The 71,831-nt window shown below is 40.4% G+C and overlaps 3 protein-coding genes across 7 annotated transcripts; 1 reads left to right on the top strand and 2 right to left on the bottom strand.

The window, feature by feature from the left end:
- Positions 1–1,728: 1,728 nt before the first annotated feature.
- LOC147231295 (ceramide transfer protein-like) lies at positions 1,729–29,960 on the bottom strand. 4 transcript variants are annotated; one of them, XM_086152610.1, is made up of 18 exons: positions 29,255–29,960; positions 26,073–26,207; positions 13,025–13,141; positions 12,823–12,888; positions 9,414–9,521; positions 9,201–9,339; positions 8,054–8,137; positions 6,645–6,802; positions 5,854–5,946; positions 5,669–5,755; positions 5,492–5,584; positions 5,136–5,231; positions 4,867–4,999; positions 4,720–4,790; positions 4,474–4,602; positions 4,243–4,372; positions 3,903–4,039; positions 1,729–3,801 (listed from the first exon to the last, which is right to left on the bottom strand). In XM_086152610.1, the coding sequence occupies exons 1-17, from the start codon at positions 29,423–29,425 to the stop codon at positions 3,912–3,914; spliced, it is 1,938 nt and encodes a 645-aa protein (XP_086008736.1). In that variant the 5' UTR covers positions 29,426–29,960; the 3' UTR covers positions 1,729–3,801; positions 3,903–3,911. The 4 variants fall into 4 exon arrangements, with proteins under 4 accessions (XP_086008736.1, XP_086008737.1, XP_086008738.1 ...); XM_086152611.1 differs by having other exon boundaries at positions 9,201–9,336; XM_086152612.1 differs by lacking the exon at positions 12,823–12,888 and having other exon boundaries at positions 29,255–29,954.
- Positions 29,961–40,579: 10,619 nt separating this feature from the next.
- LOC147231294 (3-hydroxy-3-methylglutaryl-coenzyme A reductase-like) lies at positions 40,580–54,063 on the bottom strand. 2 transcript variants are annotated; one of them, XM_086152609.1, is made up of 20 exons: positions 53,960–54,063; positions 52,419–52,597; positions 52,183–52,294; positions 51,954–52,041; positions 51,418–51,502; positions 51,217–51,322; positions 50,351–50,457; positions 50,117–50,236; positions 48,562–48,695; positions 47,860–48,104; positions 47,632–47,765; positions 47,354–47,548; positions 44,734–44,892; positions 44,491–44,648; positions 43,894–43,999; positions 43,199–43,369; positions 42,971–43,111; positions 42,145–42,303; positions 41,363–41,517; positions 40,580–41,105 (listed from the first exon to the last, which is right to left on the bottom strand). In XM_086152609.1, exons 2-20 carry the CDS (start codon positions 52,578–52,580, stop codon positions 41,009–41,011), a joined length of 2,634 nt encoding a protein of 877 aa, XP_086008735.1. In that variant the 5' UTR covers positions 52,581–52,597; positions 53,960–54,063; the 3' UTR covers positions 40,580–41,008. The 2 variants fall into 2 exon arrangements, with proteins under 2 accessions (XP_086008735.1, XP_086008734.1); XM_086152608.1 differs by lacking the exon at positions 53,960–54,063 and adding an exon at positions 53,804–53,867.
- A 1,421-nt stretch (positions 54,064–55,484) lies between these two features.
- Positions 55,485–61,822, top strand: LOC147231293 (beta-1,3-galactosyl-O-glycosyl-glycoprotein beta-1,6-N-acetylglucosaminyltransferase 4-like). Its single transcript, XM_086153109.1, has 2 exons — positions 55,485–55,946; positions 57,379–61,822. Exon 2 carries the CDS (start codon positions 57,380–57,382, stop codon positions 58,685–58,687), a length of 1,308 nt encoding a protein of 435 aa, XP_086009235.1. The 5' UTR covers positions 55,485–55,946; position 57,379; the 3' UTR covers positions 58,688–61,822.
- The last annotated feature ends 10,009 nt before the right edge of the window (positions 61,823–71,831 follow it).

Raw genomic sequence — 71,831 nt, 5'->3', positions numbered from 1 at the left:
GTACAGTTGTGAGGAAACGCATTTTCTGGTGCATCCTTGTAGTTCCACAATTTGGTCACTAGACTTGCAGAGAAGTAAACCAGACAACAAAGGCTGATTTATATTCTGATTTTAAATCATTCATTTCTTTTACTCTTAAAAAAGGGGTGACAAAATGACTAACTTTTTTGTGATTTCACATTCAGCTCCTCTCCGTTGCGGCTGTCTGACAAGCACAAGTCCTGTTGCCGCTTGGTGTTTCAGGCGCTCCCTCCATTGGAATATTACATTAGTGTAATATTAAAAATAAAATAAATTGAACAGTGTTGTCTCTACTATTGTCTTGAATTCTTAAGATAATGTGAAACATGTAAAACAATAACCTTAACCAATTAAAAATACATAAAAAATCTGAAAAACAATATAAATACCCTTTCGACAAAATAAAAATCCTGTAAATAAGTGAACAAATAATAATTATACTGATAAATTATGAGTACAACATGGGGTCAATAAATTCAACAGAGAGGGAGCAGGTATTGATCTCCTGGAGGAGGGGGTATATTTGTTATTGTCATTTCTCGTAATATTAATAAAGCATTGCTTTAAATGTGAATCAGTGTGAGTTTCTCCATTTTAAGGTCATAGTCAACTAGTAACTAATAACTAATATAGTTATATTAAAGCAGATTTTAGGCACCTCCTGTCGGCCACGGTGCCTGTAGCATTTGCCTATTTTGTCTCATGGACATACACGTTCTGGGTTTTATCGCCAAGCCTCCTGTTCCAGACTGCCAAAACCAGATGAGCTGTGTCCAACGCGGCCCTTGACATCGGACCGCGGCCCGCTGGTGATTTTCTGTGGCATGTGACTGAATCTGCACTCAGGGAGCCTGAGACCGCAGCTGAAATAAGCCGCTATGAAAAGGGATAATCCTATTACAGCTCGGCTGGTGCTTCGTTCTCACCTCACCAGTGACGTGCGCCCCCCCGTTTGAGTGGATCCAGAGATGACCAGTCATTGACCAGACACCCCGGGGTGTGTGCGCGTGTGTTAGTAGTGTTCACGCACAGATTAAACCAAAAGGCTGACCTCTGACCTCCAGGGGCCTCCAGAACTTCCGTGGTCGGACGACATCCTATTTAATGTATGTATTTCATGAGGTGATCACAGCAGTGTGTCGTCTGCAAATCACAAGTAGTCGTATACTAATTTATTTATTTGCTGGAGTAAAACTGTGGGTTTGGAAATTTTCTTATTTCTTTTGGTTTTGGTCACTTTATTTCAACTTTGTTTTCTTAATCTCCATATCACCAGATGCAAGTCATCCCCAAATGACTGTCTGGTTTAGGTAGATTTGAGATAATTCCACAGATCGTTTGCCACCCAGTTTCAATCATTTCGATGAGGATTTCCAGAGGTTCCCACTGATTTTAATGGATATTGTTTTGCTCATTTTCATGTCATTCGATTCTCCATCCGTTCTACACACAACTGATCCCTCTCCAATTGGAGAATAAAGAGAACCAGTTGGATGAATGTGGGGAGCCTTTGATTCCTGCAAGGTGTCTTTTTCTCGCATCATTAATCGCTATGTGACTCAGAGCCGAAAATCCCTGTGAAAAAAGGTTTTTTTTTTTCCCTTTTGAAATATATGGCTACTACTGTTTAATGATCTCTATTAAAGGAATATATTATACAGATACCAAACTTGAGGCCACATCATTTCCATGGAATGAAAGACTGAATCAGGCTGAAATCATTTATTGGCTTTAGAAACAGGGTCACAGTACATGTTTTTTTTTTAAATTTGATCCCACATTTAGTTTGAACAAATTATTTACAAAGAAACAAACAACACATCTGTAATTACATTCAGTTCCTGCTAAGAAAAAACAAAAAAGAAAAGGTTTTCAGGTGAGAAGCGATTCAGCTTGTCGTCTTGTCCGCGCTTCACATCATCTCTCACCTGCTTTGTTAAATCTACAAGCTACTAATCCCATCACGGCCTCGCTGATGGATCCCCTACCTTCAGTTCAATTCAAACAAAATGACAAGTTTAAGTAACATGACACAGAAAAGCATCACTGGTCGGACCTGAGAACATGACAATGTCATAATTAAGTTTTGTTGGTCTTATTTTATATGTAATCCTAAGTACACACACACACACACACACACACACACACACACACACACACACACATACATATATATATATATATTTATATATATATATACATATACATATATACACACTCACACACACACACACACACAGAACTTTCATGGTATTTTCAGGTCAGATCAGTGATTCTGGATCAGACATCTTGAGTTCAGAAGCTTATCAAAGAGGCATCAGAACAGTGGCGGAGCCCCAGTTCTTCCAGTGGACTTGGGGGTTGATTATCAAGCAAACAGAGGATCAAGCAAATAACAACAAACATACACTTAAAACAAAACAGAACAAAAATCAGACATTACTTGTCGTCAAGCTTTGAGTTTGAATCGTCTGATCAGTTTTAAGGATCAAAGCAATTCAGTGATTGTTCAGCCATCGCCTCTTGACAGGAACTGTGTATAAACAACAGGAGTTCACAGAGTCAGAGTTTAAAGCCTTTTAAATAATTATCTATTGGAAATAAGAGGTTGGCTTTTTGCCTCTAAATCAAAACTTTCTTTTACAGTTTATAATTTTTACATTGACACAAATCAAAATATTTGAATCTGAAATTTATTCTAAATTTCAGTGCAATACAACTTTTAAAACTGTATTATATTTCTTCTGAATATAATGAACCTTCTCAATGGGTCGCCCTTGGAGATGTGGTTGCAATTCTAAATATTAAATTTAATTTTAAATTAAATTATAATTTTCTAAAATTGGAAAATTAACTGAAGAGTTAAAGAGCTGACTTTGGAAGCAAAAACAATCAGGATCTAAAATAATTCAGTGCTTAAAAACACCCTTTAAAAATATCTGTTATTCTATACATTGTGTTTTCTATTCGCTGATAAAAAGGTCCTGCTCTCAGACACTGATTCTATCTCTGGTCAGCAGGGGGCACTTCATTCCTCCCTCCACGTTTCCTGTCACTAAGGCATCAGGGCTCGACTCACAAACAAACAAACAAACATCAAATGAACAAAGACACAACTTTCCCGACTTTTTCGATTCTTATCTCTGCGTTTTTTTTTCTCCTTAAAAACATCACGATCATGTGCCACGGTGCTGAATACAGAGAATTTGCAACATGTAGAAAAAAACAAACCAGAGGGAAAAGGAGCAATTCGTCCCGCCGTCAGCACGGACAGACGTGCGTTCATTAGCGGGAAGGTCCGTATCGGGGTCAGAGGTCAGCGACAGCCCTCTGGACTTCATCTTTAGCAGAAAACTAGCAGCTTGAGACGGAGCTTAAAACATAACTCTGAATGTCAAGAATAAAACATTTCAGTCGTGTAGCGACGTGTTTATTTTACAACTCTCTTATAGAACATGTATATATTAATCTGCCCTGCTCACACTTTTGCCACGCTCTGGCATGAAGTGGCGGCGGTGGCAGAGGGAGGGAGGTGCAGAGAGGGGAGGGGTGTGACACATTCACCCGGTGAAAACTTTGAATTGCCAGTTTCTTCTAATATCTAAAATATTTAATTTGGAGTTTTTGTTATCATTTAGATCTCAATGAAACAGAAGAATTCATTTACTGACGGTCATCCTGGCTTCCTGCAGCCACCAGGGGGCAGCGTTGTTTTACTTTCCCACCGCTGCGGGACTGATAAGTACTGAGAGGATAGTGAGAGTCCTGCTCAGTCCACCACTGGTGAAAGAGGAAAAAAAGATGTCAGGCTTGTTTTTTTTTTCTCCAAATACAAGACAAAGGTGAAACAAAAGCCTTTTATTTTGTGTTGTGCTTTTTACCTTCGAGTCTCAGAACAGGATGGGCTTCCCGGCTGTCTTCTCCTGGACGTAGGAGGTGAAACGCTTCAGGAACTTGGGATATTCCCTCTTGGCGACGGCTCGAAGGACCGAAGCTGGAGCCCAGCCTCCGGGATTCACTGAACAAACACAAAAAATTAAAAAAAAAAAAAAAAAACTATCATAAGACCCAGGTCATGATGTTATGTGTTGTCATATAATATTATTGCACGGTCAATTAAATTAGTAGTTATGTCACTTTCTACTGCAAAGGGATGAATTCTAATGAGGTTTGAAGTTTTCTGTTTTCCTATCTGACTGGAGAGAAGCAAAGGACACACACCGTTGGCAACATAGGTGATTTTGCACAGGATGTTGTCTCTGCTGATCTCTTTGTCGCCCTCCGGCGGGCTGACCAGTGTCTGGCAAATCATGGCGATGTTGATCTTGGCACGAACACACCTGCTGCTAACCTGCAGGGTCAGAGGAGGGAGGGGAGAGGTGGTTATGATTTAAAATCCTCTGTGACTGGATTCCAGGCAGTGGAGAGCGGTGAAAGGGCTCACAGTCTGACCTGGGCGTCGTCGTGGTCCACAGAGAAGTTGCAGACCAGCCAGGTGTCCGGGTCGTTCTCGTTGTTGGCAAGGATCTTCCTCATGGCTGACAGGTAGAGGACGTCTCGCTGAGACGCTGGCCAAACTCTCTGCATACCGTCATTTCACACAGTTCGGAATCAAACAGGGACATCAGTGGGAACTGAGAGTTTCTCATTTCATGACTCCTGATTCGAACCAGAAGCGTATGGAACTGCTGTTCTTACCTTGTGCGTCTGATATATGATCGCGGCATTGTCCGACAACGTTTCGACGACATTGAAGTTTTCGATGGTTGCTGAAAGAGGAAAAGGGGATTTTACTGATCTGTCATGAAGCTGTTGTAAAGGCCAAAGATTCAGTGACCAACTCACTTTCCCAGTCGTTGCGGTACATTGTGTCCCAGAAGTAGTGACAGACCTCATGACCCGTCACCCCCTTCACTGAGTGTGTCGCCTTCAGGGGGTCAAGGACAATCCCGTTCTCCTCCACCTCTCTCCTGTACACCTGCGAGAGTGCAAGCAGAAACACAAGATCATTTTTATAGAAATCAGGAAAACCTAACAAACGAAAAGAAAGATAAATTTCTTGGAATTCCAAATTTCACAGATATGGCTTCCAAGTCATGTGACATCTCTCACACCTTCATCTCTCCCTCCTCCACGACAAGCTGCCAGTTGGCATCTCCTCCGACATCCTGCAGGGAGTAGGTCATGTGACTATGCACCATCTCTTCCACCTGTGAGGGACCAAAATGAATGAATGTAAAACCTTCATTGATCTATCATTATTAGCATATTGGAACTTCACAAATCACTAGTGTAATTTCTTCAATACCCCATGAGTGCATTGTGTCAATATTCCTCGCCGGACACAGTTTTGATATTTGGGTTGAAAGGAGGTTGTGACGTCATGCTGTGTTGTGCAGTATCTGTATGTGTGTGTGTGTGTGTGTGTGTGTGTGTGTGTTTGTGTGTCGCTCTCTCAGGTGGGACAGACCTTGTCAGAGAACCTGTGTGAGCCGGTGGTTGAATAGACATCCCCAGGAGGCACTGGACTGGATCTCTGGATTCTTGCCTTCTCTGTCTGAGACTACTCGGGACAAACAGCGAGACATTTGGTTTCACTTCCTGTAAGAGCCGGAGATAATATTCTTCCATTCATCTCCACCCTCACCTGCTCCTCTATTTTATCCTGCCGGTCCAGGGCGGCTTCCACCGCATCGAAAAATTCGTCCTCGTTAATGAGGCTGTTCGGACCCTCCTGTTGGATGAGGGTCAGTTTCCTGGTCAGTCAGTTCAGAGACAACACCTATATGGGATTTTTTTTGTAATCTGAGGTTATTTCGACAATGAGGTCACCTCATAATCCGGGCCCCCGAAGTGAGATTTCTTCTTCAAGTCATTCAGGGCAGATTTGTAGCTCTCCTCAATCCTCCGCCTCTTCTCCATCTCCTGCAGACAAGCGGTGTTTGTTACCATCCATTAGGGGTTTCCCCCGAAACCTTTGGTCTTCCATCTCATTTATTTTGTGATGCCCAGGTCCCCCACATCCCCAAATCATGTTATTCTTTTGGCTCCTCCATCTAACCCTACTTTCTGTATCCTCACCCTCAAGTAAAACGTTCAATCTTTATTCATCTAGCTATTCACATTTTTGGCACATCTAGAAATTTTGGTGATTATTATTACTACTATTTTCATGTATTTATTTATTTTTACACTTTATTAAACCCTTGCAGGACATACTCTACAGTTAAACCATCATGAATGACCCATTAGTAGCAAGCACCTAATGAGCAAGTTAGGGAGAGTCTTGCTTGATAACACCTCAGCAGACAACGATAGGAGGAGCTGGGGAATCAAACCTGGAATGTTTGGTTCCAAGGCAGCCTTGCAACCTGAGCCATGCCCCTTGACGAGTTTAAGGCTCTTGTGATTCCTAGTTGGTCTCCAATCCGAGTAAAAGAACAGGTCGCAGCCCGCTTAGCTTACAAGATTTTGAGTGTTTGGGTTGGTAAGGCTGAAAGGTTTTCTAACATTCCACTTAATATGGTATTTTCTATGAGATATTTATTACTTAAATGAGACTAAAATTGATTCCCTGATCCCGCTACTAGATGTGCCAAACCCCTGCAGGAAGCACATGGCACCTTGTCGAGTCTCTTCTGCCAGCTGTCCTCTCTCTTCACCATCAGGTCGATGCAGTGTGACAGCGTGGCCAGTATCCCGGCGGTGGTGGCTTTGAAGGTGATGGCTTCCCCCTTGAAGTCAATGCCGTTGATCTCTTTGGGGTTCAGTGGCTGGAACACTGGAGACAGAGGGGGGAGGGGGGGTAATAGAGTCACTGCTGAACTTTGGACAAAAGACATTCAAGGCCTTGAACAAGTCACTTGTCTTCATTCACCTGCTTACAAACATTAATCCCAGCGGGATGGAAACGTCCCCCTTTAGCCGATCTTGTTTCCTCACTTGTAATTGAATTTTACATACATACATACACATATATAAATACATATGTATATATGCCTATATATATATATATATATATATACACACACACACACACACACACACACACACACACACACACACACACATATATAGACATGTATATATATATATATACATACATACGTATATACACACACATGTATATATATGTATATATACATACGTATATACACACACATGTATATATACATACATATATACACACGTGTATATATATACACGTTTATATAAATATAGATGTATATACACACACACACGTGTATATATACACGTATAAATATATATACACACACACACGCACGCACGTATATATATATATATGTGTATATATACATATACGGTGCATGTATATATGTATATACACACATACACATACATATATACATATCCTGTACATACATATACATACATCCACACAGAAAGGTCCTCTTTTGGAGTCAAACCAGACCTTTTTTGCTGTGAGGCAGAAGTGCTAACAGTTGCGTTGCTGGGCTCACCATTAATGTTGTAAAGATCAGATCGTTTCTACCCCCCATCCATTTATTTATTTATTTATTTATCTTTTCAGGCATTTACGGTTATATTTTCAATACCCCTTTTTTTCCTCACATACTTTTATTTAGTTATTATCAAAATAGTTCCGTATAATTTTCGATGCAGTATCTAAACACACGTTACAGCTAAAAAAACTGGTCATGTCTTGTTAATTTTCAGGTAATTTTAACCTTTCTTTTTCCTGGTTATATTGCTAGCTAGCATTCCCGGTCATTATTGGAAAGATCGTTTTGTTTTCAGGGACATTTGAACAAAGTTGTAAATGTAAAGTTAGAAAGTGCTCGAGATCATCCCTGAGAACATGGGATGAAGTCTCCCGTTAAAATAAAATTAAGGATTTGAATGCTTTCCAGGACTGATCAAGTCACTCTTATTTCCCAACATAATACTTGTCGTCAGCTTTATTTGGGCAGTCGGGACTGTTCGAAAGGAATAGAAAATAATTTAGGCTGTGTATAAATTTGAAGCAATTAAAAAAATCGCATGCACTTACATTTTTCTTTGCTGCCGTTGTTGTTGTGAAGAAACTCCCCATCTGTTCGGGTGTTGGGGAAGTCGTCCTCATCGTCCTCCACGACTGAGGGGGAACAGAGGGAGAGAGAAAAGGGTAAGCAAAGGTTCAGGGAAGATGTGAAAGTATAAAAACAGTTACAGAGAACCACTGATGTGAGGGTAGTTGGGATAGGCGCAGCGTCCCAATCCCTAGCACTGACATAACTCTCAGCGGCAGACACTGCGACAATTGACCTGTTTCATCTTCGGAACGCGGAGGGTGAGGGATAGAGAGGGAGAGAGCGCACGGAGCGAGGCCAGCAGAACAATAGCAGGTCTTCATTCGGCACTATCGTCCACGGGGCGCCCGGCGCAGGCTGCATCGGCTAATGTTCAGCCAGCCGGGAGGCGAGAGGGGTGGAGGGCTGAGTTTAACAGAATAACTGGTGTCTGAGTCACAGTAAACGAACTAAGGACCCACTTCCACACATCTTATAAAGGAACAAAGGAACGACAGGGTTCTCAGCTCTAGGGATAATTGCTTTTTTTTTTTTGTTTAGTTTTTTTTTTTAATCAGCCATTATTTTTATTTTTTTTTAATTTTCACTTCTCTGCATTCAAACTTTTCTGCCTGCAACTCCTGCAGGGAGGTAATACTGCTGTAGTGTTTATTTTTAACCAAATGGTCACTAACATGTACAACACTGTCCACAAGTAGTCAAACATCTGCAGTGTGGAGCAGACTAGCTGTTGATCCCTGTATCAAGTCAACATCTTTTAAGAGGCAAACACAAGAGGGCGCTGCAAGTCTTTTTCATGTGTTGCGACTTGCTGGTCTACAAACACAAACACATACATATGTTTATATATATATATATATATTTTTTTTTTAAGCCTTAATGTCTTAAAAGATTGGATAAAATTATAGAAAAAAATAAACTTACTATCACATGACCTGAAAACTGAATTGAAATTAAGAAATTGAGATCAAATTAAACAAAAACTAAAAACCTGTTTTCAACACTAAAGTTCATGGATGTGGATGAAAGGGAAAAGCCTGTCCTTTTGTTTACTATCTGAATAATTTGGAAACTGGCTGTGTGTTGAATCATGTCAGTTTTGATTAAATTAATGAGTGAGCTCCTTACTCTTGTCCCTCTGCAGTTCGTCCTTTGACACTCCGTCAGCACAGCTGTCGAAGTACTTCTGCAGCGTGTCCACCTGCCTGCACAGAATGTCCCGGAACGTTTCCATCTCGGCCAGCTTCTCTCTCAGACTGTGACCCTTCTGGACATAAGGGGAGAGGTTGTTAGAACACGGGGTGCACTCATTCACGTCGAGCAGACGGCCAACATGTTCACCTTGAAGGAGGATGTGGAGGTTGCTGAGTAGCCGCTGGCGGCCGACGTGAGGGACAACATGGAGCCATGTCTGCGCAGACTGGACTCGGAGCCATATCCGGAGTCGGTCTGAGGGACGAGCAAGAAGAGTCAGTCCAGCTCTATAAGACGTGTCAGTGATCATCACTGGATACAATGGTTTACTTTGGACAAACTGCACAGCAAAAGCCACAACTACGGCTGATTAATTAATCAGTTTCAATTCACTATTGCCACCTTTTTATTTTTTTAAAGGATTCAGATAAAGTTTTGAAACTTTGCAGAATCGTCTTTTTCTGAGAATTCAATTGTCCATTTCATATATCATAGAGGTACTATAACATCAATTCAGTGGGGACAAAAGGTGATTGAAAACTACAAGTAATATAGCAAAGATTTGATTGGTAAAAGATCAGACTCTAAAATTTGAGGGCTTTACGTAAGATTAGCTATTTCATATTGAAACCAAAATTTAACTAAGCGAAAAGGCTCCCTCAGCAGAAAACCACAAAACACACAGTTAGAATTGTTATTAATTTCCAAAAACATCTAAAAGCTTATATTAATTTTCTGCTGGTAAATGCCTTAAGCTGTTTTGAAACAAAGATTTCTAAACAACTGGTAAAAATGAGATAAGCATTCGGGAGAGACACAGAAACAGCAAGCTAGTACGACACAGATTTTGTAACCACGGCAACGCAAATGACACACAAGCTCGATTCCTGTAACTCTTGAGTGGTTCCCCCTTTCCCTGTTACATAACATCCCAGCCCTTAAAATAGCTGGTGAGACAGAGCGGGGAGGAAAGGCTTGTGCAACAACACAACACAGCTGCTGCCAGTACCCCCGGCCCCTTTAAGAAAAACGTCTACCTTCCTACCACTGGGGGCAGTAGAAGTCAGTGCACGTGACTGGTTTAGCAAGAGGTAGATGGAGGTTACTATTGGTCAATGACCAGGAGTAACTGCCTGCTTCGCATGGAGCTGAGAGGCCTGCCTGCCTGCCTGCCTGCCTGCCTGCCTGCCCTTTAGCCAACATTCTGCCACCGACCAACTCTGCGCTGATAGCGTATCTCAGACCGATGACAGGAGGCAAACCAACTTAAGCAAACGGCTGCAGTGAGTGATTAGATCAGAAAGGAACGGAGGAAATCTGTGCCCGAGTCCCAGCCACAGAACCCCAGAATCATGCCTGTGAGATAGGAGATAACAAAATATACCGTATATTCAGAGATATTGCTGAGCCTTGTTTTCAACATACACCTCAGATACCTCATCTGGTTATATAAAATAATATGAAAATCACACCTGTGATTCTCAATGCAAATAAGTCAACTCTGTTGAGTCTTCACTCTGGCAACTCAGTGAAGTTGCCAGTGTCATTTGAATCTGATTTATCGATTCAAATGTCAATGAAAGGGTGGTGATATTAGAAATAAATTGATATTCAATAAGTGAATATGGGTTTATTTATCGTTTGGGCTTTTTTTTTCCCCATTTTTCTAAATGTGTAATTTTTTTATAACTGCTTTCTGATTAAATTCATGCAATTTGTAATATTCAACTCCATTCTACAAAACTGCAGCCCGTTGTAGTTTTGGTTTTCAGATAATTTGCTGGTCATTCTCACATAGTTTCAAGCTCATTTTAAGAGGCAGTGTCTTTGCAAATTACAAGCTATCTGATAAAAAGGTAATTGGTTACTGCTTTGGATGAGTTTTATTGAGATTTTTTTTAAGGTGAATTTTAATTCAAGAATTCAAAATCATTTTAATTTGCAGAAGAGCAAAGTGATTAGTAAATGGAAAAAAATGTCATAGTGGGTTACAACATTATATCATGTATCACAATTTTGGATACAAAAAAAATGTAGGGTACATCATTGCAGGGACAAAATATGGATACAGAGCCATATCTAGTATGTACACGTGTGTTCACACACAGCAACAAGAGGTTTCAAACTTGGCACTGCCCTGATAACAAAAAAATGAATAAAAACAAGCGATGAGGCAAATTCATGAAGAGATTAAAAAAAAACATGATAAAAATGACCATAAAAAGGCACCTTTCATATCAGCATCCCGTCACTTTTACCGTCACTCTGTCATAAAATACATAACTGGCACACCTCGGTGACAAAGATAGTGTCCTAGAGATGACAGTTATAGATGCCTGGTTCAACCGTGCTGTTGTTGTGTTTCCCTGGTGATGTTGGCCAGTGAGTAATATCATCAGCTTGAGGAGCCAGCAAACAGGCTGTCTAAGAAGATGAGCTTTCAGCCGTGACTCATTGTGGGTGGGATGGCATGTGTGTGCATGCGTGCGGGCGCATGTGTATGTGTGTGCGCGAGCGCGTGTGCACTCTCTGCTCTGAGTCATGGTGGCTCCGGGGGGCGGTGATGGGGGGGGTTGTGATGTGAGGGGATTCCCAAGCTACGGGAAAAGAAACTAGCACTCTGATTAGGGAGGATGAAGCCATGGCAGCAGATTTCGCCTTTTCTATGTTTACATACAGTATGTGGATTTTCTTTGAAACGTCCTGACCTCCAAGCAAACAGTTGTAAACACTATTTGACAGTTGCTAGGACATTTAGAACCATGATGTATGCACCGAGGAATAATTTGCAGCTGTACAGTTGCACGTACAGCTCTGAAATAAAGAGGCAGAAACACCCAAATTGTGCCCTACAAAAACAAATATGAAGTAGCTTTCTCCATTGTTTTGTACGTAGCAGCAGGGATTTCCTTTGTTCTTCACACTCATTGAACACAATGGCTGCTACTTTACTTTTATATCCCCCTAAGAACTTACAATGGGTAGTTTGATTTTTATTTTTTTTTGCGACTTGTCCTGTGCAGGTAGTTTATAGCCATGTTTTAGAATGAATTATTACAAATTTATATTGTGTAGAAGTCCGTTAGGAAACAGCTGGCATTCGTAACAGGATCCTATATTTGTTTTTTTAACTGTTGGAGAGACATTCGTTTGTGATCTATTGGATAGGCTTAACTCTCTTCCAGGGATGCTTAACCACCTTTTTAAAGGCTCCCCACAGTGACTTCAGATTAGATCAGCTGCCTTTTGGTTGTGCTGTCCTGGTAAGTTTACTAACCCTCTTGGGAGTTGGCCAAGGGTTAAATGTGTGTGTGATAGAAGAGGGATTAAGCAAAAATCCCAGGCCAACTATAGTCCAAGGATGACATATCTCTTGGCTGAGAGATAAAAGCCTTTCTTCAACACATGCAAGAGCAGCAAGCGGCTACAACTGAAAAACTAACCACACATCTGTTTAGTGCATTTCGTAAACTAAACAAACACAGTTTTACACGAATAAGCACACACTCCTACATGTGTGGCACTAAACCATCAAGATTCCGGTTAACGAACGCACCAGTGGTGGAGGGATGATTACTGTGCCCTGGACTCCGCCTTTGTCTCGTCTCCCTTCTCTTACATTCTGATTGAAACACACACACACAAAACCATAGAAACACAAAACACACACAGAAACGCACAATGAAACAGCACAAGTCACATATGTGCCATGCCTATTTGGAGCAAATGTGACAGTGATTTCTTTTTGCATGACTTACTCTGTGCAGCTCGATGGAGTCAATCCAGAGGTGCCTGTGCTCAGGGTCTTGAGCTCTGAGGTACCAGACGCTGTCGTTCACACTGATGTCAAGCCGGCACTCGTCAAATTCATGAGGCTAAACAAAAAAAAAATAGACACACCTGAATAAACATATGCATTAGATCCACAGTCAGCAGCCTAGTAACAACAACATGACAAGTGTTCTAAGAGTCAGATATGGAAACTCTCTTTATTTTCATGGCAATGTGTGAAAGGTCCCTCAGCAATGAGAGCAGTGATTAAAATGACAGAGCACACAGTTAATCTACTCACACAGCGGGTCACAATCTGTTAGTGACTTGGCTTTGACTAATAGTACATGGACAACACAAATGCATGCATTGCAGTCTAGAGTCCACTTTTTTCCGAGCCACACTTTTAAATTCACTTGGCAGATTTTTTTTTTTTTTTGGAAACATCTGTTGGATAGATATTACGTTGCCGTGATCATGGTCATTTGTAGTGTGATGTGTATTGGCAGCAGGAAATTACTCAAAATTAAGTAGAATATTACATGGATTAAACAAATTAAAAAAATTTAACTCAAAAACCAGCATATAAAAAAAAAATTAAAAAAAAATAAAAAATTTGATAATATCGGACTCATCTGACATTTGACATCTGTCTGATTTTTCACTTAAAAATCAGACAGAGTATTTGGGCAACAATTTAGGCAGAATTAGTTAATGTTGCTGTTAGTCAGTTGGCTTTGATGAATGGAAACACAGACAACACAGACATCCAGAGCAGCCCAGCAGCTCTTTGTCCTTTTTTCCAGGCAGCACTTAAATTTCACTTCACTGAACGGTTCGAGGAGGATCGTTTTAGTGAACAGCTGTATTTGCAGCAGCAACACAGTTTGCAGGCTACTCCCAATTAAGCATGTCAGTCTAGGCTGTTGACAAATAAACTTATGGTGAGGTGCCATTTAGCAGTTTTACATTTGAAGAATCCTTTTCTTTCAATATAAATGCAAAGCTGCATTTTAATGACACAACATATTTCTACATCCATCATTAAAGAAAAGGCCTCTGATGAGGACAATGGGTTTATGCAATGGTCTGACATGCTTTCCTCAACCAGAGGACCATGTGTGATGCAACAAGTAGTGTTTCAAGTACCAATAGCCACAAGTGAGTAATTCCAGATTAACGGCATTATAGTGCGTTAGCTTTGGTAGTTTGTTTGAATTGTGCATGATATAACAATGAGTTTTTTTTCTGTACTTGTTATTCAAGTGTTTCCTTTGGTTGACACAAGCAGGTGTACCGTAAACAAATGGACATAAAGTAAAAAAAAATAAAACAGAATTTGCAAAACAATGTCTACTCTTGGTTCTACACTGAAAAAGATTAGAATTCAACAGCAGGAGTTAGATGTAAAAAAAAAAGCTAAACCAAACATAAAAAAAAACAACAAAAAAAACTAAATGTCAGCATCAAAAGGACATGTTGCATGGACACTGCTGCTTGGACACCTTGAAGTCATTACATTCTGGTTACTTGACAAAGGAAAACAACACAATATCAAGGGCAGATGTTTCCAGTGAATAAAATCAAAAGGTTGGGTTTGGGCTGACATTGAAGTTTTGTCCCTTGAATTTCACAACCACATTCTTTGTCGTCCAGCTATGATCCTGCCAGGACTGCAAATGAATACGAATGGAACGAATTTGTTTTTTGATGTGTCAAAATGTTTTTCGTGCTCCTCAAATCAGAAGATGTCGGCCATGCTGGTCACGCAGACCGGTCAGTTCAAATACTCCCCTATGTTTTCACATCTGTTTTTTCCCTGCCTTCATCTGAGAGAGGAACGATCAGATGTTTGAACTGCGACATTTAAAGGAATAAATGCATTTTTTGGATGGGTGAATTAACATGCACACATAAAAAAAAGAGAAAAAACACATCTAAAGGATGTATGTCACTGAGAAACTACATCCATGTGAAATACTATCCTAAAAGACAATTGGCAGATAAGTGTCCTTTTATGGACATATCTTGTTCCTTATAGCCATCCCGTGTGTTGTGAACAGCTGGGAAAGGCAGGCTTGTGTGTGTGTGTGCCCGTGCGTGTGTGTGCGCACGAACGAGTCCTCTACCCCTTCCTACATTAGCTGCAGGTCATCTTGCACGTCTGCGGACATTGCCTCAGTGTGTTCACGACATACAAACAGAAGTCCTTCTTCAGGAAGGGCTGAGGACCTGTAGTGTTTTAGACAGGAATTAGCTAACTTGAATGCGGGTTTCATAGACAAAGTTACTGATGCTTTGAATTGAATCAATAACCTGTTTTGAGGAAAGACATTATACTTCCACTTTATTGATTGTTCCTGCCGACCAACTCCACCCGATGTAATTCAGATAAAGAGTACATTAATTGGGCAGTGTAAACAGTAACGCACTAAATAAAGCGTTGTGATAATAAAGCCAAAGTTGTGTTATGTCAGTGAGTTGACAGGGAGATGAGTGGTGCACTCTTGCACTTACAGGGTTCACTCAGGCTCAAACCTGGACAGCTCAAGTCCAAACACAAGGACACTGGCTGACTCACATCAGACATTTGTGAGGGTTTCCTGTGGATTGATTTATTGTCCTTATACCTTGGCTATATATTGTTATAGATCAAAAAAAGTCTAATTCAGTTTTACGGATTTTCTTTGCAATGGAAAATTGTAAGCATAATTTTGACGTCTACATCAAGATGCAGATCACTCAAGTTCCTTTTTCTTTCCTTTCAGAGGTCGCCACAGCAAATCATCTGCCTCCATCTAAACCTATTCTCTGCATCCTCTTCTCTCACACTGATTAACTTCACACTTCTTTAACTCCACCCTGAATCGCCTCTTTAATCTCCTTCTAAACATCCTGCATGACAGTTTCAACCACAGCATCCATCAACCAACATATTTACTATCTCTCCTCTGTACATGTCCAATCTTGTGCTACTGCTAATTATTTGTCGATTTTCAGTGAGGTTCGCGGTAAAATTGGGATTTCAGGGGGGATAAAACTACAAGACATAGGCATTCACGGTTGAAAGGTGAAATTATCTATAAAGTAGGGATAAAATTAAAATCGCTCTAAGACGAGGGTGGAGGGGTACTTAAAACCCAACCAAAAATTTATGAAGAAAATAAGCCAGGAAATACCTTAAAAGATGCAGGATACTACTGAAATTGTATGAGCTTGGATTCTGCAAGAATCTCACCACAAAAAATTTCAACACTCCAAACACTCCAACTGGCCTGAAATAGTACATGCTTCTACCTACTTTGACTTACTTTTGCCTATTTATTGCATGTAAATGTTTCTGACCATCTCAATGACTATAATGTAAGCTACAGACAGCTCTGAAATTATTACTTCATTGATTTTACAGTATTCACAAAGCTGTGTATATACATGGGGAAAAGTTCTTGGAAACTCTTGTGCCCCCTTTGGCAGAGATATCTGCTGCCAAACCTTTGTGATGCCAGACAGTAAGCCTGCTACAGCGTGGAGGAATTTTTCCCACTCTTCTTTGCAGAAGGTTTTGGTTTCTGCCACACCGGAGGGTTTTTTTGTTTGTTTTTCTTTACCCACCGAGCGTGTACTTCCTGTAAGAGGTCTCATATGGATTTGAGTCAGGATTTTGATTAGACCGCTCTAAAAGCTTCATTTCATTTCCCTTGATCCGTTCAGAGGGGAACCTGCTCGTGTCTGGCTTCAGAATCCAACTGCACGTAAGCTTAAGGTGGCTGTTGAAACTAAAACCAGCTGTTTATTAAATTAGGTTTACTGGGTGAGTCAACCATTTTTTTCTAACTTACCTGATAACTGCATTTAGGGTTGAGACAAATTGCCTTGTTTTCACAATAAAATTCAGTGGAGAACATGGGGGCATATGTTATGACTACTGCATTTGACGACATTATGATATTCATAATAACAAATTGATTGTGGATGTTGGAATACAAAATCAGAGCAATTTTCCTAACAAAACACAGACAAATCATAGGCATTGGTCGGTAGAGGGCTCACCAAAACTAACTAACTAACTAAAAAGTTAAAGTAGAATAAATGCTGAAGTAGGAACATTAAGATGCTGAATATAGAAAAAATGAATTGATTCTGCAAATCAAGGAGTGTTTTCACCCCTGAAGGGATGTTTTAGTAGTAGCTGGTGAGATGAGGGAACAATATCTAAGGATTTTGGGTAAACCGGTGAGCAGAGCTGAAGAATGAGAACCCACACTGGGCTTGAGATTAGCAGAGTCTTGAGACAACAGAGTAGAGAACAATCCAGCAGAGGAAGGTTGAGGCAGAAGTTCTGAGCCTGAAAACTATCCTCGTCCAACCTTTTAGTTTTGCTTTTGCGCAGCTGATAAGGAACCGGTGTGACAGAAGTGTAACATAACCATCACAATGTACTGTAAGCACCACACTCAAAAAAACACCACCAAAAAGAGGAAGATGACACAAACAACATGAAGAGCGAAGTATTCATGTTCTGCATGGTGGGCATAAAAACCATAGCCCAGGAGTGGGCAAACTACGGCTCGCAGGCCACATCTGGCCCGTTGGTCTTCTTAATACGGCCAGCCAAAAGTACAGAATTCATACTTGATGTGAATGGTTGAATAATTGGATCAATGAATGTGGGAGCTCTAACAGGAGATTATTTCATTTTTGGAGCTACTTGAGAACACTTGAGAATTTTCCTGAGCTGAATGACACAGATTAGCTCTGTGATTTAGCCTTTACTGTGGACATACTGACACACATGAATAAGCTGGAAGCTATGTAAAGCTACGTAAAGCTACGAGGAAAAAAACAGTTTGTGCATGAAATGCAAACAAACGTCAAAGCCTTCAAAACCAAACTGGTTTCATTTTCAAAGCAATTGTCAGACAAATGTCAGACGAGTCCGATATTAACAAATACGTTTTTTTTAATATGTATCATATCTTGCGCTGTCTGTCAAATTTTAAAGTCAATCCGGCACCTGAGCCAAAAAGTTTGCCCACCCCTGCCATAGACTATCAATAGTACTGCTTCGCAGTGTGAAAAACCCTGCAATTTGTTAACTTTGTACTCATTTTGGCCAAAATGTTTCTGTTCTGCTGCAAGTCCATAAAACACCCCTGTGACGCTGCAGGCCTGTAGAGTTTGGACCTCGTCATCAGTCCATTTCGTCGCAAGTCCAAGAAAACAGCTGACCAGTGACCACAATAGTTATTAAAGATGGCATCCAGCAGTCTCCAAGAAGTATCTGGTAATGGGCGTGGCTTATCGGTTCGACCAATCACCACGCACCAATGTCATCTATTTAGTGACTCATGAACTGACTACGTAATTTCCTATGGAACGATAAAAAGACCATGCCTTAGAGAAGGCGCAAAAATGATTCCAAGAACCAAGGTCCTTGGTCCCTGGAACAGCCACGTTCCTGAAAACATTCTCAGAACTGCACAATGTGCCTACGGTGCAAAAGGGGACACAGGGAGAGTTAAGGTGTGTAATGGAAGGAAAATTAAAAGACAATGAAGTAAAACTACTCAGAGTTGATGCAGAGTAAATTTTTCTGTTGTTTTGTTGAAGTAAAATATGGAGAAAAAAAACATGAATTATTTTGTTAATACTTGATGACAAGTTGAATAAGGGGAAGATGCACTGATTGACCACTTACTGTGTCTCTATAAACGAACTATAAATATTACTGAAGAGGAATAAATATTGGTACCCAGATAATGAATGTCAAACACTTCAAGGAGTACTGTTTGCTCTACATCCATGATTGGCAGAGATGAAAAAATACCCCATGTCACAATATAAAAGGTACACTGAAAGATTAGGTAATAATGCTGAAACTTCAAGAGAGCACAGACGTTTTTTCCAGTCCTATTAAAAGAGATAGAATAGATAAAAGAAATACTAAGCCTTAAAGTTACATGGAATTTGGCTGAAACTGGAAGACACGCCCTAACTGCTCCTTATTGATGAGAGAAAAAAACAAAAATATTATTAATAGAACCTTAAGTCTGACTAGACATACCTAAAAAAAAATATGAATGTGAAGTGCTCTAAAATACCCTAGAAATAAGAAGAATTTAGATAAGAGCTAAAATGTTTGAAAACATAAAATTAAAACTTAATTCACCAAAGGAGGAAGACAAAACTAAGGAAGTGTCACAGTTCCTCATTAAAGTCATCACAAGTATGTAGAATCAGAAGTTTGGTAAATATAAATAAATTGCTTCAACACAATCTACATTTATCACAAGCTACTGGTCTGGGGGAAGATACTTTTTAACCGCAAAGTTGAAGAATCCACTCCGATGGAACTCTAAATAGTAAGGACCATCTTTCCACAAAATCTTGACACCAAAATAGGATCAGTTTGGCTCGAGCAAGGGAAACAGTGACTCACTGGAATAACGGTGAAAGAGAAAGGGAAAAGAGAGGGAGAGACTGATCAACAAGCCTCACAGAGGAACAACACTTATGAGGTCATTGTTTCTCACACACACACACACACACACACACACACAAGTGTGACTCGACCTTCCCGATGACCCTCTGAAAAGGAAGTAACATGAGGAAGAGGGTAATTTCCTGGCTGAAGACACTACCATTTCCCCTAACCCAAAACCTCCAAAAGACCTTTGCTGGTCTTAATGCTTGTGCTGAAAGAGTGTAGGAAGTCAATACGGACATTCTCTTGATCTCAGTTTGACGACGTAATAATCGATAAATGCCAGCGGTCACTCAGTTTCCAGTTGGAAAAAAATTAATGCTAATTTTGTTTTCAGCAAAAACATAAGAGGAGTCAATGTTTGACCTGAACACTGACAATGTGTTCCGCTGGGTTAGTCTTGTGTGACAAGAGTTGGGTGACCCCTTTCAGAATTGCAAAGTATAATCATTGTGACAATGTTTAGTTCCTACTGCTGTCAAGTATTTAGCAACTCACCTCACGATAAGTCTTTCTAATTTTCATCTAATTTCATGCAAAATTTTTGATATTTGAAGGATTGCTAATTTTTATTTTGACTCATTGCTAAATTTTACATGCATTTCCCATAATTTTGACCTGAATTTTGACTGAAAGAACAGTAACAAGCAGATTCGCTATTTTCTATTTAAATAAATGGAGCAAAGATGAGTTAACCAACCTTGTCTGTATATAGAAGACAGTTATATATCACAATTTAAAAATAACATGATATTAGTTTAACAGTTAAGGGCTATTAAGTTGACTTCTAGTCGCACAAGTACAAAAACATGGACGCACACAGACCCTGAGCCACTTCAGGGAGCGGAGCATGACTGCTGAGAAGCCCGGTTATGGTGACAGACCACAGATCTGCACCTGCGTCTGTGTGTTTGTGTTATGAGCATTGACTTAATGTTTCATGATGGTTCTTGTTTGCTGATCTGAGTGTATTTCTGCTGACATTTCAGACAGTTCCGCTCACAGGTCAATATTAGTACTGACTGGACACACATCTACTGCTGTCAGGTGTAAAAAGTGGTTTCTACATGGTCGATGGTTTGCCTCAGGGGAGATCTATATGTGGAGCATTGTACAGTGATGCTAAAAGGAAGGCTGCAATTCCAATGGAAATGACTGACAGGGAAATCCACAACAATCAGTAAAAACAAAATCTAAGAATGACTTGAAAATTGGGAGATACAAATGATTGTTATGTGAATTGAAATAAGCTATGTGAGAGAAAAACCAAAAAGATTTCAGTTATATTTGACATGGAACAATAGTTAAAAGTATTGAGCAACATAAAAAACAAGAGAATTTTCAGAGAAAGCTATATTAAACCAACCTGTAAATTAGAAGTGATGAAAACCCATGAATTTGCTTGGACAGAAAAATTCACTCGGTAAAACGAGGGACAATGTTCATGAAAAAGATTTTAAATGTCCTAAAAACAAACAAACAAACAGACAAAACATGAAGCTGCCAGAAAAGAAATTTTAAAGAATTCTTATGCTCTTGAGGCTCAAGTACCACATTGTTGTTTTAAGTTCCCAGTAAAATAAAATAAAATACTGACGAGACTCATTTTTAACGCATACTGCAAACTACAACTAGCTTTATGAGTGTCTGTCTGCATTAGAACCAGCTCTAGGTTGCGTGTGTGCAGGAAGATACTTTGAAAAATAGTATCCTTTTCGGGAAAGTGGCATCAGGTTGAAGGTGCACAGGACAACTGCACCTGTACTTTTGTCTAGACAGAAGGTGAACAATGGGTAACGTAATCTGATTCAGCAGCTCTGTTGGGGAATAAATGAATGACTGCTTTGTTAACCCTTCGCAGTATGCAGAGACCATGCCACAAATGAAAGAAGTATGTGAATTAAGTACTCTATAACTGCGGTCGACACTATTGAGTGATGAGCGAGCTGTACTTTTTGTTGTGTGTTCAAACACGCCTTTGAACAATCTGTCCTGCTGGGTTGGTCAGGTATGACAAGAGTTGGGCAAAGCCCTTTCAAAAATGGAAAAAAATATCATTCCTACTGCTGCAAAGTATTTAGCTGCTTGTTACTAGATAAATCTAATTTTCATCTGATTTCATGCCAAATTATTGATATTTGAAAAATTACTGATAATACTGAGTATGACTCCCTCCAAAATGTACTTTATTTTGAACACAGTGAAGTGACTGAAAAAGCAGACTAATTTTTTTATTCAAATAAAAGTCGCAAAGAGTAGTCAACCATCCTTGTCTGTATATAATAGGTAAAATTAAATATTGAGATTTAAAAATATTATGATGTAGTATTACAGTTAGCGGTCACATGCAAAACAATACAGAAACACCCAGAGCCAAGCTTAACTGTGTTCTTTTTTTTTTCCATCTCTTTTTTTTTATTAATCTTCATCAGTTTGCTCTTGAGGGAAAACAGTGTCGATGCTCATTTTTCTCCAGTGATGAAATCACACTTCAGGACGACTCCGGCAGGTTTACACAGGCGTCTCGACTGACCCAACTGAACCTCAGTTATTCAAGCCAACTCCCTATTTCCCTCCGTGACCAGTTTACTGGCAAGGGCAAAACTGATGCAGCAATTGCAGCCTGAAAATAACGCCCTAATTCTCTAATGTTCTTCTTGTTCTCTTAATGTGAAATGATTTCCAATTAGTCCGTTTCTGTCAGTTTTCCATTTTTACTTGTTTTCAAAAAGGTGAGCCAAAATGGCTCAAACAGTTAAGGATACAGCTAGCACATGTCAAAGAGGTTATAAATGACAATATTGATTTTTCCCTTAATACAACCACTCATGGGGACATTCAAAATTTCTGCTGGGATGGTGTTATTTACACTCTATTCTTATTTTTTTTTTTCAATCATTACTTGATTATCTTAAGGTCCTACAGAGTTGATTTTCAATTTAATACAATTTAATTTCAGGTCATGCCCTTGAACATCTTCAGGGTGATTCTTTGTTCACATGCGCTGATATAAGATCATTTGAGTAAGGGTGTTTGATGGCATTAATGGAACTTAAGTTTTGAAAAAAAAATTCTGTTATGACATGCAGATTTTCCATCTTAGTAGAATGTTTTTGGCTATTTATTTTCTATGAGACAACGAGGCAATAACTGAATGTAGAAAAAAAAAAGCCACAGACTATAGTGTTTAAATTGTCTACACAGATGGGAGAATATTTCCATTGGAATGAGTTGTGACATCAACAGCAGGCACCAGGGAGGTTAATATTTGCATAGGCTCAGACTTGCAGGAGCTAAACAAACACAGCTAATAACAAATCCTGGTTTATATAGTGTGGGAACACTATTCATTTCAGTGTTAATGTGTGTGGAGGCACACAGAAAGCTCCAGTCAATGACTGATCTGGGCCTGAAAGAGATATTGGACATTAAGACGTTGTTGACATTGCTGACATTTTCTAGATGTTTGACCAGAGTGTGGCGACTTATCTGATATCTCTGTGTGCCGTCTGCTACTTACTGCTTACCTCCCGCATCTCTTGCAGTAATCTATACATGCCGTGATTAGTCTTATGACTGAAGTGCAACCGCACAGCATGTTGTTTTTTTAGAGACTTGCAGGAGTCATCGGACAAGGCGCATACCCCCGAGCAGAACTTGGGACGTGATCAGCAGAGCTTTACGTCGGAAAAAGGAAGGTTATGTTTTCTGTCCGTCTCTCAGAAGGATGACAAGTAAACCCATTTTTATAGGGTGTTACCTGACTGTGATATCAGGATTTTCTTTTTTTAATATGGAAGCTGAGATTAGTTATTTTAATGCCCGAATTAATAAGTTGATTATTAGCTTTATTAGTAGATAATTTTAGTTTTTCAATTGATTCTTTCCACTGTTTTTTTAATGTTATCAAATGAGAGGAAATTACCTGAAAATTACGAAGAATTCACCTTTAAATGAGCCATAATTTACCTGAAACCATAAGATGATCAGAACAATGAAGTGGATCAAAAATAATCACAAAATAATAAAAATAGTACAATAACAAAGACAAAAGTAGTGATCAGCTGTCAGATTTACTGAAGTAATAATAAGTGGCATTAAATGACTAAACAAATATATATGACAGGGACACGGTTTGTCTCGCGTTAGACATATGTACAGGTATTACTAAATCAATATTAATGATGTGATGATTGATATCAAACATTATGTTTCTGAATAGGCAATGTCAATTTTTCCCCATTTATTTCATTTGGTTACTTTTAATTAAAATTGACCACTCCTACCTTACCTTTCACAATAAAAAGTCCGGCATTTTTATGTAGTTGGATGCTGTTTTATAATCTCTTTAGTGTTTAAAAAAAAATTAAAATGTGTAATTGTCACATTTAAGGCCTGGGGAATTTCTCTCTGCAGTGTGATGACCAAATGGCATTGTAAAGCGTTGAGTGAGGCTTTGCGCTGCACTGGGATCTGAGCACTTCCTTCAGAAACTAAAGAGAACCATGTGGTAGATGCTTGACATCTGAATCACATTTTATATATCATACGTGCCAAACCTCTCAAAACTATGTGAAAGGTCAAAGGAAAGAAGAGAGGTGGACTACTACAGTGAGATAAGACTCACTGTGCTCATTTGAAGAAGAAAAGACAAAAATAAGAAAAAGGTTTTTATGCATTAGCCTCAGACCAAAGCAGCCTTTTATGCTGAAAGACTGAGATCTTTGTAGAGGTTTCTTTGGAGAAGAATGGGTTTTGTTTTGAGATTTTTTTTTCCAGCTTTACAGAAAAGCTTCAGCTTACTTTTTGCACCCGTCTGTCCATTAATGAATTTACCTTTTAAATGGAATTACCCAGAATTACCCTCCTCTTTCACTTTTGTATAGTGATGATACTATACCAGGGTGGTTACCACCTCCTCCCTGGCTGTGATGCAAACATGCAACCACCATGATGCACATTGTCCATTTCAATATTTACTTGATACTTTAAGATCCTTTACTTGGTAACAAAAAATATGTGTAGGGTAGACAATGACTGATTATAGATTGATGGTGTCAATACCAGTATGGACATCTAGGAATAAAATATAAGATTTTGAAAGATCAGCGTTGACTTAAGCTTTACTTAAATGTTAGCTTACAAGACTTAATTCCAAGACTGAAGAATACTCTGCAGAAACAGGCTGACATATACTGTATGAAACATCAGGAAAGAATTACTTTTAACACAAGAAACATGTCAGTATGGTGTCAGCTTGCTGCCTGAAAAACTTTGTGCACCAGATTGATAAAATGATAATCAATTCAATGCAAGAGTCTACAACTTCATTCAGATCAGATAAAACATCAGCGTCAAACAGCATGATAATGTTACATCGTTAATGCTGTGTGGACACTAATTGTTAAAGGATGGAATTTGGGTTAGTTATCAACACAGCATAAAAAAACAACAACAAAATAAACCAACAATACAACATTCACCGCAGCCTTTACACTTACACTTTAACCAAACAGCAACATCTGAACAACACTGTCGGACCAGCTGGGAACGAAGAAAGTGATTTGATTGTGATGTGTTGCAAATTCTAATTATTATTTTATATTATTATTTTCTTGCTAATATGCAGGTACTCCACCAATTTCATTCTGTACTAATGAAATTGTCATATAATATCTTTCTAATTCTACGGTAGCTTCTTTGTAAAAATTATAAATTATTTTTTTGGAAATTATCTCAACAGTCCAGTAGTTTAATAATTTGTGTCAACCAAGGAGGTTCAAGGAGGATTATGTTCTCCTTCTTCTTCCCCCATTCACGCCGTTGTTTTCTATAATGAGAAAATATTTAGAACAGATTTTTTTCAGGTTTACTAAAACATGGAGGTGGCTTGTGCTTGTGTATTTGTTTTTTTAACTGTAAATAGTTGATGACAGCAATAGTGCATTTGTGACCAAGCCCTTATTTACTGTAAGCATGTCAGTATATACTTAAAAGTAAAAAATCTTACAATTCTAGATCTACACCCAAAATCTGACGGGAGTTAGGGTCATTGGGTTTTTTATATAATCCTCCTCACAGACACACAAACAAACAAACTGTACTGAAAACAGAACCTCCTTGGCAGGTTGATAAGTGGGTCAGACAGCAAGGCTTAGACCCTGCTTTCTACAGCTGGTCAATATGTTCACAGGAAAACGAATATTGGAACACTCGCCAAAAATACACCTCCTCAAGTATCTCTGTGCTAATTCAACTCATAGGCAGCCTTGCATGGCTAACATGCAGGTAGTTTGACTCTCATGGACATGTGATCTGAGTGTTGCCTGTCTGACTTTTTTTTTATTCTAAATGAAAATGTCAAACTAGAGCAACACTGTGACATGCAAGAGGTGCGAGTGATCAATGCAAATTCAAGTCTTCCCTTACCTAAAAGGATGGCGAATTTTCCTCTCAATAAGCAATTATGGGGCAACAGAGGTGCACAAAGTAAAATACTTGCAGGAAAATAAGCAATTGCCCAAAAACTAAGCTTTTGTTGAAGTACTCACGGTAATAAGGGCTTTACTAAGGCACAGTGATCCACGGCAACCGTACTCTGTCTCATCCTGAGACTTGTAGTAACTCAGAGTGTTGTTTTTCAGGACCACCCAACGGTCTTGCCAGCCATGGATGTAGTTTGTCCACTGAAAAAAACAGGAAAGATATCTTTTGTGTTATAATGAAATCCCCAGCACAAAGTATGAGTAAAATTTTGAACGTAATATCAAAGTTCTGTTGTGCATATTTATTTTTATCATCCACAACCCCTTTCCCCCCAGCAATTTGATTTATTGTTTTAAAAAACAATTATATGAGCAATCCTTCCAAACTACAATGAAAAGAAGTGGAAAATTTGCATGGCACCAACTAAAATCAGCATAGTTGCCTATTTGGAATCCACCAAATAAACATGACTAATAAAGTTAGGTCATTTTAGTGAAGAAAGGTTTTTTTGTTTATCTAACAGAAGGTTTAAAGCAAAATTTATCATCCCGGAAAGCCTGAATTGGGACATGGGGGTTTTATGCAAGATGTTGGCTCATTAAACCTCACAAGACATGTGACGTATTTTGGACTTAGTATGATTAAACAGGTGAGCTTTTCTGGATGTTGATCTGCTTAATCTCTCAATATGCTTGGCCAGCAGGTCAGTCTGCAATCTGTTCAGAGACAACCGTGCAGAATGAGATTTATACAGTAGCTTACCATCAGAATAAGCAACTGCTGGGGATTTGCTCATAACAGCGTTTGCAAAGAACTGATGGGGATATCCTGAAGTTTGAACTGGAGTTTTTGTGTTCAGCTGGGAATCCATATGTTATAAACCTGTGTGACCTGTTGAATATGGATAAATAAAGGCTTTATCCTTAAACATTAAGACGAAGGCTATTAAATTTGAAAAACAACTAATATTAAGGAGAAAAAAAACAAGGTGAAACAGGTCTCTAAAGTGAAGCACCCACTTTTTCCGTACCATGTCTGGAAGTAAACCTTTATAAAGACACTTTATTTTCGTAAGTGCTTCATAATTAACTTGGAGAGACAAACAAAGTGTAAATAAAAAAAAAAAAAAACAATAATGATCTGAAGCACAAGAGCAGTAGCATCAACACAGAAAAAAAATTCAACCATTGCATATAAAACAGTCAGGTCCGAATCCACTGCAAGGGCCTTAATTTCATGTAAATTTCAGTCTGGACCTCTTCGCAAGTGCAGACATTGATGCTAGCAGCAAAGACACATGCTGACATTGGTGTGCCAACAGCAAGCCCCATCAATCAGAAATATGTTCTTTAGCGTTGGTACTGATGTAGTACTTCTCTGTGACATTGAGAATAAAGCATGTTTTTCTGTAATTCAGATTCATATAACACTGAATTGTCTTTGGGAATAACAAGGATGGACAGGATTAGAAAAGAACACATCAGAAGAACAGCCCAGGTTAGATGTCTTGCAGACAAAGCCAGAAGGCAGATTGACCTAGCATGGGAATATGAGGAGAGAAAGTGAGTATATTGTTTGAAGGTTGTTGGAGATGGGCATGCCAGGGTGTAAGGAATAGAGGGAGACCAAAGAGAAGATTTGTGGTAAAGAAGGACATGCAGTTAGTGGGTTTGACATAGAGCTGCAGAGGACAGGGCAAGATGGAAACAAATGACTGGCTGTGGCGACCCCTGATTAAGAAGGCTACACAGAATTTTGAACCCTTGATTACTTTCATCCTTGTTGTTATTACTGTAATCATTGTTGTTGGATTTGTGAAAATTATGTTTTTTGGATATCTTTGAATAATAACATTGACAAATAAGCAGCTATATAAATACGATTGGGCATCAAGGACCGAATATTGTGGTATACTCCAACAGGTCTATGTTGTCTTACCAATATTTGCTGGTGGCTGTAAATATGCAGTTTGTTTTATCCACACAGTCACAGTATAATGACATAAGGTTCTGTTTGAAAAACATCATTGAGAGCATTTGTGCTTTGGTTCCATGAGCCTCTGCCTTTCCTGCATGTTATATTCCCCCTGCACCCACCACCTGAGTCAAATGAATGGGCCATTTCTGCTAGGCTCGATGGCAACCCATTCATCTGAAGCAGTGTTTGGAGGCAGAAAAACATCCTAAACAGGCCAGAGGGTCCCCAGAAACCAGGGTTAGAGATGGTGCTGCAAGAGTCCATGTTGCAAAAATAAAAGCTGCCCCAGTTTTTTTTACATATGACCAGCTATGATCAGCAGATACTTATCAGCCCCACCAGTCAAAATGTGTTATTGTTCTTCTTCCTGTGGTGCACCGTTCAACCCTCACTGTATCTGTGCAGAGTTTGAACCTAGAAAGTTGTTTTTTCTATTCATTGAAATTGTGTAAACTTATACTCCGCTCATTGAAAGCCTGAATGAAGAGGAAGATCTACCATATTACAGAGAATAGCTTTAATTCTTGCCTTCATTTAGTCTCTTAACACTCCATTGAGCACCATAAATGCAATTAGTTTCTGTATGAAAACATTTGTCCTCACGGTTAATGTACTTCCTGAACTTGTATATATTCATTCTTTCTCATCTAGCTTGGCAAATTTTCCTATTTTACTGGAATTGTCTATCTTGTCTCATTTGTACAGTTGTGTCTTATCATAAAAAAAGCACACTTGGCCTGGCAATTTAACATTCACGACTCCCCTCTTCATTACACTCATTTGGACCACAAACAGTTTATAGAATTCTATTCTCAAAGTGGACGTTAACATGCCATTGTTTGTGGCTTACATTTGAAAACTCTGAACTTAAAAAAAAAAGAAGATAATGACATATTCACAAGATGACTGGATGACTTTCAGAAGCTAAACCCTAGAATTACTTAATTTTTAGTTAGTAAGTTTGGTTTTAAACCGTTCACTACACAAATGTGTATGAATGTATATATTTTCAAGTAGTTTTTTTTTTTTTTTTTTTAACAAAGGGGTGGTAGAAGAAAAAGTTAATACAGTGACACTCCAAAATATCGTGCCAGATAGACATAATCGATTGATTTTAGTAGCAGCTGTTGTCCAAAAAGCCTGTTTACCTCAGTTCACCCTGAAATGTAGACTGACGATTTAGCTCAGAAAACTAGCCCCCGGCGGAGGCGACACCGACGTAGCGGGTTCAGGTAAATGTGGCGGAAACAACGGTCAAAATGTCCCTCACCTTGCTGAGAACTCCACTGAACTGGGCAACGCCGGCAGGATGTCCTGGCTCCTCTCTAGGTTCCAGGTCCTCGTCGGAACCCGATGAGTTCCAGCTCTGGTTGTCCGACATGTCTCGCTGCGGTGAGCGGCTGACGTCTTCTTGGGGAAGGGGAGCGATATGACTTGGCATACGGCGCTCAGGTGAGTCGGTTTAAGCCGGCGGTGTTAGCCGGGCTGTCAGCACTCAAATTACAAGCGAACGGAGCAGCAACAGACCACAGAATTGGCGGTGCTATTTACCTATTTCCTTTTTTTGCTGTGGTTAACAGCTCCAAAGACAGAATCGTAAATCGACGCGTTTGAGGTTAGCGTCCACCGTACTAGTTGCGGTTTAAGTTAGCTAAAAAAGGTTAGCCTGCATTTTCGTTTTAACTGCCCAAATCAACGGCTTGAGTCACTCCTGATTTAACTGTCAACTCCGCTCCACCGCCCCTCTCTTTCCAGTTCGCGTTGAGTCCCTCAAGCGGCAATAGGAAAAGGAGGGTCGGGACGGGGTGAAATGCAGATAAATACACACAGACAGGCCCCCGGCAGTCACATGTAAATCCTCCGTCGAGTCTCAGTCGGACGTCGCGGCCCGGAACGCGTTTGTTTTGCTCGGTGCTCTGGTGACAGTCCTCCAGCTCATCGCCATGTTCAACTGACGTCTGAGGCTTCTTCTTCTCATAGGCGAACGAGCGCGTGTTCCAACTTGTGTTTGCGCGCAGGGGCGCTGGCTCGCGTGACGTCACTGAATCCCCTTCCAAATATGGTAAGAAGCCACGCCCCCTCCCCGGTTTACCCTCACCTGAAAATAGAGCGCGGCGGCGTGCAGTGGAACCAGTGCGTCGCTGCTGAGGCGAGTCTTCAATGTGGATACTTCACAATGAAGGGAAATCCCGACGTCAGCCGCCATAATACACTCAGTGTCCAATGTAAACATTAGCACATTTTGTATGTGTTTGACTGTGTGTTTAGGTAGCTATTTGCTCGCGTGTACATAATTAATTCTGTCTTTGTGTATGTTTATGGGTACTTTGTGTGTATGCGTATGTGTGTGTGTGTGTATACCATGAAACATCTATCCAGTGTCACAAGCCTTACGTTTAAAACTCTTTTTTTTTTTTTTTTTTTTTTTTTTTTTTTTTAAGGAAAACTTGTTTTGATAAAATATCGAATTAAAAAAAAATCAACCCATGCACAACAATTGATGTGTGTAATGGCATGTCAACATTGTTCTGTATATGATTTTTGTACATATCTAACCCTTATAATACATAAGGAAAAGTTTGATGTTTAGCTATTTCAACAGATGTGAATTATTTAAATCAAATAAGTGTTGACTTGGAGTTTGAAACATGTTTGAGTCATTATCGTATAATTACTGTTTAAGCATGAGCTGTTTTTTTTTTTGATAAAATAAAACATTTTTACTTTTGCCGTAATTTGTGAAGGAAACGGTAATCTGTTGAGGAGATATGTTTGTAAGAAATTAGTCTAAATTTTAATATCCTTTCATGCTCTCAAACTCTCCACCCTTATAATAGTTGGTGACATAATAGTCATTCATAAAGTTTCTTCTTCCCCCGACCTAAGCTCATTCTTAACTGCTGGTCATGTGATAATCCTTGAGCAGTTTGACACAAACACACACACACACACACACAGACACACACACACACATAAATAGGCACAAAGAAGGACACACACATACAAACTAACAAACAGCAATGTTAAGAAGAGGAAAGGAGGCAAGGGAGGTGATGGAAATGAGAGCGCAGAGGAGTGTGTGTTTGTGTGTGTGTGTGTGTGTGTGTGTGTGCGCGTGTGACTGAGTGAGTGATTTCACTGTTGTTCCATGAAATCATGAGACCTGAAAATGGTGAAACCACAAGACTTCGATTACATGCACAATCCTACTCTTCTCTGCTGCTGGAGTGACGAAGTGCCCGGATAACTCAGATTTTTAAAGTCACAGGTTTTGTGTTGTGGCAAAGCTGGGAATTTAGATTGTAGCTGACAGGAACTTTACATAACCCCAATGTCAACTGCAACACAAATCCCCTTCCGTCTTTGACCATCTTTTTTTAACACAACTGTTATTCCTGTTCATTAATGAGGAACTGCATTTCATTCTGAGAGTTTACTTCCTCATTTTGTGGCTACAAGATGCAAACAAATTGATTGTTTTGTGGCCACAAGATCAGTTGCAAAGACTGAGGAAAGGTCAGATCATAAACCAAGTCTCACTGTTCCCTGGGTAAAGGGGGAGCACGAGGACTTTACCTCACTTCTTCTCCACTTCAGTTTCATTTCCTGGAAACTGAGTTGCGAAAATAAGAACCAAGACTACACTGAAATACTTAAATGTTAATTTTCACTGTCCTTCAACGGGAATCCGAATTGCTTGGCTGAATATCGAGTGCAAACTGCCGCTGGGCGCAGGGATGACTGAAAGGTCAAGTGACAGGTCCCCAACAACATGGTCCCTTCATTATGTCAACATATGACGCAGTGCAGTGTCAATGACTGCACTTTCTCTGTTTTAGGGTTTCTCAGGGTGTTTCACAGTAGCTGCTGTTTACAGTGAGTCAGGTAATCGAAGGGAAAAGAAAATAAAGGAGTGGCCACTGTGCTTGCCGGTGAGACGTTACCGTCACAGTACCTCGGGGCTGGCCAGGTAACCGGTTTTTCGACTCGATTGGATTTAAGTGGTTAATTTAATCCTGGTGACACACAAATGGGTCCTGACTTAGTGGCTCTGGGATTCATTTAGAGGCCAGGAGTCAAGGACCGTGACTCAGGCCGGCCTGATCGGGTAGTAATGTGATTAAATCACATCCTCCTCCGAGCTGCGGCTCCTCGTGGCTCAGCAGTTCCAGCAAAGTGGGAGGGAAACAGGTGGCCATGATGGAAAATTTGACCACTCTTTGAGATTGTTTTTTTCTCCATTTCATTTTTGTTGACTTCTGTGGTCCACAATATGTTTAGCATCCTTCCCTCTCTTGCTTTCTTTTTCTTTTTGTTTCAATTTGTTTGAAAAAAAATATGCAGTTGTGGGTTTTTAAATTAGTTTTCGCAGCTCACCAGCACCCCTTGCAGCTACAGTCTGAAGTGAATATAACACCAGACAAAATTATAGAATATAATTTCAGAACATTTTTTGCATCTAGAGTGATGTTTTCACTTTCAATAGGACTTTTTTATCTTACTTTTGAAGTCTTTTAGTTTTACATTTTCACTGCCAGGAAGGAACCAGTGACAAAGTGTTTGCGACATGTACTTTTTAAGCAGCACACTCAAAATCAAACCATCCTAAAGGAGAAAAAGACGACACAGACATCACGGGTTGCAAAGTTGCCACAGAAGTCATGTTCTATCAGATGGGCTGATGGGGTTTTTATTTTCCCACTTTGAAAAACATTGCGTGGTGTTAGCCAACTCCAGACTTAGTTCAGCGACAATGTTTCTGTTCTGCTGCAAGTCCTGGAAACCCCTCTGTGGTGTAGAAGGCCAAAAGACCTAGGACCTCTCCAATGGTTCTGTCCATTTTGCAGCAAGAAAAGAGCTGACCAGTGACTGCAACAGTTTTTATAAATGGCACTCTGGCATCCGCAAGAAGTATCTGGTAATGACCGTGGCTTATGAGTTCTATCAATCACCGATTACCCACATCATGTGAGTTCCTATGGAACAGTAACAAGACCCTGTCATGGCATAGGGGCTAGAATGGTTCTCGGAGCTGAGGTCCACATCCCTGGTTCTATGCTATTTGAATTCATCGAAAAAGGTCCTGAAAAGATTCTAGGAACAGCAATAAGTTCCAACAATGCAAAAGCGGCAAATAGCTGCACACGATTGCTGCACACAGCTTTTTTGTGTAGGTTGACTGAGATCCAGTAACAACAATACCCTCATAGAGACACCCGCTGATCTTGTTGTTTTGAGTATGGTTGTATTTTAACTTTTTTTTTTAAATCATGACTGCTTTTTACAATAAAAGATCAAACCCTCACACATTCCTCCGATTGTATTGCATGTGTTTTATATTTTGTGTGTAAAAGCAAAAAAAAAAAAAAAAAAAAAAAAAAAAAACCCCGAAAGAAACAAATCTGCCGCAAAGCCTCAGCTATTTGTCAAAAGCCAGCCAGAACCTTGACGTCTGAGTCGTGACTCCGTCGGAATCTCTTGCACGACGACGACACGTCTCCAAACAAAACCCAGAAGGATACTTTCTTTTCCTAAACTCTGGAGACACAATAAATCATCCTCATGCTACACCATGTCTGTGTGCTTTTTGTTGATGATCTTTGCACGAAAATAGGACTCTTCAACTTTTTCTTTTCTCACATCAACTTACTTCAAGTCCCCTTTCTCACTGTCCATAAATTCCTTCTCCAGTCTTCCTCAAGGCCTCCTGTCTGGAATGTCCATTGCACGAAATAGGACTATATGAAGAAGGAAATGAATACATATTTTTGATGCTGGTTTTTAATTTGCAAAACATGTCGAATTTGTGTACTTATACCCTGAGACAGTCCCAAATATCCTCAGGATATGCACGTTCACAGGCCTCATCCAGTGATTTTTACACAAAATGCAGACAGCACCATCTACTGGCTAAAATGAGTACTTGCAGTTTTGTCATATAAATCAAATTTCATAGTTTTTCATGTTTTGAATTGCATTTCTTTCTTCATTTATTTATTTATTTGTTTGTTTATTTGTTTAGTTATTGCATTCCTTGTTGCAATTAAAAAACAAGCAAACTGCTCAGCAGTGTCTCTTACAGTTGACATGTTCTTATGACATGCATGAATTACAGACATTTTCTAGTTTTTGAAAAGATGATCTTGTTGCTGTACACATGGGGGATGTAAAAAAACGCAAATCAGAATAGAATAGGGTAGTTTTTATTGCCATTGCAGAGCACAAGTTCTTTGGTGCAACAAGATCTTGGTTCCAGCTATGCAATATGCCCCACACTCTGATTAGAAAAAAAAAAACAGCATAAACAGAGAAACAGAAGAACAGAAGAGAATCTAAATCTATTAATCTAAATCTGATATAGATTATATCAGTCTAACTTTGGGAGGTAGAGTGGCTCAGATGTATGTATATAAGAGTACCGGTATAGATATAAGTCTGACATGACTTCAGAATATACAGTACTTGTGTGTTTTTAGATATGAATACAAATATGGATACCCTGAGAACAACAAAATAAAAAACAATTAAAATAAAATAAGATAGAATAAAGATGAGGGGGGTTAACAGTGCTGTGCTATTGTCCATTTACAGATATTACATACAATGCAGTAACGTAAAAGTTACTAACAGTAACTTTATTGTTAGTTATTGCACTCTCAAATTGCAATAAAGTTTGGGGGGAAATGCCAAGGACTTGTTTCAGTAAAAGCTCAACATCCGGGGAAAAATCATTTTTATTATTATTATTATTTATTTCTAACATGCTCAATTATTTTGCAAAAAAATACATTTCTGTGACAATACGTGACTATTTTGATTTTGATTTTTTTTTTATTTTGGCCTCAACATTAAAAAGCCTTTCTTCTCTGGTGTGGCTGTCCACAGGAGGCCGCTGTAACCATACTGTTGATCTCAGCTGTCTGATGGTTTTCCACCTCAGCCTGACAAAGAGTTTTATTTCATTATTTACTAAGTTACAAATTTTTAGGGGTATCTTCTTGCAAATTTTGAGTACTTTTCTTTGTGCATTGTAATTCTTTGGCAGGTTTTTAACATTAGATTTATTATGTTATATTATTATTATTAATGCTGTTGTTAACAACACTGATATCATCCATTCATCCATCTTCTTTCGCTTATCCTCCACTTAGGGTCACGGGAGATGCTGGAGTCTATCCCATTGGGCGACAGGAAGGGGAAAATCCTGGACTTGTCGCCAGTCAACTGCAGGACCACAATTACAGACAGACAACCATTCACTCACTCACTCGTTTGGGGGAATTTTCCCAATTTTTTCCAATTAACCTGCTGCAGGTTTTTGGACTGTGGGAGGAAACCTGAGAACCCTGAGGAAAACCATGCAGACATGGGGAGAACATTAATAGTTTATTCATATAAAAAGTAATTTGAATTGTTGGTTAATAATGACTTTTTCAGGTAAATGGGACCCTGAAAAAGTAGTCAGCCCCTGTGCAAATATTTTATCCATGGCTGATTTTTCCAAATTCCCCCCAAAAAAGAAAACATGGATCAGTGAGCCAACAGGTAAGAGGATTTTTTTTACTTTTATTTTGACTCCACAAAATTGGGGGCAGAAATCTGCTGAACATAATACTACGTCCAATAATGAGTTTCTGACATTTACCATCAGAGATGTCAGCCACTCGAAGCGGGCATCATGCAAACATGGTTCCCTCTCTGTGGAAACAGTACAGCCAGCTGAAGATGGCGTAATGATTTGTTTTGAAAACTGTAGTTTGTATGCTTTTGCTTTTCATTGCTACCGCCATTAGTAGAGATAATGTCTAGACAAGGAAAATGCAAAGCCTATTGTTGTAACATTATTTAATCTAAGTCTCAACATAACATTATTTCACCAACTGACACTGATGGAAATATGCATCCTATTTCTCAGAATTTGAAGCACCTGCTTTTAATTCACTTTGCACAGAAAGAAAACAGCGTTATTCTTATAGCTGGTTGTGATTGTATTAGCGCATTGGCTGATTTCCTGCATTCAAAGAAGGTTTGACATGGCACACCCATCCAGCGCTGAAGATCCAAGTTTCTGGTTTTGACGTTCGTTTCCTTGTCTCGAGGCCTCGGCGGCTCCTTCCCATTATCCAGAGATTTAGTGAAACTTTCTTGATAGCTTTGCAGTGTAGCTAGTAAAGCTAGCTGGGATGTCCGTAGCAGCCTCTGAATGGTGACTCAAAGTAATGAAGTATTTTTTCACAGCGAGCTTTGCGAATGCAACTCCAAGCAAGCAAGGGTTTTTCCAGAGCCCGGGTAAATGAAGACGGTTGTGCCAGGAAAGACGTCTGATGTAAGTTCCTGTGCTAGGCTAAACATGGGAATCAAACCTATCACTTTCACACCAGATTAGTCGAGGCTTGGGCTGCCAGTGATGCTGATAACCTACAGGGTACTGGTGGAAATTGGGCCACTTGGGGTCGAAGAAGGAGAGTAAGAAGGCGTGTTTGGAAACAGAGAGAGATGAGAAAAGGCACGAGTTATGGATTGAGACTAGGGACTTTGTATGTTGGGACTATAACAGGAGAAACCAGAGGGTTGGTTGACATGATGCAGAGAATGAAGGAGGACATACAGTGTGTCCAGGAGACCAGGCGGAAAGGTAGCAAGACTAGTAGCTTAGAAGGATCTGAGTTGTACCACTATGCTATTGCTAGAGCAGGAGTTATCTTGATAAGGCAGTTGATAAGAATGTTCTGGGTTTGAAAGGAGTGTCAGATATCTCAATGAGTCAGGGACTAGGAATTGTAAATACGTATGATGCTTTCTGTCGTCAGTAGCTATGCTCCATAGGTCAGATGTGAGTTGGAAGAGAGAGATATCCCCAGAGGCGAGAGAGTGGTAGTTGGTGAAGACTTCAATGGAAATGTTGGTGTAGCCAAAAGAGGTGATGAAGAAGTGACTGGCAAGTTTTAGTTTTAAGGATAGGTACACAGACGGACAGATGATGGTAGACTTTACAAAAAAGGGTGGCAACGGCTGTAGTGAATACTTTCTTCCAGAAGAGGCAGGAAGATAGAGTTACTTCTAAGAGCAGACGTTTGAACACACAAGTACACAACATTTAACATAGACAATGTAATCTGAAGGAGATCAGCGTCTGCAGAGTAATGGTAGGTGAGAGTGTAGCCAGACAACATACAATGGTGGTTTGTGGGATGAATCTGGTGGCAAGGTTCATGAAGAGGGCGAAGGCAGAGCAGATGATTAAATGGTTAGGAAGGGAGAATGTTATATGGTAGGCATATGACAGGGTGCCAAGAGAGGAACTATGGCACTGTGTAAGTCTGGGGTGGCAGATAAGCATGTTTGACTGGTGAAGGATGTGTATGTAAGCTGTGAGACAGTGGTGAGGTGTGCTGTAGGTGTGGCAGAGAAGTTCAAGGTGGTGATGGGACTACATCAGGGATCAGCTCTTAGCACCTTCTTGTTGGCAGGTGGACCAGGTAGACAAGCTAGCAGATGAGGTTTGACAGAAATCTCCATGAAAAATGATGTTTGCAGATGACACTGTGATCTGTTGTGAGAGCAGGGAGCAGATGGAAGAAAATCTAGAGAGGTGGAGGAATGCTTCTGGAGAGGAGAGGAATAAAGGTTATCCACAGCAAGACAGAGTGAGGGGGACCCAAGTGGAATGTGAGCTTACAGACAGTAGCTAAAGAAGGTGGTGTATTTTAAACACCTAGAGCAATGGAGAGTGTGGAAAAGAGGTGAGGAAACATATGCAAGCAGGGTGGAATGAGTAGAGAAAAGTATATGACCCAGAAAAGGACAGAGGATGGTGGTAAAACCAGCAGTGCCCGCTTACCAGACACTGAGGAAAAGATAGGGGGCAGCAGAAATGAAGATATAGATGTTCTCTGAGAGTAGGGAGGATGGATAGGCTCAGGAATGAGCCCAGCAGAGATAACATTGGACTGAAATGGTTTGGACATGTACAGCGCATATATATTGGTATAAGGAAGGAGGCCAAGAGAAAGACTGAAGAGATTTCGATGGAGAGGGTCGATTGGCTATGGGTTAGATGAAGGGAGATGATTGGCTGAAGTGAAAGGAAAAGAAGCTACACAGAAAAATATATGATGCAACTAAATACACAGCTCCTTTCCACAGACCATGGAAGAAAAATGTTTTGATTTTTTTCTCCATATTCCACATAAATTATAAACAGTATATATATACTGTGTATATACAATATATTGTAGTGTTTTAGTCAGGGAAACACCTGGGTGATGGTAAAACGTCTGTTTTACCATCACCCGGGCAATAGCTGTTGTTGGCAACAGCAACGCCACATAAGCCTGCAGTACAACTCACTATTTCCGCTCAATTCCAGGTAAAAAATAAAACAGAATTCATTCCACCCCAAACCACAACCACAAAATTCCCAGCAAGGAAACAAGGATCAACATAAACCCAGACATTCGTGACTCACTACAATATATACACATATTAGCCAGGGTGGGATCCCTGGGGTTGCTATGAGCTTTCTTGAAGTCCTGAGGCATCTTTAACATACGCTGCCTCAGGAGAGCCCACTGCATCCTCAGGGATCCACCCTATCCTGGCCACCGCCTATTTCAACTGTTGCCCTCAAGGAGGCAGTTTAGGACAATCAAAGCTAAAACAAAGGGTTTGAAAAACAGTTTTTACCCCAGAGCGGTGATCGCACTAAATTTGGAACAACCCTTAACACTTTACCTTACATAAAGTACTGTGAAATCAACCCTAAGGAACACACACACATGCACTTTTTTCTTTCTACATATTTATCTATTTATTATTCTAGATGTTATTTTGTTTTTTTTTTTGTCTTACATTTCAAACCCGGAGATGCTGCTATTTTTATATCGTGTCTTTTCCTGCCTTTTAAGATTGTTGGTGTCTGTTTTTGACTACACTGACCCTGAGAGCTTCTATGTACAAATTTTGTTGCACTCTGTCTAATGATAATAGAAGTTCTTGAATCCTTGAGTGACAGTTGTATGGCATACATGATGTTCACTTTCTGTCCAAGCGGGCCTGTCAAAGGCAAACAAGGGGCCGGATGCCAGACTTGCTTGGAACAGAGTCTTGTAAAGCCAATATTTTCACAGGTTATGGGGTTGGATCAAGTATTAGAAGTTTTAGACGATACCGAGATCACATGTCTTGTACTGAAAGTATTTTAAAAAAAAAAGATATCCCTTTCACAAAAAAGACAAGCTTATGTTTCTGTTTCTTAAAAAAGACCTGAGATGTGATAAAAGACAACAGAATTTCCTTTTTTTTTTTTTTTTTCCTTTTTTTAATAAAACAATACAATCTTTTAGAACAGCAGCACAGTTAGTTTTCAGAGATCGCGGCTTCAAGGCTCAGTGTTATTCACACACACGAGGCCCAGTTGGCTATTCTTTTGTCCCCTAAAGTGATCAGACGGCAGCGGAGGGCCTCCGTAACCTTCAATAATTCTATTTTCATTCACTTGTTATTTATGGCTTTTTCCGGGGGCATGAGAGGGGAGGAGATGGGGTAGGAGGGTTGGGCTGCGGCCCCACCAGGCAATTCAGAACTCACAAAAACACAATACCCACTCACTATCAGACAATAACTACAGACACCAAATGAACGTGAAAGGCTTTTATAAGGCTTGATATGAAAGGAATCATTTTAATTTTTCTGATTTCTCTTGTCAAATTTTGACATTTTCTGAACTCCTCTCTTGATTTTTTTGTAATAATCATGTTAAATCTCTGTAATTACTCCTGTCCGTGTTCAATTTCTGTTAGCAAATTTGTCTAACTTTTTTTTCCTCCTGTAAATTCTGAATGATCAAACTAATGTTTTTGCCACCCTTTCATTAGTCAATTTGTGGTGGTTGTATTTTTGACATAAAATTTCAGATTTCTAAAAATGACTTTCTGCTCAAGTGCTCAAATACAATACCCTTGTTTTTTAATCTAAAATAAATTAAGTTTAAGAAAAACATGATCATACAAATACTACAAAAAAAAATCCCAACTCCAACAGATTGCTGAACTACATATAAATATATTTAAAATGAATCCACAATAAAGTACTGGGGGGAAGGTACTATCGCAGCACCAAAGGCCGCATGGGTGTTTTCCATCCGCATGCAGACTCGTATTTGACACTCTTGCATCTCCGAGACAATTCGGTTTGGCAAGGAAAATTGAAAACAAAATAAAATCAGTATTTAGTAGAAATTAGATTAAGGACAGAATACCGTGACAGGATAACGGTCTCCATGAAATAACTGGGTAATAGTGTTTAAACAGGATGGGGAGGGGACTTTCTGGCAGCTTCTGGTAGCTGAATCTGGACCCCACCAAGCCCAGGTAAAACAGGAGGTTCGTTTTCTGTTGCTGGACATTTTCTTGGAAACTGCTTTCTTAATGGCTCTCGTTTCTTCACCAATTTTTTGGCTTATATTTTGGCAAATTTCTCTCATTTATAACTTCTGGCTTAAACTTTCTCTAGTGTGTTCGATCTATGGTGACCTCTTTTTAAGGACTTGGTAAAGATAGCGGTGAACAGAAAAAAAAAATCTTCAAACTGTCCGTCAAGGAAATTATGAATCACAGTTTTTTTGGTTTGAAAGCAGAAAATAAATGACAAAACAGTATTTGCCAAACATAAATACATCTTCCGGCTGCAAACTGGACTGAAGAGTTGTCAGCCTGTTGCTGGATAACAGACAGGTAACATGACAAATATGGCGTCGCTCATGTAAACACAAGTCGTCGTGTCCGAGGGACGATGAAGAGGCACTGAATGTGTTCAAGTGTTTTGACCGTCAGTGTCGCGTCTCCGTCGACTGGATAGACAAATGGCACAAATAAATAAGTCACATGTTCACACACGCACACGAACGCAAACATGCGCACGCACGGAGAGAAGAGAGAGCACGGCCAGTGGGTGCTTGATAAATAAGCCTTGACCAGCAGCAGTTCTCCATCCGCACTTCCAAAAGCAGCAAGCAGGCGGTACTTCAGTCCTTCAGTCTATCAGACATTTCCTGTTTAGCGGAGGAATTTCCTGTGTCCTTCAATTTGGGGTCTGACGACCGTGTGACATCTGTCTTTGACCTGAAATACACCGAAGAAGAAGAAGAAGAGCGGGACTAATATTACTTTAATTTTTTTCATTTCCAAGATTCTAATACATTTTCAGAAAGTGTTTGTTGATTTTTCAAAGTAAAAATCCTTTTCATTTTTAAGATTGAAAAAAAAAAACATTTTCAGGAAATGTCTTGGTGAAAGTTCATGGATTAAATTTTGTGATTTAAATGTAATTATAAAAAAAAAAAAAAAAAAAAAAGGAGACCATTTCAGTCCCAGCTCACCTGTTGTGGGTCATGTGACTCTTGACCAGGTGACCTGCGGCAAGGGCTGCCATCAGCGACAGCTCCCCAGCTAGCACAGTGCCACAGACCAGTTTCGCCAGCTTTCGGGCGTTTTCCCCAGGCTCGTGGGGACTGGAACCCTGGACCCCCAGCATCTGCACGTAAAATGTTCAAAAAACATTACTGAGACATCAACACAGCCCATCGATTCCCTCATAGCTACACAACACAGAAATCATTCACGTTCCCTGCTTTTGTGTTGTGTTAAATTTCAGGTGATTTCTTAAAAAAAATCTGGTAGTTTATCAGATACTATTTAAGTAATTCACTATATGATTATAATAAAAAATAATAATAGTAACACAAAAATAATTTCTTGGCAGATGATACACTATTAAAGACAATCAAGGGAATTTTGGAGGAAAGCCCAAATTTCGCAAAAATAACGACTAAATCAATCGCAAAAGATTTCTGCGATTTAAACATAAAATAAATGAAAAAATATTCAATTAAATACAAAGATAATATCAAAACTAATTTACAATCCAAAGTCATATCTGACTAAATTCCTCAAGGACTTTGTGTAAAGATAATGTCTTGACTTTACTTTTATGAACAATTATTTAAGGAACAGAAACACCATCAAAAATGCTCCTCAAACTGAAAACATTTATAAAAAGTTCAAACCAAAGGTCATGAATTTGAATCAGTTATCTTTTTACAATTTTCCTAATTTATTATTTATGTGTGTGTGGGTGTCGATGTGCACATGCACACACTACCTGCAGACAGGCCTGCTGTGGCCGTAGGTTGGTACCCCCGCCCACCGTGCCCAGCTCTAAGGAGGGCATGGTGCAGCTGATATAGAGGTCCTCCCCCTCTGGGCCCGACCGTTCCATCTGAGTAAGGCAGTTGGAACTGCCAACTGTCTGAGCAGGGTCCTGGGATTACATACAAAACAAACACACACGATAAATCTGTCTTTTCTGAGTAATATCTCATGAATTTATCTGTGTTTTCTGTTTTCCTTTTCATATGATTTGTTACATTTCTATACAACTTCCCATTCATTCATTCATTATCTATAGCACTCATTTTGCCCTCAGAGTCGTGGGGGGGTAGAGCCTCCCACAGCTGCCGTTGTGCGAGAGGCGGATTTCACCCTGGACCGCTCGCCAGCCAGTCAAAGGGCCACATATACAGACAAACAATCATTCGCTCTGTCATTCACACATTACATAGGCATGCAACCATGGCCAATTTCAGGTCTCCAGTGATTCTTCTGCATGTTTTTGGACATGTAATCGACTCCACACAAAAAGACGCCGTGCCAGAATCAAAACTTCGTATGGGGGGGTTCGGGGGGGCAGCCCACATTTTCCTCTATTTCTTTGATTTAAAAAAAAAAAAAAATCAACTTAATTTTCATTTATTATTTTGCTTTTTGAAAAGTAATTTCTCACAAATTGTACAGAAACTGTCTGATTTCTTGCTAATGTTTTAGGGAATTATGTTCCTTACGATGAGAAAGTAATACCTTGTTGACAGCGAGGCCTTCTCCTTTCTATGTCATGTGTAGGTGTGTCCTAAAGCGGACCGCCAACTCACCTGGCCACAGGCTATGTAAATGGCTGTGACGATGTTGGCGGCGTGGGCGTTGAAGCCCCCGATGCTCCCTGCCATGGCCGAGCCCACCAGGTTCTTATTGATGTTCAGCTCCACCAGAGCATCGGTACAGGTCTTCAGCACCTACGGGAATATTCGAGAGGTATGACTCCAAGGTTTACTGATTACTGTGATCTAGGGAAGCCGGCGATCAGTGAAGGGGGTGTTTACCTCACGGACAACCTTGGCAGGGATGGTGGCCTCGCAAACGACCGACTTCCCGCGACCGAGAATCCAGTTGACAGCGGCAGATTTCTTGTCCGTGCAGAAGTTGCCGCTGACAGCGAGAAGCTCCATGTCCGGGTACTGGAGATGGAGGTGAAGGAGAGCCTGCTCGCTGCCCTGGAAACACACCACAACTCTGGCTTGGTGGAGGAACATTTTTAGGGAAGAAACTTCCTACAGAATTTCCAGGAGAATTTGTAGTTCCTTAATTTTTTCCCTCATTTCTCTCTGCCTTTTCAACCATATTTCTAAACATCATAGTTGCTATTTGAGGATTTTTTTTGTATTTCCTAGATGGAGCAACAACCACCCCTGTGAAAGCAAATTTGTGGAGGGAAGAAAACAAAAAAACAAAACTCAGATAACCACAAATAACAAGCATTCACATCTGGCATTGTTTAACAATGAATACCAGTTGGTTCGTTAAGGAAAATATCCGACTTCCTTTCCAGATTGAGCCTTTGGCAGCTGTGTATTATTTCTAACCATTTTGACTTCCCCTGATTTCTGAGGCCTACATTCAGAAATCGGGGGGCCTGCAGCCCCTCGTGGCATTAGGATAGTTTCCTCTGTGTCTTCTTCACTTCCTGTCTAGGATAAAGGCACCTCAGTGAGTGAGGGGGTAGGGGTGATATCCTTACCTTGGACAGCATGTTCATACCCATGGCGTCTCCAGTCTGCGACTGGAAGCGAATGTACAGGTTCCTGCCGGCCAAACTCACCAGCAGCCTCTCCAAGCGGGCAAATCTGCGCAGACCAAACGCTCATGACTAAGAGGACTCCTATGGTTTAGGTTGTTTTAACTTATTTATTTATGTATAAATGTCATTTTTTGTGGCTTATTTCCTTCCAACCTGCAGGCACTCTGAAGTTTTTTATACTTCCTTGTTCATTTTGAGTTTTTTCTTTGTTTTAAAAAATAATTTTAATGCTGTTCTTTAGTGACTTATGAGTCAATTTAGTGTTTGTTGTCAAAGTCATTTTAAGTGTTTTTTCCTGTGTGGATTTTTTGTTGGGGGTTACTTCGCTTTTTTTCTACAATAATCTGAGTGTTTCCATCTGTGAGAAACTGCTCACATGTTTCAGGTAATAAAAGCCACACACTCACATGAAAAAGCTAATGAGGAAATTATGAGTATTTATGTGCACGGTTCTCGTTAATGTTGGTCAAATATTGACTTTTTCAGATAAGTTCAATTTTAATCTCAACTCTGGGGAGCGCGGAGTTGGGGACTGACCTGCTCGTCTGGTCGAAGGCCTGCTTCATCACACTGAAGCCCTCGGGAGTCTCCAGCCATGCCTTGACCTCTGCGGCCCGACATGCTGAGGGTAGCCTGACCACGGGACCCCGGGTCATCCGGTCAGCCAGGATGCTGCTGTGACAGCCTCCGCTTAGCTGGACAGGAAGGACTACACAGTCAGCATATACGCACAAACGTACACATATGCAGCACAACTGCTGATTTAAATTCATGACTTACAGCGAGGGCCCTACAGCCCCTGTTGGTGCTTGCCACCAGGCAGCCCTCGGTGGTTGCCATGGGGACATAAAACTGCTCCCCGTTCAGCAGAAGAGGGCCAGCGACACCGACGGGAACCGGCATGTATCCAACAACGTTCTCACAGCAGGTTCCCATCACCTGGCAACACACCAGAGGAGATTTCCAGTCAATTATACGTTGTTGTGAATCCAATCAGAGGAACAGAAAGAGTGGTTTTCAGAAAACAAGGAAAAAAAAAGCAACAAAACAACCAAAAATAGACAACACAAAATACAGCCAGGAGAAATACGCAGTGACCCTTCTGGAGAGTTTCATTATTTACATTCATTCATTCATTCATTCATTCATTATCTAGACTCTTTCTGCGCTCAGGGGTTCAGGGGGTAGGTTGGGCCGGAGCCTATCCTAGCTGTCATTGGGCAAGAGGCGGGGTTCATCCTGGACTGGTCGCCACTCAATCACAGGGCCACAAATGGAGACCTACGACCATTCACCCTCTTTGTCCCAGATTTGGCCAATTTAGAGTCATCAATGAATCTACTGCAATGAATTTTTTTAGACTGATCCTTCGTTCGTTTCCAACAGGGCCTTTTCTGTGTGGAGTCTGCATGTTCTCCCTGTGTCTGCATAGGCTTCCTCTGGGTTTTCCAGTTTCCTCCCACAGTCCAAAAACATGCAGTAGGTTGGTTGGAGACCAGACGTGTGAATGTCTTCATATAACGTGTGAATGGTTGTATGTCTATCTGTCTGAGATCAACTGGCGACCAGTCCAGGGTGAACCCTGCATCATGACAGCTGGGATAGGGTCCAAGCACCCCTGGGACTTGACTACAGGTCAGCAGTATAGATAATGGATGAATGTTTTAAGACTTCGGGAGGAAACCCACACCGACCCACAGAAAACCCCTCAAGGGGAGCATGTAGACTCCACACAGAAAATTCCCCAGTTGGGATGGAACCATGGACCTTCATGATGTGATGCCAACATTCTGTCCTTCATTACAGTCAAAGGGGAAAACAGTGTTCGTACATTCCAATATGCACGACACAACAATAATAATCTAAAACTCAGCCGCCTTTCTGTTCTAGTTCATTATGTTTAATTTAATATAACGTATGAAGCTGAAAAGTGAATTAACACAGTGCAATTTTTTAATTCATTTATAAATGTGGAGCCACAACATCAAGACTGAATTCAATCATCTGAGTGTCAAAACTTGGAGATTTGATGCAGTTGGGCTTCAAATTGGTCATTTGCATATCATTTTTAACTCATTTTCAGGTTCTGAAACGAACAACACAGGCCAATTTATAATAATATTTTCATTCTCAAGTATTTCTCATTGACAAAATGGGATTTTAAAACACAGTCTTCGAATTTAAAGTCATTCTTAAAATTCCTTTCAGGTGACCTGCACACCATTCCTGTGAGTATTTCATTTTAAGGTCTTTATCCTGTCCATTTTTTCTAGTAATTTAAACAAAAAAGCTTTCCATTACTCTTTGTCCTCCATCACTTGCATTGACCTGTTTGTTTCCATTTTTGGTTTTCCACAACCAGAGTTTCTGTGGGAATCAACTAATTTGATACTTTTTAACACCACATTAAATAAATGTAATGCCCATGCCCAACTGCAGATACATCAATAAATAATAATGACAATCATTTACATCTGGAATAGATTTTGTACAGTAGCAGATATGTACATATGACTTTCTGTGTGACAATAGAGCGAAACAAACACATGGATTTAACTTTGTGCTTGCTAAAAAGTATTTGACTTGGTGATAGTTTGAACCATGAGAGCAAGGTAAAAAGGTTCAGTAGCATCCTTCTGAAGGCTGGCGCACACCTCTGTCAAACACAACCTTTATTATTTCTTAGTGCTTTCAACTCATCATCCAATACTATTTATTTTTTAGTCCACGTATTGCACCCTCTCACTTGCTCCTCTCTTCATCAAGGTACATCCTATATTTTGTCCTGGCTCAGGCTACGGAAGCCAGTAGTTCTTTTGTGAGAACACTTTGAGAACACCTCCACAAGCTCTGACCTAGTCACAGACCAGTCTCTGGGCCTTAATTTGTTTGGTTTTGTTGCAGGTCTCCACTTCCCTGTGGAAATCAGTTATTTTCACACGCTACAAAACTCCTCAACCGGTTTACTACCGACAGGTTTTAACCAGCCTCAGAACAGTCCCTTTAACAGTCCACTTTTGTTGAAAATTACCCTTTCCCATTTTCTCAACACAACACTACACTACACTCTTGCCACGCTCAGTGTCTGGTGTTGTAATTCTGTGCGCTGACAGAACAATGGCTGTAAACAATAGCCATTTAAAGGGTTCCACCTGTCATCACACTATTCCGATCGAAATTATTAAATGTTTATATAGCCTCACCAAAATAAATTACGAATAAAAATGTATTTTCCCATCAAATGTATTGAAACTTTTAATGCCTCCAGACACTGAAGTGAATGCTGTAATCCAGTAATTATGAACTTTATATCAAGAGTATTTGATTTGTTTTTTGGTATTTCTTTTCTATTTATTAGAACAATTAAGTTTCTGGTAGTTTGTTGTTTATTTCCAAGTACCTTAGAATAGTCGTAGTCCTTGTAGGGCAGGTGAGTCAGAGCTGTGGGATTGGGCAGTTTCGGCGCTAGCAGCTCCCTCCTGATGGCTACGCCCCTCAGTGGGGTCTCGAGAACCGTCTCCAGCTTGTAGTTCAGGATGTTGCGTGAGTTCACAAGGCTCATTACCTCTGCATCACTCAGGAAACTGCCGCCTCTCTGATGAAGAGCGGGAGAGGAAAATGGTTGATTTCCAGTGTTTTCCGCAGCAACAAAATGATGCAGCTCAGTTGGAAACGTACAAGAGGGTCTGAGAGGATGGTCAGACACTCCTCAAGCGCCCGGGGCTCGGATACGAAGCCACTCGAGGGAGCGGGAGGCCCTGAGGTAAGAGGGGCAGAGGGGTCGGTCTCCATTGGGGTTACCATAGGAACACCTGCGACAAGATGAAACAAAATGTGAAAAGGAAGAAACTGGGGGGAAGGGGGACTTGAAATGGTCACTTTCTAAAGGCTTGCTATCAGCCCTACCTTCTGTCTTGATCACCGTTTCAGGGGAAGCTTTACACCCCCGCTGGCTAGTTGTGGTCCTGGGGGGACTGGGGTCCTGAAAGTCTCTCCTGCAGCACTTCTCCTCAGAGCTGGTCCCGGAAGGGGAGTTGGAGACAGGATTCTTGAAGGACAGGGACGTCTCGGTCTCTGCTTGCTCAAAGAAGACGTACTTCACGGCCAGGAGAAGGGCCAGGCCCAGGGTGATCACCTGCTCCAGGGCCATGCTAGGGGGACGGGGGGGACGGGGAGGTTGAACCATCAGTGGGCTTGGAATTATCCAGAACATTCTTAACCAGCTACAAAACTCAAATACCAGATGACCAGACACATTCAAAGACCAAAGGGCTTTATCATTGAAAGATACTTGGGGGCTTAATGGTTGCCATGGGTACTCTAACCATTATGAGTCACTACATACCTCTGCCAAGAAATACTGTTGGACTTTATGCAAAGCTCTGTAAAGGTGGAGTCCTAATCCACTCCTCATTCTTTCTTATGTCTATTGTTCAAATGACTTAAGGTGATTTATGTTGCTATGGTTACCCAAAACCACACTGCTCTCTGGTCCTGATTGAGACACAGGTTATTTTGACACTGATATTTGAGTTCCTGTGCAGCTGGCGGGGACACACTCAGCTCCGAAAAGGGCAAGATGACGGCCCGTATGTGTTGTAGTGTTACCTTCTGAGCTGCAGGGGGCGCATTGTGCCGGCAGCCTCCAGTCTCTTCTGCATGGGTCCGTCCATCGTGTGGTTCTGACCCGAGTGCTCAGACGCAAGTCGAGTGTGAGCGTGAACCAAAGCCAAACCGAGAGACTGAAAGACATATCAGTGCATTAAAGGCAGATCCCCCCCCTTCTTTTTTGTGGCTCAGTCTGTGGATAAAGACCCTCAAATTGAAAGATGGGCAGCACATTTCCCAGTTCCTTCAGTCAACATGTTTCAGATGCTGAAACTAGAGGTGCTTCTGATGGCCTGGTTAGTGCCTTGCATGGGTGTGTGTGTGTGTGTGTTTGCGTGTGTGTGTGTGTGTGAAAAACTGTGATGATCGCAGAGATGTCTAGACGTAGATGTGTGGCTTTCTGGAAAACAGAAAGCCACACATAACTAAATATTTACCCTTTCTGGGATCTTGACAGGAAGACAAAAAATCAGAAAATAAATAACATTATTAATTAAATAAATAATACTATTTATGGAATAAATACTAACCAAATAACCCTTTTCAAGTTTTTCACAGAGAAGAAGACTAAGAAACATTAACTTTCTTGTAGACGCAACTGTTTGCAGCTCTCTCATATCAAATTCACTGCGAAAACCAGAAAGCAAGCAGGCTATGAAACCAAACTGATACCAACACCTACCAAGTTAAATACACCAACCAGGTTATATACCCTGCATTCTGAATCTATTTTTCTCTTACTAATCTTTTTGCCATTATTCCATGTTATTTGACAGGGGTGTGTCCAGGATTTTATTTTTGAGGGAGAGGTTTCTGATAAGGCACACACTGTAGAAGGGTGGAATACAATGTTATGTTCAATGCATGTACAAGTCATGATTACGTGGCCAGACTGAAAAAAGAAATCATAATGCATCTCTGGTATTGATCAGGGGCTGGGCAAAATGTGGAGGCAGGCTGTAGTTTGGGGACAACTGATCTGGACTGCACTAGAAATGTTCTTCTCTTGGAGGGGTTTCATGCAGCTCAAATTTTCTTTCGGTATTAAGATATTCTTGAAATTCACATGTGTATGTGGACAAGATGTTACTGTCCCTCGTGCAAATCTATTATTGTACTGGCAATAATACTACTGGCATTTTGATTAAATCTAATGTAATTTGACCCATTTTCAAGTACATTCTTGCTTAATTTAGCATAACATTAAAATTATAAACAATTTGCACTTTCCTTACTCCTTCTTTTTTTAATTAAAACACCACTTTTCCCATTTCAGTGTTCAATCATAAGTCATTTGTTCCTTTTTTATAGGAAATTTCTTTTTCGGCCCATTTGTTCTTCTGTAACAGTTACTTTTTGAACAATAACTATAGTCTGGCATTTTTGACATTTTCATCAAAAATGGGAAATTGCTTGAAAACAACAACAGTTTTTTGCATTCACTGATTTTGTGCTACAAATGTGACATGTGGTTGGAAATAAATTATCGTGAAAATGACCAACGGTCAGGTCATTTTTGAAAGCGTATCTAAAATGTGAATGTCCTATGTCTCACCATGATGATTTTCACCCTCTGGCTGACAGGATTGGGCTTGTTGTGCTCCTCTTCAGCCAGAACGTGTGCGAAGTGGCTGAGCTGCCAAACAGGCCGGCCTTCGCAACTTTCCCTGGACAACTACACAAGCACACATGAGCATGAGCTTGTGCGCGCACACACACGCACACACACACACACACACAAAAACCTCCTGTCAATGGCGTGCCTGGCCCACAATTCTGCCATCCTCACCTCCAGGACCAGAGAGACGCAGGCTGGGAAGAAGGTCATGAAGACGAAGTAATTCGCCAGGACAGACATACAGCCAAAGCAGCACATTATCTCCAGCTGTGGCACACCTGAAAGATGAAGACGCCAATATCATTTTAAACGCAAGTCACTGTCGTCAGTAATGCCCGGATGTCAAATTATACTTGTAACTGAATCCATATTTATGGATTGTACAACCAATTAGAAAATTCTCGGGGCAATGATAAACATAGCTGCTCCTTGATGCAGAGAGTGAATGAAGCTAACATATTTCCAATGGCCATCTTTTGGTAAGTTTCCCAAACCTTGCACCATTTAATTTCATGAGGATTCCCCTACACAATACTGTGATTTTTGCACCCTTTGTTGTAATCGAAACGCACAGTTCCTATCAGTGGGAGGAGGAGTCAGCCTTAACAACGATGAAGAATAACAACATGTGCCTCATGTGTGACTCCTAATAAATAATTGAATGTAATCAATTCACATGATCGGCATACAGCACGGAAATGTTTCTGTGCTGCTTTTATTTCGAAATTGCCCTGTTCCTCGTCACCATTTTCAGAATAATACAAACTGACTTTTTAAAATAAAATCTTCAGTAATTTCTCAAACTTTTTCAGTTTCTCAAACTACTTTAATTGATTTTTTGGAATAAAATAATGGAACCCATGTTCTTAAAAAGGACATTTATAATGTCATCTTGATTCGAGATCTTAATGTAAAGCATATAATGGAAGACTTGGTGTTAGCAGAAAATATCCTATGACTCTATAATTAATTACCATCATACGTGATGGTGTAACCTTATATTTACACCCCTTGCAAAAGCTTAAGCATCCTGTTACCTGACATAGTACCAATCCCAATGACAAGACACTCAACCAAAGCATCCAGGGTGAAGGCAGGTCCCAGGATAGCCATGCCCTGGGAGATATTGTCCCTCACTTCCTCCTGAACAAAGATTCAAAACAGTGGTTAGTGAGACCTAAACTCTATGGTCCATGTCATGTTAAAAAAGCCTAGTCCAGAACTGTGTCTTGTGTTACCTGGGAGTTGGAGCTGAGGGCAAATTTTGCCAAAGTACATGCCTTGGATAAGTCGATAAGCAGGAGGAAGAACGGCAGGGCTTCACTGCAGGGGAAGAAATGGTGGCCATATTCACACTATTTTTCCCCAAGTATTAATATACAAATCAAAACAGACCTGTTAAAGTATGCAACACATGTGTTGGGTGAGAAACTGTACACTTTACTGATCTGAACTTTTGACCATATAATTTCAGAGGGTATTTTCTGGTAATTTCCTGATTATACTGTAAATTTTTGAACTTATTCCTTCTTTATTTTGGGTAGTTTCTTGCAGATTTCTAATCAATGTCTGATCTATTCAGGCAATTTCTTGGTGGTTTTGGTTCATGTTTTGCTAATTCAATTTGCAAGGTGACAAATTGAAAATTCAACAATGACTATTCTCTATGATTAAAAAACTTTAAATGAAATGATCGCTATTATCCTAAAACAACAACTTCAATTGAGGAGTATATTTATTGTCCAGCTCTACAAAAGTCACAGCAAATACTTACTTAAGGCCTGTTAGCTCTTTGCCAAAGAAATGGATGACTACTGTGCTGAAAACAAAGCTTGAAAATAGTGTAAATAATCCAGCAATACCTAAAAGGAGAGAATAGATGAACAGTTTTAACATTCTACACACATGATGAAAAATTCAGGAAGACACAATGCAAAGAATAAATCCTTCCACAGCATACACCATTGAACATGGTGTACACTGTGTAAATGGTGCACACTAACCGAGTATATACTTGGATCCGAGTTGCCGAACATTCTTGAACTGGAAATAGATGTAAATAATGGCGACGCAGCGTGTAATTGTCAGGATGATGATGTCCCCGCTGTGGATTTTCTGTTGTTTTTTTTTTAAAGGGATGTGTGGGTACACAAGAAAATGGGATTTACGGTCATATTTATTTTATAGAATAACTTGCTCAAGACATGACAAATGGCATCATTCACTCAGGTTGACTCACCTCTTCTGTTTTAGGACACTCGTTCCAGTTACACATCTGGCTGCTGGTTCCCAGACTGTTCATGGACATGAGGCAGACTGTGATGGCGAGTGTCCCTATGATCACCTCCCATGGATGGGCTGCCACCAACAGGCCATGCAGTCTGAACAGCCGTGCTAACATGGTTCTGCGATACCTATCTGTTAGGAGTCAAAAAGAGGACAAGCGTCTCATAATTGCTCTCAACAAGACAAAATGTCTCTCAGCCAAGCGGGTATTTAAAGGAATGCAAATCAGAGGATTATGTGGAATAAAATGTTTGGATAAAGGTTGGATCAAGAGGTATTAGTTTGTTGTGTCAATCATGTGACACTTTATCATTACAATTCTACTTTAGGTCATTCGTATAGTATACTGAAACGGAATTATCAAATAGCTGAACCATTGCCAAAAAATATAATCTACACACCATTGCGGTTATGGTAGAAGTAGTTTTTCATGGTATGACAACTAAGGACACTGTTCACTTTGCAAAACAAGCCAAAAATTACTTGACACTCACTTTTATTGATACAACACTTGTAAAAGTTACTATATTAGTAAATGAAATCTCTTCTGTGTTCAACTGGGATTTACTGGGCAGAAAAATAGATGTTTCACAACATGAAACCCATATATATACCCATCATAAATTACATTATCTCATTTCCACAAACCCACTTGAGAGTGTTGATGAATCCTACAGTTGGGAAAGAGCTTAAAAAAGGGCCAAATTTCTTTCTAGTTTTAATGACATATAGAAAGCTATGGACTGATTTGGACCTGGCTCCAGAAATTGGATTGAATTGGTGTCTTAGGTTTGTTTTCCAGAAAATGCAGCAACTTTATGGTACATTTCAACACCACATGTCACACATTTCTTTGGCCTTTCCCATATAGGACATCTATTCACAGAAAGATATTCTTGAGAAATTCATGAGAATTCAGGAGAAAAAGCCCAGCTCACTTTCGGGTAAACAACAGTTTTTCCTTACCTAAAGTGTCCAACTTAATGCAAGTGCTTGTTACATACATAAGCGATTCAAGGCGAGTTCATCGGATTAATTCTGTATTAATGTGCCATTAATACGAGCGCCGGGGATTTTCTTAGTACAATAAAAATACATATACATGTAAATAATTTTGGAAACTGTTAATTTGTCACCATTGAACTGTGTCAATCATCTGTCATCTAGTCATCTGTCTTCTTCCGTGTAACAACTATCAAATAACGATTTGAACGCTGCAAAGAATTCAAAAAACGTGATTATAACCCTCGGTAGCATATGTGGAGAAAACATCTACATTTAGGATCATGTGTTGAACTTGTTTTCAGAGGCTAACAAAGTTGTATAAACGTTTAACACCTTTTTTAGCCAATGCTGTTAGCATTAGCTTCATTAGCCGTGTCACACCCTCTACTGTAGTAAAATCCGCCGGGCATCAAGGTCATGTTATCCGTAAGTTATCGGAGGCCGTCAGCCACCTCCGGGTAATAAATAGCGTAAGGTGGCCATACTTACAAAGGTACGATTTACAGTTGTCAAAAAAGCATGTTCATAATTGTGAAAAATAAATCCATATCACAGTATCAGGGCTACACGGATAAACGTTACCAATATGGCGGTGGCGGAAATATGACGCATCTCTACGTCATGGATGCTGGTGACGTAACCGTCAGGACTCTAAAGAACGCTAACAACATTTTCAGTGGAACGTAGGACCTTCGAAGGGCACTTCTTTAAATTTTGGTGTTTTATTACCATTAAATAATGTGATTTTTTAATTTGGAATTGAGCAGGACCGATAGTTTTATTGCAGGCTCGTGTGGCGTGGCTGTGGCCAATAACAGCTATTGCTCATTAAACAGATGTTTTATCATCACCCGGGTGTGTCCCTGTATAAAACACTACAGTATTTTATCAGTTTAATTTATGAAACGCTTACACGATGACTAAGATTATTTTTTCATATTATATTTTATAAGCATATTATATTTTCAACTTCAATAAAATTCAATGAGAATAATTAAAGTGTTACACTGGTGTTTATGCTATCTGTTTTTGTTTTTCTGTTTTTTGTTTTTTGTTTGCTTATGTTTTTGTTCCATCCAGTTCCAGCATTTCAAAACTGTTTTTATAAAACGCACATCTACCTTTCAGTCTCTCATGACTAATTTTCCCCTCATGCACACAGACAAAGAGATGCCTTTTCCCAGATCATCTGGGACTTAATGAAATTTTGCTCCTCAGAAATTTAAACCTGATCTTCCTGGAATTTCATAATGTAATAGGATGCCCTGCAACACCGAACTCACTCTGCAGTGTTTTATAATTCTTAATTTCTTTGAACCCCTTCTGTATTCTTTCTCTGATGGCCTGCAAGTGAGTCCAGATGATGAACAACACAGGGTTTCTATCAGACTTAACCAGTAGATAGAGGAAACACCTCAAAGGAAAATACAAAAATAACAACATAGAAAAAAAGCAGAGCTTTAAATGAGCATGAATTCACCAGATTTTTCTAGTAATAAAAATTCCAATCAGTAATGATAGTTTTATAAAGCCTGGAAAAAAGGCAACAAACTGCCTCAAACTGACTTTCCTAAAAAAAAAAAAAAAAAAAAAAAAAAAAAGCAAGACGTTTCCTGAACTGTGCAGCGTAATTTGAAGAAAACGAATGAGAATAATAACAATTATAATGATGAGGATGATGTTGATGATCCAGCAAGCGTGAAGCACAATATTGTTGGATTTGCAGCTGGAAATAATTAGTGGAAATGAATATAAATAAACAAATGCCAAAAAAATAAAAATAAAAAGGGAAAACGATTCAGAAAGTGTCTGAGAATGTGCTAAAAGAATCTTATAAAACATTGTTTTATTTACGTTCGTGGTATTTGAGTTTCCCTCGACCTCCCCCTGCTGTCAACAACCACGTGACCAGGAATAAAACACCTTTTCAGCCTTTTTTTTTTCTTTCAAAATCCACGTCTTGCAGTTTTTAGTTGTCCCCTCCCATTAGTCCCCTCTTGGTTTCCGTATTTTTTCTTCCTCCCCTCTTTCTTTCTTTCTTTCTTTCTTTCTTTCTTTCTTTCTTTCTTTCTTTCTTTCTTTCTTTCTCCCCTCTTTTACCGGAGAAGCAACCGAACCCCCAGACTCTTTCGGCATCGGGGCGGACCGTCCACCTCCTTTCCCCCCACAGGGGTGGGAGTGGAGGAGGGTGAGGACTTGGTGGAAACCGTGGGAAGTGTCCCGCCTCGTCAGCAGATGTCGCGCCGATCTTGCGTTAAAAAAGTGGAAACTTCCCCAAAGTAAGAAAAAAAATAGTTCTTCATTCGGCGATGAAAGTTTCACCTCCGTCTCGTCTGCTCAAAAGTAGAAATGAATCGGAGAGACTTCCAGCTGCAGAGAAACACCGTATTAGTTCTTTTTTTTTTACTTGTTCTTTCCTTTTTCTTTTAATTTTTTACGGCTTGAATGCGTGGCTGGATGAACGGGCTGCGTGAAGGTGAGTTTACCCTGTTATTACATAAAAAAAAAACATTACACGCCTTCTATTTAAAATATTAACCTCTTCCGCTTCTGCAGGCTTTGTGTGGGGTATTGTAATACTGTCAGACGGATGATCATTATTTAAAACTGGGCATGAAAACGACATGGGATAAATTTGCTCTAAGGAGACCAGAATGGGCTCGAAAGACGTTAAATTCTCAACGTAATATGTCAAATACTCTTTGAAGAAATTATTTATCTTCAACTTAAAAATAGTTAGGAAATGGTGTTTGTGCACAACAAACAGATTATTAAGAACTGTCAGGATCCACCAAACGATTACAGTTACACAAATACAAGCAAGGAAATACTGGAGAGTGAGATGCTCTGGTCTGCAATGAAGGAAACATCCAAGGTTATTACGACATTATTATTATTGATAGATATGTTCTTTTTATATCAACTGAAAATATCCAAAAGAGCAACTGGAAGCGACCTAACTCATTCACTTTGGACCATTCCCTTAAAAAAAGAAAATTACCTTATAACTGACAAGATTTAACTGGAATATTGTAGGGAAATTTTTAAAATTATTAATTCATCCCTTATCTTTACCTGTTATTGTGCACTCAGGGTTACAGGGAGCCTATCATTGTCATTGGGCGAAGGATGAGGTTTAATTGGACCGGTTGGACCGGTTTAATCTGGACCGGTCGGCACTCAATCATTGGGTCACAAATAGAGACATACGATGTTTCACTTCCTCATTGACATGTCACAGAGACATACAACCGTTGACTGTCATTCTCACATCTGGGCAATTTCAGGCCTCTGAACTATTTTTTGAACTGTGGGTAGAAACTGGAGAGACCGGAAAAACGCACGCAGACACGTTGAGAACATGCAAAATCAATACAGAAAGGCCCTCTGTCTCATTCGAATCCAGGACCTTTCCATCTTAAAATCACTTTTGAAAAAATACCTTAAAATGAATATGAAATGACTTGACACAGAATTATATTAATTCATTCATTCATTCATTAGCCACTGCTTATCCTGTGCTCAGTTGGGAGCCTATCTCAACTGTCACTGGGCGAAGGGAGGGGTTCACCCGGCACCGATTGCCAGTCATCGCAGGGCCATATATCGAGACAAACAACCATTCACACGTCAAATATTTCCAATTTTTTTGGATAGTGGGAGCAAACCAGAGAGCCCAGAGGAAACCCATGCAGCCATGAGGAGAACATGCAAACTCCACACAGAAAGGCCCCTTGTGGGAGTCGAACTAGAGTCATTCTCGCTGTGCGCCAGAATCGCTAACCACTCCATCACTACAGAACTATATAGTCTTTAAAATGCTACTTAACTCTGGGGTTTACTTTTTTGCTGTAAATAGTTCATAATCTTTTTTATGTGTTTTAACTCTCCCTTTCCTTGGATGGCAGAATGAAAAGAAGATGCGGGACGCTGAGAAGAAAACACTTCCTCCCCTCTTTCCTGTCGTTGCTCATCCTTTGCCTCCTGCTTCTGATTTGTCTGAAGACGGGCACCGAGCCCATGTCCCTGTTGGCCCCCGTCCACGGCGTCCCCACTTTCCACCGCTACAACGTCAGCTGCTCGGCTGTGTACAACATGGACCCGGTGGAGGTCGGGAGGTCACTGATCATCCGCAAGACGCAGGTCGTCGAAGACACAGATGAGAGTTTAGTGAACCTCCTGTCGGACTGCCCGCTCTTCACAAAAGTCAGAGGTTACAATGAAGTGTGTCTGACGGAGGAAGAGCGAGACTTCCCTCTTGCTTTCTCCTTAGTTGTTCATAAATCAGCGTGGATGGTGGAAAGACTGATCAAATCTCTTTACTCGCCAAGTAACACGTTCTGCGTCCACTACGACCGTAAATCCTCGGCCCACTTTGTGGCGGCGATGGAGGGTCTCGCCCGCTGCCTCCCCAACGTTTTCATCTCCTCCAAGCTTGAGTCCGTCTACTACGCCAGCTTCAGCCGCCTGAAGGCCGACCTGCACTGCCTCTCCGACCTGCTGGCACCAGGCATCAGGTGGAGGTACGTCATCAACCTCTGCGGCCAGGATTTTCCACTGCAGTCCAACATGGAGCTGGTGTCGGAGCTAAAAAAACTGCATGGCGCCAATATGCTGGAGACCAGCCGACCCAGCGCCGCCAAGAAGCTGAGGTTCCAGTTCCGCTACGAGCTCAGGGACGCCAGCTTCGAGTACGGGAAGCTGCCGGTGAAAACGGAGCAGGCCAAAGCCCCGCCTCCGCATGGCATCGAGATGTTCTCTGGCAACGCCTACTTTATCCTGTCCCGCGAGTTCGTGGAGTTTGCCAACTCATCGGACGTGGTGAAGGATTTCCTTGCCTGGTCGGAGGACACGTACTCCCCAGACGAACATTTCTGGGCGACGCTTGTGAGGCTGCCAGGCATTCCTGGAGAGGTCTCACGCTCCCAGGCTGACATCACTGACCTTATGAGTAAGACCAGGCTAGTAAAGTGGCACTACCTGGAGGGGAAGCTCTACCCGGCATGCACAGGGGTACACGTACGCAGCGTATGCATCTACGGAGCGGCGGAAATGCGTTGGTTACTGAAAAGCGGGCATTGGTTTGCCAATAAGTTTGACCCCAAAGTGGATCCGATTATCATCCAGTGTCTGGAGGAGAAACTGGAGGGGATTCAGAAGGCCTTCCGGTCAGCGGCATCCAAGTCTTGTTCCAATGTCCGCAGAGCTGGCGCCTGACTTTAGTAACACGAAAGAAAGAAGTGAACTTGGCGACTAGCTTTAAATTCAGCAGGCACTGGGGAAATCCGTATTCGTTTTCATGGATACCGGGGATATTATTACTCTTAAGAAGGGCATCGGCTCGCAAAATAAGTTTGCCTGAAAGCATATCATGCTTGGTGTTAAAAATAATCTGCAAATTACTTGAAAAATAATTTGTTTGAATGAGACTGCTGGAAAACAAAGTACTTGATAGTCGTTTTAAATGGGCCCAAAATTTAAAAGACTGTTTTGTGAAAATTAGTTTTAAAAAAGAAGAAATTTTCAAGTGATTCTGTGATTAGTTACCAGATAAGGGTTTAGCTGACATATTAACCAGTACCTAAAATAATATATTTACATGTAATAGCTCTCTAAATACCACCAGGTGATACCAGTAAAAGGAAAATTAGTTTAGAAATCCCTGGAAATGTGATTGTCAAAAGTGCACTGAAAATTAATTAGATATAACCTGGAAACAAGAGAAATGTAGCCTCTTGTTGAACTAAAGGTGCATTGAAGATAACACCAATACAAAGGAAACTTTCAATAGTATTTTTGTACTTACAAGAGAAATCTCCTGAATATAAACAAAAAGTTATCTGCATACGAGCGAACATTTACCTGAACGTTTGCCTTAAGCAACCTCAAGTCTTCATATGAGGATGTTCCATTTCGCAAAATATGGTGATTATTGGAGTTAAATATTCAGCGATTATGTGGTTATGGAGTTAAATATTCAGCTCATTGCTAACCTTGGTTCTATGGTTGCCTCATGATTTATCGCTCTATTCCTTTTCCTGAATGCATAGATTCAAAATTTGAACTTTATTATGCTCTGAAACTAATGGTGAAGACACCAACTCTAAATTAACAAATGTTTATCCCATGCACTGTGAATATAATTTTGAAAAAAATAGATATGAATACATATAGTATGTATTCATATCTATTTTTTATATCTCTCTACACATATACATATTCAGTAAAAAACATCTCTATCCACTTCGCCTGGTCACCGTGAACAAACATTATAATTACTTAAATGGTGATAGAGCATCTCATTAATTGTAAAGCAGAAACTGGAATTAATATGTCGGTTTATGAATAAATTAATTATATCCGACGTACAAAGATGCAATTTAAAAAATAGCCCTGGAATATTGACTGGAAGACAGAAAGAGATTGCAAATTAAATATCCAACCACGAATACACTTAAATTGAAATAGCAAGACTACAAGTCCTCATATGGGGACTTTTAATGTTTAAGCTCTCTACCCTTCATATTTTATCCAATTTTGACATCCCATGTCGGTTTTAGGGAAGATCTCCGCCTGACAGGGGGTTGCTTTCTCATGACCCCTGGTTTATGTTCGGGCAGGGCAGTGAGAGTCAAACAAGTACTGATCCGTGTGTGCCAGGTTCCGTAGTTCTGTCCTGTAGAATGTGCGCCGTGCAGTACAACAAGGGCAGTTTGTCATCAGGGACATTCCTCCCTCCAGAATTTGATGCAGGATTGCTTTGACCTCTTGTTCTCTTATTATAAAATGTTGATCAGGGGTTGGTTTTTTTACCTGTATGTGGACATTTCCACCTCCCATAGGGACCAGGAGTAGAGTGTAAACAAACCTCTTAAATATTTCATTGGAACCAATATAAGGATGTGTATTATATTTATGTGATTTTTTTTTCTTTATTAAGTTCCCACTGACTCCAAGGTTAAAAACGCACAGTATAAGTACTTTTATGTCCGGTGTCAATATTACATGGTAAAATAATCCCACTGTCCCTGAATGGGGGCATTTTATTGGCAGAGTGCATCATGCTTCAAGGACGAGCTTAGTTTTTCACTCCTATTTTGGGCCAGCCGAACCCAACCATGAAACAAAAGGATGGTGTTCCACATGTTTAACCCAAAAAGTTTTCACAGAGCAGGAAACAAAAAGTAAATCAGCAAACACAGTGGGGCTGAAACTGAAAACCTCAGGCTGGATTTCCTGTATTTGAGAAAACGCTGCCAGGCTCTTTGCACTCAGACTTTGAAGCCAACCACGTGAAGACCAAACAAAGCATCAAAGTAATTATAAAAATAAATAAATGTTTCTTGACAGAACGGACCAATACAATTGTACTATTATTATTGTTATTTTCAAAGTTCAAAGTTCAAAGTCAGCCTTTTTTTTAATTTCTCCACATGTACTAGATATACAGAGGAATTGAGAAGACATTTCTCACAATCCCACAATGACATGAAATAAGCAATATAATAGTAATAATCAGCTGCAAATTAGCTTCAAATTACACTGTTACATTAAACAATAAACAACAATAAACATGAAGCTATGAGATATGAAGTATAAAGTGCACACAGATACAGACTGATATTTGACAGCATGAGGGGGATTTTTTGGTGTATAGTTTCGTGCGTAGGTCAGTAGGTCATGCCATAATGGTATATGGTGCAATAGCAGCATGATGGTTGTGCAAAGTAGCAGTAGTGCAAAAAAGGGGGGTGATGAAAGAAGAGATAGAGAGTTCAGTATCTTGAAGTGGGGCAGAATGTAGGGATTGGGATAGTTGCTGCTGTTCATTCACTCTCAGTAAAGGATACTGGAGCGGAATTTTAGCTCTTCAAAATGAAACCAGTTTGGCTTCATTTCTTGTATATGACATGCCCAAAAACACACACACCCATATATTTATGTTTAATCTCAGATGTCTGGACTTTTCTTTTCTTTTTATTTATACTTTATGAGAAAAGAATAGATATAAGTGGATGGATAATAACAGCTGAACTCAGGAACATCCAACAAAAAATGAAAATAATAAAATGAATAGCGCGTTGCCTTGCACCGTCTGTTTTTTTTTTTTTTGTTAAGGGGTCACAAATCACATTAAGTAGACAACTTGTGTATGTTACTGTATTACTGTATTAGGCCATGTTCCAATGTACCAGCAGATGAACTCAGGAACATCCAACAAATATTGAAAATAAAAAAATGAATAATGCCTTGCCTAGCACCATCTGTTTTTTTTGTTAAGGGTTCACAAATCAGATTAAGTAGACAACTTGTCTATGTTACTGCATTACTGTATTAGGCCCTGTTCCAATGTACCAGCAGGTTCCAAAAAATTATTGATTTTCAGAACATTTCTTGCTTCCCACACGGGATGCGTTTCAGGTTATTTGAGATCATTTTCCTATTAAAGCAATTAAATTGCAGCCTCCCCCTTGACCATACAATTTGGGCTGGGCTTATAAATGTTACAGAAATGTCCACAAAGACAGATACTGTGAACACGATACACCCCAGGTAGGGTGTTCACACTTCACACCTGATTAGTTTACATCTTATCTCTATAACATGAGTCACATTTTCTTTATTGTGTAGCACTTTGAAAAGGTAGCCTGACTTGGCCATCTTATTGCGAAATTAACCTCAAGAGTACAAGTAATAACACAGCTTTTTGGAATAGCAATGTTTTGCCACAATAGTGTTTAAAAACTTACAGGGTTGGACTGACCTTTCATGGTTCAATTGAGTACAACTCATTGCGCAATTTTCATATCACAAATATGAGTTTTTCCTTTTTTGTAGAAAGATGCAGAAGATTATTATATCTCTGTGTCAGGCTCAGTCTAACGCTAACAAGGCTGGTTTTCATGAAGCTTGTTGGATGGCATCCAAGAAACAACCCATTAAATTTTAACCTCCTGAGACCCAAGCTTCTGTTTCTTATGCATTTTTAATTTTTCCAGGCTATTTGGGATCAGAAAAGAAACCAAGAACTAGGCCTTGTCTTTATACATTAGATTGATTTTCAAAAGAGAAAAAAGAGCCCCAGGCAAACAGGTCCTAGGTGAGGGACCAGACAAAACGCGGCCCAGAAGACCCTCATGAAGAGTAACTGAACTGAACTCAGTTTTCCGCTCTCTGGATGGGAGTCGATGGTGAGTGGGCCTGCATCCATGGGGCTGCATCCATGGGCCAGGCAAAGCCCAATGGGTTGACATGAGTTCTTCTTCTCTTGGGCTACAGAGAAGACCCAGTACCCGCTGAAGAGACTATGTCTCTAGGCTCGCCTGGGAACACCTTGGGATCCCCCAAGAAGAGCTGGACCACGTGGCAACTTCAGATAAGTGGCAGAAGATGGATGGATGGACTAAAAGAGCATGTGTCCTCATATGGGGACAATATCACTATTTCACTGTAGATAAAGCTGCACTGATCTATTAAAGAATGTTGCTCCAAACATCCCTTGGAGGACATGTATAGCATTAGTACACCATTGTCTTGGTGAGAGGTGTTTTGGGGATATGATTAGTTCTTAATGTGCTTGAACAAGTACTTCTTAGTCAGCGACATCACATTAGTCCACATACGACGCAACTTTTCTTTCTGACTACGCCTTGAAATTCAAAGGAAGTTCAGTTTTTTTAACCTTATTTGGATCCCAAAGACAAACAACGTTGAGCATTTTTGATTATATCGTTATAAATGGTACAGTAATCCCACTGTCCACAAGCGAGGGCACAGAAGTACTCTGTGTTCCCTGCAGTCTGAGGAGGTTAAGATAGCGCAGTGAATTTGCACAGCTGTTTTCATATCTGAGCAAACGAGTTTTTTCTCTTGCATTCATCCCTTGGTGCGGCTGCTTTCCCTCTGAATTCCGAATGCTGCAGAACACGTGCCAGTCAAATGGCATGCTAACAGCTGCCCTGTGACAAGTTAAAAAGACGGATGGTAATAAGCGAGACCGAATCTGCAGGCCATGATCCCTAAATAAATCAGCATATAGTCATCTTTGCATTTGAAGTGCTGTATGGGGGCAGCACGGCATGGAGGGGTAGTATCTCTTTGGTCCGCATGAAATGATCATGATGACAAATTAGAAAAATAACCCAAACCAATCAAATTCTAGATATTTAAATTGATCTGAGTTAAATTCATGTCATATACATATACAGGACTGTCTCAGAAGATTAGAATATTGTGATAAAGTTCTTTATCTTCTGCAATGCAATTAAAGAAACAAAAAATAATTGTTCATGATATTCTAATATTTTGAGATAGGATTTTTGAGTTTTCTTAAGATGTAAGCCATAATCAGCAATATTAAAACATTAAAAGGCTTGCAATATTTCAGTTGATTTGTAATGAATCCAGAATGTATGACAATTTTGTTTTTTTAATTGCATTACAGAGGATAAAGAACTTTATCACGAAATTCTAATCATCTGAGACAGTCCTGTATATGAAGGAAACATTCAAAATACATTGAGAAATTCACCCAGAATAGCTAGGAAATAATTTTAGCAGGAAACAAAAAACAAGAAAAATCAGCAACAATATATATTATACATATTATTAATTGATTCGCACAGAAGCGCATCGAAACTGGCGAGGGGAAACAAAACAAATAGAAAATAAATAAATATAAACAGGGGATTAATACAAAAAGTAGCCCCCAAATAAACCCCCCCCCCCCCCCCCCCCCCCCCCAAAAAAAAAAAAAAGTCAAATAACAATAAGAAAAGAAAGACATGAACAAAAGCAAACAAGGCCGGCATCACAGCGAGAAGTTGACCAGACAGAAAGGACTAGAACGTTATCACTGTCGAGATACTTTCAGACTCTGCCAGATCATTCAAGCTGTCTGCTCAAAGGGGTGGGCCGTGTCATGAATGCAAAAAATCTTTCTGACGGGGGCCAACAGGAAATCGTCACGGATTCCCCGCCTAAAAATTATAAGCACTATAGGACTTTGAAAAGACTTATGGAAAGCTAGAACTGGATTCTTTCAGCAATTTCTTTCCGCCAAGCAATGTTTTCACTGGGTATTTGTAGAACTTAGGATATTTCAGTATTGCTTTTCCTTCATTCAGTCGTGATATGTTGCTGTGTTGACATTGTTCAAGCTGGGCCACTTTGCACACAGCTCCGCCATCCGCTCCTCTTTCTTGAAGCTCCATATTGATTGGGATGTCCTTTGCAGTTCCCGTTCATCCATACTGCAAAGAAATACTGTCTCTTACAGTTTTAAGTCTGCGACTGTGAATATCATAAGGCGTTACGCTACTCATTCACAGGCTCCTCACAACAATGGGCGATTCCAGAGTATTTCCACTGAAACGACGCCCAGTCTAAACTCTCCTGGAATTTACCCGCCCTTGTAGTTTAGGGTCATCCTAAGCAATAGCTGCGCATACAAATACTCCATTTCTCACCTTTTGTTGATGTTTCACACCCACTGTAGCACCGACGTTTTCATATTGCGCCGAGACAGGAAATATCGCCGTGCTTGCTAATGTTTTAATTCATCACAACAGCACCCCGCCAATCACCGGTCTGCCATGCAGTGTAAACAAAGATCCTTTTCAAAACCACGCCGTCCACATGTAGCACTACTTGAAATTGGCAAATGAGCACGAAACGGAACATTGAGATAGACGTCAACTGAAGGGGTTTTATTTTCTCAAGATGTAATTTATTTGATTCTAAACTCATTGTGTTGTCTAGAATTTTTTCCAAAAAGTGGTGTATTTAAAAAAAAAAAAAATTCCAATGAGCAAGACGGTATTCATTTATATTTCGTTTGTATGGTGCATATTCGTAAGTTCGTATATTTTACTGTAGATATATACATACATGCCAATGACTGCACTTTACAGTTGGTACTTAATTAAAATGAATCAATATTCTTTAAGGTACTGAACTAAATATTTTATCATCTCAGATCTTTGTTGATTTCGTCCAGGTTTGTCTGACAAAAAAAGAGAAACCTCTATAAAAACTTTTTTATTTGTCTCTTCAAAAAAAAAGGAGCTGTGTGATTACAAGGTTTCGATCAGCATCAATAAATAAAAACAATTAAAAAAGTTGGTGTCTTTGAGTTCTTTAGAGGTGAGAGAAATGATTCACCCGCAAATGTCAAGCTTTAAATGAGACAATGAGCGCATTCTCTGGAAACGTATGATGACAGCGGCCTTGACGTGCAAGCCGCCGTGAAAGAATGGTGTGCTCGCTGGCAACTGGAGAGGCAAGTTGTCAACTGCCGAGAAGAAAAGCTGGGAGTTAAGATACCAGGAGCTGCCCAGGGTTTGTTCACCCCTCAGGCTTGAAGTTTTGAACATGTCAGTTATTTCGGAAACAAAGGTGTCATATGCACCTCTGGTCACAGCGCCACCCTGGTTAACATTTGGAATAAAGAGTAGCTGCAAATGACATTTTATTGAAGCAATATTGTCATAATAATTTTGTCATTTATTATGTATTTGAGTGCTGTTATTAATTTTGATTTAAAAAATCCCAAATGTGCTCAGGCGGTGTCAAAGAAACGCTGTATTATGTATAAAGTCTAGGCTTACACAGAATTATTTCAGCACACACACGACACAGAGAAACTGAGTCACTGCAAAATTTGAAATCCTGCTCGGATGAAGTGAGAACTTCGAGTTCCTACTCTCGCTTTCGTTTTAGCACCCTCACGACGAGGATGGCCTCATGGTGACAGGGGCCAAGGCCTCTCGACTTCCCTGCGATTGCTGCACTGGCACCTGGTGGGGAAAGTGGAAACTGCATTATTATTTTGACTACAATACAGTATTTTGACCTCTTTATAAAAAATACAGGTATATGTACACACACAGACACACCAATAGATAGATAGATAGATAGATAGATAGATAGATAGATAGATAGATAGATAGATAGATAGATAGATAGATAGATAGATAGATAGATAGATAGATAGATAGATAGATAGATAGATAGATAGTGTTGTGTTCCAATGTTATCCAAAGTAGAACGTGAGTTCAGCTATAGTTAAATAATGCGTAACTTCAAGAGAACAATCCTCGGCACAGCAACTCCTGCACTAATATCCACTGGCGTCATCTTTCCATGCCACCTCTGCTTCCAGAAAAAGCGCTGTTGATATTACACTAACACCACATCTCCCTTTTCTAGAATCAATGGGTAGACTGCCATTGATCCCACAACCCTCAGGGGATTATTCTGCCTTATAGCTTGGAGGTTTGTAAAGAAATGTTTGACATGGACCCTTGAGTAATAATAGCAACTTACAGTAACCTCCCCCTCTCTTTACTTGAACATGAATGAGGTTTTCTCTGTGTCTAACATTTTACTTTCCAAATGTCTCTGTCTCACAAGTCCAACCTATTTGGTTTCACCACAGCTCTCCCTGATCTGGCCGTACGAGTGGATGGTGGTTCTAAAGTGGTCGGCTGTAGTGGTTACATGTGGCCCCTTCCTAGGACACACCCCGGGGTTTGCGCTTCTGGTGGTGACTCCATGGGAATGAGATGATGGCGGTTTCATCTGACAATTCCATCGGGTCCCACCACGATGTATATATGTGGAGTTAGGGTAACTGTCAACCATAACACCAGTGACACCTTGATCTGTCATCCATACTTCTTTCCCTGGAGCAAAGTTGTCATGTCATATATCACTCATCCTTTTCTCCTTTTCCTTGCAAACAAGCGCCTTGCTGTTAAGGGGAACAGGAGTCAACCGAGCCGGGAGCATTGGAACCGTAGTGCGGAGCCTCCTCCCCATGAGTAGTTGTGCTGGACTGTGCCCGTTTTGTAGAGGGGTTGCTCTATATGCCAGCAGTGCGAGGGTATGGGTCAGCTGCTTTTTCCAAAAGAGCCTTCACAGTCTTGACTGCGCGCTCCGCTTCCCAATGGCTCTTGGGATATATTGGGCTGCTTGTGACAAGCCTGAAGCCATAGGATTCTGCAAATGCTGTAAAGGCCTTTCCCAAGAACAGTGGTCCATTATCTGTAACTTAAGTCTCTGGGTTGCTGTGGCATGCAAACATTGATTTGAGGTGGTGGATGTCATTTGTTGATCTTGTGGGAGTAAGCAGTGATTTCCACATACTTAGAACTATAATCAACAACCATCAGGTAGTTGTCTCTCCCCAGTGTGAACAGATCTGCTACCAACTTTTGCCATGGTTGATCTGGATATTGAGATGGCATCAGCGGTTCCTTGCTGTTTTGTCTCTCCTTGCTGCACGTCCAGCAGTTAAGGACCAACTCATTTAGCTGTTGGCTCAACCCAGGCCACCACACTTACTGTTGTGTGCGCTCTCTGCTGTCAGATTGGGATCCAGCTGCATTCGGTCTGACAGCTTGGCATCCTGCAGCCCGACGACAACCCTATCGCGAATAAGCTCATCATATAAATGTCTGTGATTGCAATGTACCGCCAGCTCATATAGCAACATTAAGAAAGAATCTACAGTTTCACCCTCACCCTGCTTGCGCATGTTGATCTTTGCCCGCTAGTAGATCCCATTCTTTTTATTAACAAAGAAGCTTTCCAGACCGTTCCGTACACCTGCGTACATGCACCCTTGATCCGCACAAAATATAATTGGCTTCATCACCCAAGCACTATAAGAGGGGATTGTATTATATTGTAATAGATTATAATCTTTCAAATCACCTTATCCATGTGGACCACTCCTGTGGCTTGGAAAACTCGGATGGCTCTGGCGGTTGGATGCTAAACTTAGTGCTCGGTCCTGTCATTATTGTATAGTATGAGGAAATCTGGAGTGGCAGAGGAGAAGACTGGTGCAGGACATGTATGCTAGCTGTGAGACAGTGGTGCAGTGTGCTGTAGGGGTAACAGAGAACTTCAGGGTGGAGGTGGGACTCCATCAGGGATCAGCTCTGAGCCCCCTCTTGTTTGCAGTGGTGATGGACAGACTGACAGTTGAGGTTAGACAGGAATCTCCATGGACCATGATGTTTGCAGATGACATTGTGATCTGTAGTGAGAGCAGAGAACGAGTTAAGGAAAATCTAGAGAATTAGAGGTATGCGCTGGAAAGGAGAAGAATGAAAGTTAGTTGCAGCAAGACAAAGTATATGTGTGTGAGTGAGAAGAACCCGAGTGGAATGGTGAGGCTACAGGGAGTGGAGATCAAGAAGTTGGAGGACTTCAAGTACCTGGAGTCAACCATCCAGAGCAATGGAGAGTATGGAAAAGAGGTGAAGAGACGGTTTCAACCAGGTTGGAATGGGTGGAGAAAAGTGTCCAGGGTACTATGTGATAGAAGACTATCAGTCAGAATGAAAGGAAAGGTGTACAAGACAGTGGTGAGACCAGCGATGCTGTATAGCTTAGAAACAGTTACAATTACGGAAAGACAGGAGGCAGAGCTAGAGGTCGCAGAGATGAAGATGCTAAGGTTCTCTTTGGGAGTGACCAGGATGGATAGGATCAGGAATGAGTCTATCAGAGGAACAGCACATGTTAGATGTTTTGGGGAGAAGGTCAGAGAAGCCAGACTGAGATGGTTCTGTATTGTGCAGAGGAGGGATAGAGAATATATTGCTAGACGGATGCTGGAATTGGAGCTGCCAGGCTGGAGGTCAAGATTTATGAACGTAGTGAGAGTGGATAGGAAGGTAGTTGCTGTGAGAGGATACAGAGAATGGGGTTAGATGGAGAAGATTGATTCGCTGTGGCGACCCCTTTAAGGAAAAAGCCAAAAGAAGAAGAAGAAGAAGAAGAAGAAGAAGAAGAAGAAGAAGAAGAAGAAGAAGAAGAAGAAGAAGAAGAAGAAGTTCTTCATGTAGAAACTCTACTCTCGTCTCGGACATTACTTATTGCCACAGCTACAGGACTTCTGACACCATGTCATGTTCCTGTGTTATCCAAAGTAGAATATGAGTCCATCTGTAGTTGGATAATGGACCACTTTAATAGAACAATCCTCTACACATCAACTCCCGCGCTAACATCCAAAACTAACTTAACGTGCTTACTCCAAGACAGGTCTCTACAGTTCCATATGAACTTGTGTGAAGTAGGTAATGGTAATTGGTTGAACTATCCCTCCTTGCCGGTGCCCCAGCGGTGACCATCAGGCCTCTGGAGTTCGTTCAGAAAGCGGCAGCCCGCCTGGTGTTCAACCGTCCCAAATTCTCCCACACAACTCCCCTTCTTATGTCCCTTCACTGGCTCCCAGTAGCCGCTCGCATCAAGTTAAAGACCCGGGTGCTCGCCTACCGGGCAGTGATTAGGACAGCCCCGTCATTATCTTCAGGACATGGTCGAGCCACATGTCCCTTCCCGCCCCTTTCGTTCTGCCACCTCTGGGCGACCGTCCACCCCATCACTCAGAGCCCCCGGCTGCCGATGGAACCGGTCTCGGCTCTTCTTGGTCTTGGCTCCTCAGTGGTGAAACGAACTCCCGGAAAAGGTCAGAAAAGCGGGCTCGCTGCCCATCTTCCTCCGTGAGCTTAAAACGTACCTCTTCACCGAGCACTACCCCACTAATCGCACTTAGTCCGACCCAACACCCCCCCCCCAAAAAAAAAACAAAAACAAGAAATGAATGTATATGGTTTTGAGATAGCTATTTGGTAGAGTGGTGACTTCTGAATAACGATTACTGGTACTTTGGATCGGTTACTGAATTGCAATTTTTGTAAGTTGCATTGGATAAATGCATCTGCTAAATGACTGGAATGTAATGAAATGTAATGAACTCATAAGCCAGGACAATTACATGATACATCTTATGAGCTGTGGGTTTCCATTTTTGAAAAGTTATTGAGGTCACTGGTCAGCTTTTGTTGCGACCCACTGAACAGGACCAGCAGGGAATAGAGTGACAAAGAGGTCCGAGCTCTTCTGTCCTGCCACGCCATCTAGGGAATTACAGTGCTCGCAGAGGAACAAGAACATTTTTTTTGCCAAAATAACAGCAGATTTTGCACACGGCAGTGCAGCGCAGGGGGAAAACAAAAACACTTCAACCCATTTGATAGTCCATAGTTATTATTCCCGTCGTGCAGAACATGAATACTGTGGCACCTTTGCAATCCATTTTGGCCGCGTCATCTTCCTCTTCTTCCTGGTGGTTTGTTTTGCAGTGTCGCGCTTGAGGCGTACGTTACAGTCACCTGTGTCACAACGGTTCCTACCATGGTGCCTAATTGCCTGTGGGAATGCAAAATGAATATGTTCGCTTGGAGTTGGAAAGTTCTTTTCAGTCTGAATATACATATATATACACATATACATATAGCTTTTGAAGTTTAAAATTCAAGGCTTCCAGATGTAACAAACCATGATTTCAACCAGCATCTCAGTGAGTCACCTCACTGAGCAATTTAAACTCAAGAGTTTGCTTGACTCTGTGGTAAAAACGCTGCAATAATCCCAGTCAGGGCTCAAAAAAAGCCACGTTAAATGAAAATTCTTTAATACTCAGCTGAAAACTGCTGAAAATATGAGCATCAGTGGCGCCACTCAAGACTTAAAGTTTTAATATCGAACATGAAAAGATAGTTTGACCCCCCTTTATGTCTTCCTCAGGAGCACACTGCAGACCAGTTTCAAACTTTGCCCTTTTGTCATAGTTTTCTTTCCATCTTCTTCATGACCCATTGACAAATAATCTTTCTGAGCCAGTTCAGTCTGCTTTTAGACCAAATCACTCTGCTGGAACCGCCATTGCAAAGGTGGCGAATGATTTGTTACTTACCGTGGGCTCAGAGTGCACCTCTGTCTTATAATTGTTGGGAGTTGAGTGCCTCTTTTGATACCAAAGATCACGTTGTTGGACCGTCTGGATAACTTCTCAGGCATCTCATGTTCTCCAGTGGTTTAAATCATCTATCTGAGAGATCTCAACAGCATTGTGTGTGACAACACACTCACTGAGCTCTGTGTTATGAGGTTCCACAGGGTTCTGTTCTGGGTCCACTGCTGTTTTCACAATACACGGCACCACAACTGACTTTCACGGCTATGCAGATGATCTGCAGCTGTATATGCCATCAAATATAGACGGACTGGATTGGAGGACAGTTTTTAATCACCGCGGTAACATAGTTCGGAACCTTGGTATGTTCTTTGACAGTACGCTTCCTTTCTACCTCCATATTAAAGAGGTAACCTGTCACCTGGAAATAATGCTAAAATTAAACCTGTCATTAAAAGGCGCAGAAATTCTTATCCGGGAATTGGTGACTTCATGATTGGATTATTAAAATGCGCTTTTATCTGGGTTGCCAATTCCAGTGTCTGAGCCCTGAAAATTAAAAGACAGAAATACTGTATATTAAAT

This window comes from Fistularia commersonii, chromosome 9 (assembly GCF_037954325.1).
Source record: "Fistularia commersonii isolate RoL2024-O1a breed Wild chromosome 9, RoL_Fcom_v1.0, whole genome shotgun sequence".
Classification (NCBI taxonomy): domain Eukaryota; kingdom Metazoa; phylum Chordata; class Actinopteri; order Syngnathiformes; family Fistulariidae; genus Fistularia; species Fistularia commersonii.
Note: the sequence above shows the minus strand (reverse complement) of the source record. Positions and strands in the feature narration are given on the sequence as shown.

What these genes read in the sequence shown, in the direction of transcription:
- LOC147231295 (XM_086152610.1), bottom strand. Translation starts at nt 29,425, where the DNA reads ATGCCAAGTCATATCGCTCCCCTTCCCCAAGAAGACGTCAGCCGCTCA. An exon ending in TAATCATCCCTCCACCACTG is followed by an intron (nt 9,522 to 12,822) that starts GTGCGTTCGTTA and finishes CTCGTCCCTCAG; the next exon opens with ACCGACTCCGGATATGGCTC. An exon ending in AATCACCTATGTTGCCAACG is followed by an intron (nt 4,040 to 4,242) that starts GTGTGTGTCCTT and finishes GTGTTTGTTCAG; the next exon opens with TGAATCCCGGAGGCTGGGCT.
- LOC147231294 (XM_086152608.1), bottom strand. Translation starts at nt 53,837, where the DNA reads ATGAAGCTAATGCTAACAGCATTGGCTAAAAAAG. An exon ending in TGGGATTGGTACTATGTCAG is followed by an intron (nt 50,458 to 51,216) that starts GTAACAGGATGC and finishes TTCATCTTTCAG; the next exon opens with GTGTGCCACAGCTGGAGATA. An exon ending in AGTCACATGACCCACAACAG is followed by an intron (nt 41,106 to 41,362) that starts GTGAGCTGGGAC and finishes GGTGTATTTCAG; the next exon opens with GTCAAAGACAGATGTCACAC.
- LOC147231293 (XM_086153109.1), top strand. Translation starts at nt 57,380, where the DNA reads ATGAAAAGAAGATGCGGGACGCTGAGAAGAAAACACTTCCTCCCCTCT.